General features: G+C 44.0%; 3 protein-coding genes across 8 annotated transcripts; all 3 read right to left on the bottom strand.

Annotated features, from left to right (window-relative positions):
• Positions 1 to 11,699: 11,699 nt before the first annotated feature.
• Zfp819 (zinc finger protein 819) lies at positions 11,700 to 22,844 on the bottom strand. Of its 3 annotated transcripts, none has more exons than NM_028913.3 (5): positions 22,705 to 22,810; positions 20,001 to 20,193; positions 17,870 to 17,996; positions 17,340 to 17,432; positions 11,700 to 13,592 (listed from the first exon to the last, which is right to left on the bottom strand). In NM_028913.3, the coding sequence occupies exons 2-5, from the start codon at positions 20,070 to 20,072 to the stop codon at positions 12,061 to 12,063; spliced, it is 1,824 nt and encodes a 607-aa protein (NP_083189.2). In that variant the 5' UTR covers positions 20,073 to 20,193; positions 22,705 to 22,810; the 3' UTR covers positions 11,700 to 12,060. The 3 variants fall into 3 exon arrangements, with proteins under 3 accessions (NP_083189.2, NP_001342060.1, XP_017167842.1); XM_017312353.2 differs by having other exon boundaries at positions 11,701 to 13,592; positions 22,662 to 22,844; NM_001355131.1 differs by lacking the exon at positions 20,001 to 20,193.
• Positions 22,845 to 36,268: 13,424 nt separating this feature from the next.
• Zfp719 (zinc finger protein 719) lies at positions 36,269 to 50,420 on the bottom strand. 3 transcript variants are annotated; one of them, NM_001357769.1, is made up of 4 exons: positions 50,170 to 50,393; positions 45,683 to 45,911; positions 43,499 to 43,625; positions 36,269 to 40,724 (listed from the first exon to the last, which is right to left on the bottom strand). In NM_001357769.1, the coding sequence occupies exons 2-4, from the start codon at positions 45,818 to 45,820 to the stop codon at positions 38,782 to 38,784; spliced, it is 2,208 nt and encodes a 735-aa protein (NP_001344698.1). In that variant the 5' UTR covers positions 45,821 to 45,911; positions 50,170 to 50,393; the 3' UTR covers positions 36,269 to 38,781. The 3 variants fall into 3 exon arrangements, with proteins under 3 accessions (NP_001344698.1, NP_766070.1, XP_011249143.1); NM_172482.1 differs by having other exon boundaries at positions 50,213 to 50,393; XM_011250841.3 differs by lacking the exon at positions 45,683 to 45,911 and having other exon boundaries at positions 36,510 to 40,724; positions 50,213 to 50,420.
• A 3,416-nt stretch (positions 50,421 to 53,836) lies between these two features.
• Positions 53,837 to 67,777, bottom strand: Zfp658 (zinc finger protein 658). 2 transcript variants are annotated; one of them, XM_006540757.3, is made up of 6 exons: positions 67,558 to 67,777; positions 65,970 to 66,072; positions 65,136 to 65,365; positions 62,585 to 62,711; positions 62,236 to 62,334; positions 53,837 to 57,390 (listed from the first exon to the last, which is right to left on the bottom strand). In XM_006540757.3, exons 3-6 carry the CDS (start codon positions 65,193 to 65,195, stop codon positions 55,013 to 55,015), a joined length of 2,664 nt encoding a protein of 887 aa, XP_006540820.1. In that variant the 5' UTR covers positions 65,196 to 65,365; positions 65,970 to 66,072; positions 67,558 to 67,777; the 3' UTR covers positions 53,837 to 55,012. The 2 variants fall into 2 exon arrangements, with proteins under 2 accessions (XP_006540820.1, NP_001008549.1); NM_001008549.2 differs by lacking the exon at positions 65,970 to 66,072 and having other exon boundaries at positions 54,518 to 57,390; positions 67,558 to 67,609.
• Positions 67,778 to 71,058: the final 3,281 nt, after the last annotated feature.

The following is a 71,058-nucleotide window of genomic DNA, read 5'->3' as shown; positions in this document are numbered from 1 at the left end:
GAGGAAGGCATTAGGACTGAAGGGTGAGATCTGACTTGTAGAGAGACTAACTTGTGTGTTGTATGGACGAATTACCTGTCAATTAAAAACCCTACGGCCTATGGATTAGGCAGGAAATAGAAGTGGGACATCCAAGAGAGAGAAAGGATTCTGGGAGAGAGCCAGGAGGGAGATTCGCTGGGAAGATGTAACAAGAACACATGGTACCTGAGCAGAGGTAACCAGCCACATGGCAGAATGTAGGCTAGAATAAATGGGATATTTTAAGTTATATCTAGTCAGAGAAAAGCCTAGCTTTATGGCCAAGGTTTTGTAAATATATTTTGAGTCTGAGTCTTATTTCTGGGAGCATGGAGCTGGGAGGAAGAACCAAAGACTAACTTCTACATATCTTTGTAGGGTCAATATCCTGCCACCGTTCTTATAAAACAGAACACTGTGAACCACTTCTTGTGACTCCAGGTGCTGTAGCATTTTGAACTAAGACTTTCTCAGAAACTTCCTGTGTTGGGATGTCAAGTCCAGAATGCCCTTCTAGGAAGAGAAAGATAACAGGATGGCAACGGAATCACATTGAGTTGATTGCGACTGAACACAGAGACATCTGAGTCAGGTACTAAGGATGCTGATGTTGGTAACGATGAGTAGACCATCCCACAGCTTGTGTGGTATGTCAGACACTCATCTTTACAGCACTCAGCAAGTGTCAGGCACCTAAGCTATGGACATAGTAACTACAGCAACTGTACCCATGCTCACTGTTTTAGAAAGTAACAAACTAAAGAACAGACTGCTTCAGGGAGTGGCCAAAACTACCTCACTCCTCTACAAGGAAGATCAGGTTAATAAGTGCATATTAATGTCCCTCTATCCACTTCATGTGCTTATGGTTCTTGTTGCTTCTTTAACTTTTGTCCTGTGGTGTTGGGGGATTGAACCCACAGCTACTCTCATGCTAGAGCCCTTCTATCCTCGAGCTAGAACTCAGACCCTTAAATTTTCTTTATTTGGTCATAACTTTCTGATAATGTCTCATGCAGCCTAGGTTAGTTTTAAATTAGCTATGTAGCTGAGGATAAACTTGAACTTCTAATCCTCCTGCCTCCACTCCAAAGTGTTGTGATTCCAGAAGTTGGCCACCATGCCCAGCTCCTTTTTTCACTCTTAGCAGGAACTTTACCACATATATTGGCTTTGCTTATGCTCTTGATATTACATTATGTATCTCCAGACATATGTTTAGGGCATTCCTAACTTTTCATGTTGTAGAGATCATATAATGTACAAAGATTTTTAACTGACTACTGAAAATGTCTAATATAGCCTATCAGGACCATGCTGGAAAGCTTTTCTATCATGCTCCAATATATCTAACTCAGGTGGACATGGAGCTATCTAGTGGCTCTAAAAAGTTGCGCATATCCTCTACCGACACAACATTTGCTTTCTCTGCTCCTTTGTTCCAGTTCCACACTGCTTCATGGAGCAGGGCCCCTAACTGTGTGTCAAAACATAACTTCCAGTGTCACCTGACATCTAGGGTAAGACCACTGTGTCTAACTTTTAAGGGCAATTACTCTCCAGGTCTTCACGTCAGCTTGTATTCCGAGCAGCCTTTCATTAAACAAAACAACTGTACCAAGGCTAATGCTCTTCCCGCCTCATGCCACCATTAGTTGTGTTAGAATGCCTTCCTTTGAGTTTCCATAAACAAATATGGAAAAGCTCCTAAAATAGGTAAAAATATTATCTTCTGCCTATATTTGGAAATTTTCTCTTCCATCCATCCATCCATCCATCCTTCAATCCATCCAAAAATAGTATCCTTATTCTGTCTCAGGAAGTAAGGGTAAGGATGATGGGATGGCTCAGCAGGTAAAGGTACTGGCTGCCAAGCCTGAGTTGGATTTCCAGGACCCAAAGGGTAGAAGGAGAGAACCAACTTCTGTATGCTGTCTTCTGAATTCCACACATGAACCTTTGGCACTCTTGCATATGCATGTGCACACAGAGACACACACACACAGAGACACACACACACCACTAAATATGGTAACATATACAGTGTCAGGAGCGCCAGGACCAGGAGTCTTCACAATAAAATTATGATGTTCAGTGTGACTGAATCATTTGAAACAATCCCCACAGGAATAAACAGCTAAAGGAATATCATGCCTTGGCACAGACATCTCTGGGCAGAGTCCAGCTGCCACCATTCCTCCTGGATGAAGTTCACAGTCACATCATCAAATGACACTAATCTCTGTAACATGAATGATGGGTTGGAATCATTGAGGACTGGGACGTGACATGCAGGGCTGGGCTGGTAGTGACTATTCATCAGGCTATTTATCAGTCTAGTCACTACGCTTCTTATAAACACCCATTTCATGTTCTACTCTAGGGATTAAAAGAGATTACTTAAGCTGGAGAGATGGCTCGGCGTTTAAGAGCACTGTGCTCTACTGAAGGTCCTGAATTCAAATCCCAGCAACCACATGGTGGCTCACAACCATCCCTAATGAGATCTGGTGCATCTGAAGATAGCTACAGTTTACTTAGGTATAATAATAAATAAATCTTTAACAAAGAAAGAAAGAAAGATTACTTTTAAAAAAGTCTTGCTATCATATATTTAAATTGTTTTCTTTATCACGAATGCCAGACACAATTCACTCTGATGTTAGAAAGATCAGCCTACAGAAGGACAGCCAAGAAGAAAAACAGCAGCACCTTTATCTCATTAGAAAAAAAGGGGGTGGGGGGCTATTAACTGTATTGATGAAGCCATCCTGGGGTCTTCATAAAGGAGGATTGAACAGATAAGAGGAGGCAGATCTCTGAGGTCGAGGCCAGCCGGGTCTACAGAGTGAGTTCCAGGACAGCCAGGGCTTTACAAAGAAAGCCCGTCTCAAAAAACCAAAACAAAAAAACAAAAACAAAAAACCCAAAAACAAAAAACTAAAGGCCAGTGAGTAGACATGGGAGAGAAAAATGAAAGGATCGATGATTTGGCAATCTGAACACATGTATGAAAAAAGTTTTTGGATAGCTGTTACTTCTATGAACAAAAATATTCACTGGGGGAGTGAGGATGGAAAGAGGAGACTCTTCAATAATGCATCTCTCTGCCAGCTTCACAGGAATCTCTGGGGTCTTTTCTCATTCATGACTCTTCCTCCATGCTGAGACAGGGCTTTCCAGTAAACTAGGTGTCCAAGTTACTAATGCCCCTTAAGTAAACACAACAAACTCACTGGTTTACCAAGCTGTGCTCAATGGAAAAAAAAAATTCCCTTGATCTGTAGTTGTCTTCTTCATTTGAGGTATAGAAAAAGAGACTCTACAGGAAGTCACTGGGCCCATGAACAAATCTAAACAAAGCACTCAAGAGGCAGCATAATCATCATGTCACGAAAGGATCTGTTGAGGGGCACCTGTGTCCTGTGGTCTACTAAACCATTTCAGAAACCGGGAGCCTAGAACCTGCTCCTTCCAGTGTCTGTCTCTAGTTCTGGAGATCTGAACTCAGGAAAGCTCCTGCTTGCCTCACATGACCCATCCCATTCTTGTGCTCCTAGCCCCTAGGGATCCTGAGATAATTTTCTATCAGCAGGCATGTTTTCACTGGTTTCTACTCTTGGGTGTCTCTTGCTAGAAGAATTGATTTCCACACGAGCTAGAAGCAGGGTGGTTGACTGGGCAGAGGTCAGCTGTGGTATCATCTGAGTACTGCAGTCTGGATGACGTGGCATGACCATGCATCTACAGACACACTGGAGAGTCCTGGGAAGTCAATGACCCTTGTGATTATTAGCCTAACATTTACCTCGGGACCCAAGTGATGCACTATTGTAGACTTGGCAAATCAGGCAAAGTTTAGGGAAGTCCCACTCTCGTTATCAGAGTCTAACTTAGTCATTGCCAAAGTGAGGATGCAGGTGATGCTCATTAGCGCTGCGTGGGAGTCTGATGAAGAACAAGGTTCATCAAGACCAGGCACCTGCCTGGCATGTGGCAAATACAAGTCAAAACCAGCCAGCTACCGAACTTCACTTTTATTTAAATCTCAGACAACCACCTCAGTCATGCACGGTAACCTTTAGTATTGAGGCTGGGTGCTATTCTGTAATTTGCCCTATGGTCACAGAGTTAAGAGCAGCCAGGGATCAGTCTCCCATGACACACTGTCCCTACTGTCTCATGTGGTCAGCACCCAGAAATAACCTTCGGTTGTTTCTCCTGACTTAAAAGCTCAAGGGGAAAGTTCTGTTTTCTATTCAGTTTCTACACTAGTCCTGTGTCCATATATGACATGTCACACGGCCTAGTCTTTTCTGACACATCACTTAAATTCAGACCCAATTTCTTTTTCTTTCCTTTCCTTTCCTTTCCTTTCCTTTCCTTTCCTTTCCTTTCCTTTCCTTTCCCTTTCTTTCTTTCTCTCTCTCTCTCTCTCTCTCTCTCTCTTTCTTTCTTTCTTTCTTTCTTTCTGTTTCTTATTCCTTTAGAGCCCCCCCCCCCCCCGCCTTCCCTTCCTTCTTCAGAAACAGCTGGGTGCTCTCTGCTAGAAAGGGGTAGGGACAGAGCTCAGTGGTGAAGCATTGCCTAGGGTAAGACCTGGGAACAACAACCAGAATGCATTAGAGTGAAGAGCTCAGGGCCTGAACAGGCTAAGCCCTAATCTACCGCCACAGCTTGCCTCTAGGGACAGCCTGACTGCAGCACAGCCTGACTCCATAACAACCTGCCTCCTAGCGAAGCATGACCACAGCCTGACCCAAGAACAGCCTAACTTTCAGAGTACTCTGAACCCAGCACATCCTGACCCCAGCACAGCCTGCCTCCCAGGATAGCCTGCCTCCAGCACAGCCTGCTTCCCAGTACAGTGTGACCCCCTGTACTGCTGCTGCAGAGATCCTGCCCCTGTTATTCTCAGCATGGCAGGCCCATCTCTAGAACCAGGGTGTTGAGGTCTCCACCCTGACTTCATTGCTAGCTGGCACTCATTGGGCGTACAGACCTTGTGTGGCTCAAAACCCTGCACTTGTGCACCAGGACCTCAGTTCACAGATGATGTCATGCCTGTCCATAAGGAGTCACCTTCACTACACCAGAATGCCAACATTAGCATGAATGACATTTAGTATCCTCTGATGACCAAAAAAAAAAAAAAACCCTGCAGTTTGACCTTCTGGTCATTGAGACCTTGAAAGTCAACAGATAGTTCCCAAAGAATCTAATTTACTGGTTTCCTAGACTCAATCCCAAACACGGCTCAAATAGCATGTCCCAATATAGAAATCGAAGCAGCAATCATTTTGGTTACCCGTTAATCAGAAACCATGACCCCTGGGTCAGAAGGAGAAGCTAGCACCAGTTCATACTCATATACACGTCCTAAGGACACAAGTGGCGACTATGTTTTCTTCTTTTTTTTAAATCGTCTTTTCCACTCCAGAAAAGAGCATTCTGGGATTGGAAATTCCCCAGAAGCCCTAGCACCTGCTCAAAAGCACCACCCCCCGCCCGGCCCCCCCCCCCCCCCCCCCCGCCAGCTCTGCTGCCTGGGGTCCAGAGGCAAATGTACATGTGCTTATGTCCCGGCATCTGTTCTATCCCTCTGTAAGTTTTACCTCTGGCATCAAAAAGGCATAAGCAAGAAGCTGAGAATGATTTTCTTCTCAGTTTTGGCACAAACTGTGGATAAATTAGTTTTCCATTTTTATTTCCTTATGCCATTTTTCTCTTCCTGCGAGCTAGTATTTGTCCCAGAGCTAGACCTCCCGACGGGGTCTCCCACTCACTCCCCAGCCATAAAGTACTGCAGTCGCTACATCACAACCCCAGCAACCGGACTCCCACAGGACTTTTGCCCCAGCTCAACCGCTCAACCACTGCAACCCCCGCTGCAGCTGCCTCAGCCATCACTCACACAAGCCAGCGCTCAGCATCACAGCCCCCTCACCGCACCACCTCTGGTCACTTGAGGCTGCTGCTCAGAGCTCTGCACTCGGCACGCAACACCCCCTCCCCCCACCCCACCCCCACTGGCCCAAGTACACCAGGGAATCCCTGATGTATATATATATTCAGATTGTCTCAGTGCTCAGACAGCCACATCAATGTAGACCCTCCTAAGGAATTAAATGGAAGTGGTCACTCCTAGACACTTCTGTTTTTCCTTTTCAGTTGCATTAGGCTCTCTCCCGAGAAGTCACGCTGACTAACCCTAGGCCTGATGTGCTAGTACTACTGATGATCACTCCTGTTACCTGAGGAAGAGCCATGGCAGTGTTCATAGGATCATGATATTGGAGGACAGAATTAAGGAATTTCTATTCAGTACAACTAAGAAAGAGATAGGGTAAAATTAAAGGAAAAATGTGGCGCTGTACCACACTGACAGGCCATTGTTTAAATATCATGAACCTATTTCTAATGTAAACTAACATTGCATATTTCCAGTTTTATTTCTTTGCTTTGGTTTTCAGAGGTGATCATCCCGGCTCCCCTCAGTTTCCCCCTTTGGGTAATTACAGACACCTGGATCCACACTGCATGTACTCTAAAAAATACCTTCCACCTGTATTTTTTCCTTTAAAAAAAAATGAAGTATACGTGTGCACGTCTTTGTGCATGTACGCGTGGGTGTACAAGCTGCCTAGGAAGCAGGTGGCTGTCCGCTGGCCTGTGGGGTGCTTGCTGCAGGTAGGACAGCTCAGCCCACGGGGGAAGACTGAGAGGTGGCAATGTGAACTTTCAGCAGGGGAGGATGTGAAATGTTGCCTTGTCTGAGAGAGAAACGTCCTGCTTCTAAGCACACCCGGACCCGACACACTGACAGACGGAAGCGGTGTGCTCAACAGACATTTCCACCTCAAGGTTCAGGGAGTGTAGTGCTGTTTCCTCTTTGGGCTTGCTAGGTTTCCAGATCTTTTTCTACCCATATTTTGTTGTTTTTATTTTCCATGGTGATCTATTAAACAAACATTCTGTTCCTTGTAAACACACACACTTTAGTCAATGTATATATTTTTTTTTTTTTGAGGTTTTTGAGACAGGGTTTCTTTGTGTAGCCCTGGCTGTCCTGGAACTCACTCTGTAGACCAGACTGGCCTCTAACTCAGAAATCCACCTGCCTCTGCCTCCCAAGTGCTGGGATTGAAGGCATGCACCACCACTGCCTGGCAATGTATAGTATCTTTACATGCAATTGCTTCTAGTAAAAAAACAAAAAACAAAAAACAAAAAACAACCCAACTCAGCACTAGATATACTCTGGATCCTTAGATCTTCTCAAATGCTCTTTGGGGCCTCAGACTCCCCTGAGGAACATTCACAGTGCAGACCCTGAGTATTTGTTTTATGGACCTAACACCATTAAAAATCGAAAAGGCAAAACAGAAACTGAAGAAGGCACATTTCTTAATTTTTTTCACGAAGACACGATTATCCCATACCAAAAATGCATAAAGCCTCAACAACAACAAAAAAGAAAATTATAGAGCAATACCCCTTTATGAACATAGATGCAAAACTTCTCAATAAAATTCTTGCAAAATGAACTCAAGATTACACACCATGATTAAGTTAGCTTCATTCCAGAGAAGCAGGGATGGCCAACATATGTAAATTAATAAATGTAACCCACATTAAGAAAAAAACTCACATAATCATCTCATTTAGATGCAGAAAATACCTTTGACAAAATCCAACGTTCTTTCATGATAAAGTCCTGTAGAGTTTGAGGATATAAAAGACAGCAAGACCACAGCCAATATCATCCTGAATGGAGAGAAACTCAAAGCATTTCCACCAGAATCAGGAACAAGACAATGTCCACACTCTCTCCCTATTTATTCAAATGATATTTGAAGTTTTAGCTAGAACAGCCAGGCAACTGAAGATCAAAGGGACACAAATAGCAAGGGAAGAAGTCAAAGCATCCTTATTTGCAGATGATATAATTTTATATACAAAAGACCCTGAACACTCTACCCCCAAACTTCTTTAGCTGATAAACACAGAAAGTAGCAGGATACAAAATTAACACACAAAAGCTAGTAGCCTTCCTATTTACAAATGACAAACATATTTGAGAAAGAAATCAGAGAAATACAATTGCCACAAACAAACAATTTGGGATAACTCTAACCAAACAAGTCAAAGACTACTACTACTACTACTAAAAACTAAGACACTGAAGAAAGAGATTAAAGAATTTATCAGAAGATACAAAGAGTCCCAATGCCTATGGATTAGTAAGACCAATATTGTGAAAATGGCTATCCTACCAAAAGCAATCTACAGATTCCCCATCAATATTCCAACACAATTCTTCACAAAAACAGAAAAAAAAAATCTTAAACTTCATATGGTAACACGGAAAAACAAAACAAAACAACAAATACCACACAGGGTTAAGTAATGATCCTGAATAATAAGAGAACTGCCTGAGGTCTCACCATTCCACATTTCAAGTTATACTACAAGCTACTGTAATAAAATCAGCATGGTACTGGCATGAAAACAGATACATTGACCAATGGAATCAAACTGAAGACCCAGATATCATTCCACACGTGTATAGACACCTGATTTTTGACAAGCCAAAAATATTCTTTGGAGAAAAGACAGCATCTCCAACAAATGGTGCTGGTCTAACTGAATAGCTATGTAGAAGAATGAAAAGATCCATTATCTATCACCCTGCACAAAACCCTAAATGGATCAAGTACCTCAACATAAATCAGATACCCTGAAGAGGAAGTGGGGAATGGGTTTGAACTCATTGACCCGGGACTTTCTAAGCAGGATACCGAAAACTAGGGCATTAAGACCAACAATAAATAGGACTTAGCGAAGCTAAACAGCTTCTGTATAGCAAAGGACACTGTTGTTTGGACAAAGCAGCAGCCTATAGAATGGGGAAAGATCTTTACCAAGTATACATCTAATAGAGGATTTGTATCTAGACTAAGACAAAGAAATGTTAAAAAATGAACATCAAGAAAACAAATATCTCAATTACAAAATGGTTGGACAGTAGGGAAACCTCGATGTTCTTGTGGAGGACCCAAGTTTGGTTCCCAGTATCCACATGGTAGTCCTCAACCTCTTGCAATTACAATTTCAGATCTGAAGCCCCTTCTGCTTTTGTGCAGGCAAACACTCATGCAATATAAACTACAACAGTGATCTGCAATGATGTGACGGACTTCCTGAGATGTGAACAAATGTCTGGACCCTGATAACAGATCAAAGTAATGAGTCCACCAAAGTCCAACTCAGTGAACCAATGACTTAATGGGCTTGCTGGAGTAGGAACAGGTACTTAGAAAGGTTTGTATAGCTCAGAGGTAGCTGCTTCAATGCAAAGCTCATCCCAGCATGGGAAATGGATGTATTATCTGGAACTCTCTGTTCAACTTGCAGGCAGCTTTATGATCAGAGACCCTCTGTTCCCAGCGGTAATTAACACTTTATAACCTTGACGAGAGGCCCTTATAAAACTTACATTTCGGTTACTTCCTGAGACTTGTGAGTTGTTTGCTTCTGGCATCTTTTAAAGTTTTTATTTCAAATTATGTGTACCTGTTGGTAGGGGTATGTACATGTGAGTACAGGTGACAATAGGGACCAGAAGTATGGATCCTCCTCAGATGGGTTTACATATGGTTGTGGATGCTGGGAATCAAACTTGGGTCCTTGGGAGATCAATAAATGTCCATAACCACTAAGCCTCTCTCCAGGATGGAATGTTTCAATTCAGAGGAAAAGGCTACACAAGAGACCCCAATTCTGTGGAGACCTGACTCATTCTGCCAAAAGCAATGTGCCATGATAGTCTTGGATCATGTTCAAATGTTTGTTGTTGACATCAATTAACCAAAATATAGCTGGATCACATCTTTTTAAAATTTGACAATGCTGGACAATGGTCAATTCTTAACAGGGTTTTCACTTAATCACCATACAATAAACTCCATTTTGCTTTTTCATGCTGGGATTAAATGCATATACCAGCACTAAGCCATACATACCGTGGCCCCTGGAGATTCTAGGTCTTTGTCACTATCAAATAAAAACTATAGTCTCCTTATAATTTATAACTATGCACATATATTTTCATTTGCAAGAAAATTCACATGTGACTAAGACCACATAATAATGGCCACTCTATGACTCCAGAATACTTTCATGGCCTAGAAACCCTGCACCCACAACCATGATGCTGTCCCTCCCGGTTCTCCTGTGGAGACCACAGAACCTGCTGTGTATTTGTGTATACACAGTAGTGTCTATCTGTGTACTTGCCTCCTTTGGACTTTGCACAGAAGTGAAGCTTTAAAAAAAAAAAGATGGTCTTTTGCTTGCTCTCACCTACTGTGACTTCCAGAGTTAGTCTTCACCTGAAAATGCACCACAGAGATCCTGACCAACAGGGTCTCTGTCATGTGGACTCCCCTATTTCAGACCCTTTCGGCCTCTCTTCTTTGCCCTTCCAGGTCAATGTAGACCTCATTCAGTGCCTGAGGCCTGTTGGGTCTCTGTAGTGAGTGCTGGGGCTAGGGTGAGGGTAATGAACAACACTGCCGCTACACCGGGGGACAAGTGGCGAGGGAGGGGTGTGGATTTGGGAGACAATATCTAAACATACATACATACTTAAATGCTGGCTAGACCTTACACTCATACAAATGAATGAGTAAACATCACTCACTTGCTTTCTGGCACTTAAAAAAAACTCGTATCCTGTAACACGGAAACAATTGCTGTAATTTCCCACAATCTCTGCAATAATTTGGTAAATGTATACCTCAAACAAGTAACTACAGAGAGACTTATCTCAAATCATTATTCAAGATATCTTTATGTGACAATAGTCCTTTAAAAGTGTAACACAAGGCCAGGGAGATGGCTCAGTCAGTAAAGCCTTTGTCTCACAGGCATGAGGACCCAGGCTTGGCCCCACAGAACTTAGGTGAAGGCCAGGAATGATGACGCATTTGTAGTATCAGTGATGTTGAGATGGGAAGGTGAAAACCAGTAGGTCCTCAGAGCTCATTGGACACCTAGGTTAGACTTGTGGAGGGTTCAGGCCAATAAGAAACTCTCTCAATCAAAAAAAGGAAGGTGTCTCCAAGTGCCTAAGAAATGACACTTGAGGTTGCTTTTGACATTTCTGCTTACAGACACATATCCTCTGAGCATAACCGTCATCATCAACAGAGCAGCTGTGATCCCATTTAAATGACACTTGAAGTTGGCTCTGTTGTCTCTCTTTATAATGTTCCCTCAAGGGAGGGGTGTAGAAGGCCATCAGTCCCTCAGCTTATATCTCAAGTACCTCTCCCTGCCAAATGAGTCTATAGCCTCACTGTCTTGGAAGATACTGAAGTAGACTATGGTAGATTAACTAAAAAAGAGATGTCATCTATGCAGTTATGGGCAAGTTGTCATCCAGACTTTTAAGTACTGTGGTGGCCTTGGGGTCACCCAAGCTCCTGGAAATATCCCTCCCTCATGTTCTGTAAGTATGCCCAATGAACTCACTAATTCCTAAGTTGGGCTTTGGTGGAATACTTGGGGGGCAGCGGGTAGATACTTGTTTTCTCAAGAAAGGTTCTCACAGTATACAACCCACAAACAGGGGCACTCAGACTAGCAGCAATGGATGAATGTGGGTATTTGTACTTCTTACAAATTCTTTATTCTTTTCCTCAGGTATAATAATTTGTGTATTTAAAATAAGCAATGCATATTAGGTCTCTTTATTTAAAAACATGGATGAGGAATTGACTTTGTGGTAAAGCCTTTCACAGGTCCAAGTATCTATAGTGTCAGGTCTGCTGGGTCTACTGAAATCTGACTTGTGTTTGGAGGACTTTCTGCATTCAAAACCCACCTCAGGTTTCTCTGCACAGAATGAAAGACGAGAGCCTTCAGCTGTTGAGAACTCTCTCAGTCAAGGTCATTTTCTTCTGCTTCAATCGGATGATGTCCCTTCAGCTGATACGTATGAGCAAACAACTGCACACAACACGCACAGCGCTCCTAAGGGTTCTCACCAGTGTGAGTTTGTTGGTGAGATGACAACTGTGACTTGTGCAGGAAGCCCTTCCCACATGTGTGACAGACAAACGGCTTTTCCCTACTGTGAGTTCTACGATGTGCTTGTAAGGAAGATCGGCAACTGAAAGCTTTCCCACACTCGCTGCACACATAGGGTTTCTCCCCCGTGTGGATCCTTCGGTGCTCATTCAGCTGGGCTTTAGAAGACATGGCCTTCCCACAGTCGCTGCATAGGTAAGGCCTCTCCCCAGTGTGAATTCTCTGATGTGTGCTGAGAACTGAACTGTGGCTGAAGGCCCTTCCGCAGTCAGGGCATTCATAAGGCTTCTCACCAGTGTGTGTTCGGCTATGCACTTTAAGGTGGGACTTTCTCCTGAACGACTTCCCACAGTCGCAGCATCTGTAAGGTTTCTCACCGGTGTGAATGCGATAGTGCACAGGCAGGTGAGATTTATTATTGAATAACTTCCCACAATCTCTGCACTCATAGGGCTTCTCCCCTGTGTGAAACCGACTGTGTTTCTTCAGATCTGATGCATAGACAAACAATTTCCCGCAGTGGTTACATGTGTAAGGCCTCTCCCCAGTGTGGATTCTCCGATGCGTGGTGAGGACTGACTTTTGGCTAAAGGCCTTCCCACAGTCAGAACACACATAAGGCCTCTCACCTGTGTGTATTCGAAGATGGATCTTTAGGTGGGATGCATAACTGAATGACTTCCCACAGTCAGGGCATCTGTAAGGTTTCTCCTTTGTGTGAGTTCCATGCCGTGCCTGCAGGCTGGATGTACTGGGAAGTGATTTCCGACAGCCAGGACATCCATGATGTGTCTCTCCTCTGTCTGTTCCTGGATGAAAACTCAACTCAGATTTCTGAAGGAAGGATTTCCCACATATGTGGCAAATAAAATGTGTCTCTAGAGGGTTAGTTGTTTGCTGCTGACACAAAGCTGACCCGGCAGTGAAGACCTTCTCGTATTTGGTATATTCAACTGGCTTGTCCTGAGAAAGAGTTCCATGCTGCATAAATGGTTGCTGAGGGCTGGGAACACTTGCACATTGGTCCCCTCTGCGTGCTTCCTCTCCTGTGCTGTGAATTGGACACACAGCAGTGGGAAGGCCTTGTGTGAAGGACTGACAAGAGTCAACAATGCCGTCAGGCTGCTCTGTGGCACTGCTTTGATGGTCTCTGTCTGCTTGAAGGTGAGGCTGCAACGTCTTTTCACACGGGCAACATCTCAGAGATCTCTTTTGTGTAGAAATGACGTGGGCGCCTAAAGGAATGGATCCCCCAGCTGCTTCACGTCCATCTGTGATTAGTGTTTTCTGGCTGAAGAAAGCACCAGAACTCGAGGGTGGGATGTGGTTTTGCGGATCTGAAGTTTTAGGGTCACCACCCTGCCACGGTTCCTCGATAATGGAACAATATGAGCCACCTGTAGTGATTACTCTTGATACATCATTTGGAAATGCAGCCTTCACACACATTTGGTGTGAGTCATGCTCTGCCTCCCCTGTTGAGAAAAAGAGATGAAGGAACAGACACTGTGAGCATGGCGGAGGAGGAATCAGCGTCTTGACACAGAGAAATCTGCATCAGGTAGAAATGACTCTGACGATGGTGATAATGGTGAGAGATGCTATCATGGTCCTTATAGTATGCCGCACACTTATGTAATACAGCGACTTTCTCTGCCGTGGATACATAAACTCACTGACTCCTCAGTCACCCCACAGTGCACCCACACCTATACACCTTGCTTTCTTCATGAGGACAGAAGCCTCAGTCAGGATGGCCAAGATATGTTGGGAAATTGGTTTTGGTGAAAGGCAAGCCATTTATGCAAGAGGTCAAGTGCTGTAAATACAGATGGACAAATAAGTAAGGGAGAAAACAGACATGGCCATCACTGAGCACAGCCAACCGGCAGCCAAAGTCAAAAGAAAGAGATACAAGCCATTTTCTCAGCCGTTTTGTTGCTGTTACATTTTTTAAAATTTCCCTCTGTTTGTAAGGATTAACTCCAGACTTCACCATGCTCTTGCAAGCCTTTGCTCCTAATCCTTACACTCCCAAGGTTTTTTTTTTTTTTGTGTGTGTGTGTGTGTCTTATTGTCTACTTACTGTGTTTGTGTATGTGTTCACATGTGTACATCTGTTTACTCGTGCATGTGTGAGATTTCCAGCACCCACATGACCACTCACAATCATCTGGAATGTCAATTCCAGGGGATTCAACACTCTCTTATGGCTCACCAGGCACACATGGAGTACACGGGCGTCCATGAAGCAAAACACTCATACATATAAGATAACTCCAGTTGAGCTCAAGGACGTCAACGCAACAGTGGTCAGTTACTCCTAACTCTAAGCATTTACTCAGATCCTCTAACTCAGTAGTTCTCAACCTGTGTGGGTCGCAACCCCTTGCGAGGTGTGGAGAGGGGTCAAATGACCCTTTCATAGGGGTTGCATATCAGATATTTATATTATAATTTCATATAAATTATAGTAGCAAAATTATAGTTATAAAGTAGCCAATGAAAATAATTTTGTGGTTGGGAGTCACCACAACAGAAGGAATTAAAAAGGGTCACACAGCGTCAGGGAGGTTGAGATCTACTGCTCTAACTCAACTAAGCTTGCCTGGCTTGGTCTTTTATACCAATTCAAAATTACTTTATGGAGTAAACCACTCCATGTGCGCTCAAAATCAACTCCCATGTCACCTCAGATGGCTGCATCTCAAACAGCCTTTCCTTAAACACTCGGCATACACAAAGCCCCCCCCTCCCCGCCCCCGCCCCACTATTCCACAATGTCCACTACAGCCTGTTTCCTTCCATTTACTTTAGCGGACACTGAAAAATCTTCTAAAACAGGAGAAAACAGTACCTCCTGCCTATCTGTAGGAATTGCATACACAGAACTCTTTATTTGCTGAAAGCGCTTTTCACAAGGCTTAAAACTCTACGAAACAACAACAGCAGCAGCAACAACAAGCACAGAGAAGACAATCGAACTGGCAGGCAGTATGCCATGGGGAAGATCAGCAGAGCAGACATCAGCAGAGACCTACAACCGTGGCTCCGAGCACAAGTGAGGGAAAATACCCAGGGACGTTTACTTACAAATTGGTAAGAGACGGCCACTGAAAGAACTGATCAATTCTACATCATGCAAAAAACTTGAATATTTGCATCAACTCATCAGGGAGAAGAGAAAGAAATGGACATGTTTGCTGTAAGAGAAACTGTCAATAGAATATTAACTAAGTTCCTAAGTGGGACCCACAAATATCATTATGAACAAAAAGTTTAAGTAAGGATATAGAGAATTGGTTTGTACTGGTTTCAGTGGAATTAAGAAACAGTCACATAAGCTGAATACTGGAAAATAAAAAAGAGAAGGAAATATGAAGCAATAAACTGAAGAATAGAGAAACCAAGAAACCAAAGTTGCTCATAGGAAATCACTTTCTAACTTGGATGAAGATGACCCCAGTTTCTCATGTCTCAAGACTAAGGAAGGGCCATCCACAGAACTAGTCCTCTAAATAGCTAGATCTGGTAGCAGGCTTACCACACACAGAGACTGCAGACGCTAACATACACATCGTCACGCTTTGAACGTAAGGCCTGTCGGGTTTCATTTCTGTTGCTGTGATAAAACACCCCAACAAAAGCCATTCAGGGGAAAAAGGACTTATTTTAGATCACCATTCTAGGTGAGAGGCCATCCGTTCTGGGAGTTCTAGGTGGTAGGAAACTGAAGCAAGTGGTCCCATCCCAGTGAAGAGAAGAGGGAGACTGAACACAAGCTTCGCTATTGCTCAGCTTGATCTCTGTACTCCCGCACCATCTGTGACCCGATTGCAGAACAGTGCTACCCACACAGCTGGGTCTTCCCAGGTCAATTAATGCAATCAGCACCGTTCCCCAGAGACACCTCCACAGACCAGCCTAATGAAGACAATCCCTCATTAAGACTCTTTCCAGGCTGGGCGTGGTGACACACGCCTTTAATCCCAGCACTTGGGAGGCAGAGGCAGGCGGATTTCTGAGTTCGAGGCCAGCCTGGTCTACAAAGTGAGTTCCAGGACAGCCAGGACTATACCGAGAAACCCTGTCTTGAAAAACCAAAAAAAAAAAAAAAAAAAAGACTCTTTCCAGATGGGTCGACATCGTTTCAAGTTGACAAAACCAGCCAAGAGATCCAAACAGAATGGCTCCAAAGGGCAGTTCCTATAAGAAAGTATGGCTGGGCCCACAGGATGGCTCGTTGGTACAGGTGCTTGCCATCAAGCCCGATGACCTGAGTTTGACCTCTCGGAGAGAACTGACTCTTTAAGTTGTTCTCAGACATCCACAGTGTGAGTGTCCTGTGCTTACAGAGAGAAATAAACAGAGACATAAAGGTGCTAAGAGATAACGATACGGGAACCTATTAAAAAGGAATATAGTGGTGCCACAATTAGGAGGGCACAAAGAAGATCCAGGATGAAAAAAAAAAAAAACACTCACGAAGGAAGAGATAAATAAATGGAGTGAAAGAATTAGAAGACCACAAAATGATAAACCATACAAAAATAACATACACATAGAAAAATCTAGTTATATAATGGATATAATGAGATGCTCTAAATAATTAGGAAAAGATATCACAGAAGGGCCTAGAGAGAGAGCTCAGTGGTTAAGAGTGTCAGCTGTTCCTCCAGAGGACCCACGTTCCGTTTCCTTCACCCACATCGGTGCTCATCACCACCTCTAACTCTAGTACTCTTTGGGCCTCTTCCAACACACACACACACACCACACACACACACACACACACGCACACCACACACACACACACACACACACACACACAATCTCAAAAACAAGAATATACTAAAGGGAAACATTTTTTTACTCATTACAAAAGCAATATATTGATAAGTTGATAATGTCAACTGTTAACAACTAAGATGTACAAGCAGAAATCTGCGTGTGATTTCTGTTTCATGATTTCCAAGCATAGCCTGTGAATTTGTGCAGACCATCAGAAGTAAACTTAAGCAGGCTTATCTGCATGGATATTCCCCATGGAGATTTCTGTCCCTATTGTTTACTCATGACAAAATGGAGTACAGTGTCTACTGTAAAACCTGGGGGTAGGATGGGGTGGGGGGCAATGTAGGCACCCACTGCTGAGGGATGAGTAAGTCAGTAGCTGATTACACCTCTCTGCTATCTACCTCCACCCGCCAATAGCCGCTCACCTTGACCACACCTCTGATGTGGGAAATCAACCTTCCCCATCGGCGAGTCCTTAACTTTCTTCATCTTGAGGATGACCTCTGGCCTGGAATACCCTGTGGATTAGAAGGATACTGGATTGGTGTGCTTTAGAGGGCTTTAGAGGGTATCCAATGAACTCTGCATGGGCTAAGCAATAATTCAACATCAAATGCTGTACAAAAAGTGACATTTAGGGCTGGAGAAATGGCTCAGCAGTTAAGAGCACTGACTGCTCTTCCGCAGGTCATGAGTTCAAATCCCAGCAACCACATGGTGGCTCACAACCATCCATAATGAGATCTGATGCCCTCTTCTGGGGTGTCTGAAGACAGCTACAGTGTACTTACATATAATAAATAAATAAATCTTTTTTTTTAAAGTGACATTTAAAAGGTGCCCAACAGGAGTGAATAAGAACAAGTAAGAAATCGTGACAGACTTCCGACAGTCTGTCACATTCTGCAAAAAGAATAGGAGGCCCATCCTGGATCCCCAGGCCAGCCAGGCTCACCCACTACCAAGAGGTGGCTGTAGATCTCCAGCAACACGTCCTGGTACAGGCGTCTCTGGGCGGAGTCCAGGTGCTGCCACTCCTCCTGGCTGAAGTTCACAGTTACATCCTCAAAGGACACCAATCTCTGAAACAACATACTCACTGTGAACTATTCCTTGAAAGATACACTAAGTAGACATGTGTTTTTAGTGATCCCCACTCCCTACCCCACCCCTCACCCTCACCCCCAGTCATACCACTAAACTTATCACAAAAATACTGATTTCACATTTTATGTTCAGGCATAAAGAAGTATAGAAACAAGTGTCCTGCCATGTATTGTATACTTTGTCTCACCCACTCCCACCCCAAGGAGGACAGAATTTCTCCACTAGAATTATGCAGGGTGACAGCTATTAAGTTATGATATGCTTGTCTAGAATGGTGTGGGGTTCCTAGGGTTCAGTGTTCTAGTATGAGCTTCAATGCTATGAGAAACTCAGACTGGTGGAACAGCAAATAAAGACTCAGCGTGGGCTACAGAGGAACATTTTACAAATATACACAGAGAAAATGTTGGGAGGGACAAGTTGAGGAGCAGTTGTCACACAGCACAGCAGCTTCAACTGTAACTGAGATACTCAAACTATGCTAGAACACTGCTCTTCCGGGAAGGTGGGGGGGGGGGGGAGAAGGAGTGTGAAGGCAGAGAAGTAGGGAAATCCACAGTGAATTTAGAGAGCAACAGAGGGCTCTCTTGGAAGGTCCAAAGACCCATTCCCGAAGTAATAAAAACCTATCAGCTGGACACAACTGGGTGTGGGGCAATTCTAGGGTTATAGCTTTCACAAATCACCAACTATGGTGGGGATGTCAGTGACACAGCTGCCCAAATTTTTCATGCCTATGGAGGCCACCCCTCATCTGTGTTCCAAATAGTAAGAACCCAGACGCCCCTCAAGAGGAATGGATACGGAAAATGTGGTGCATCTACACAATGGAGTACTACTCAGCTATTAAAAAGAATGAATTTATGAAATTCCTAGGCAAATGGATGGACCTGGAGGGCATCATCCTGAGTGAGGTAACCCAATCACAAAAGAACTCACATGATATGTACTCACTGATAAGTGGATATTAGCCCAGAAACTTAGAATACCCAAGATACAAGATACAATCTGCAAAACACATGAAACTCTAGAAGAACGAAGACCAAAGTGTGGACACTGTGCCCCTTCTTAGAATTGGGAACAAAACACCCATGGAAGGAGTTACAGAGACAAAGTTTGGAGCTGTGACGAAAGGATGGACCATCTAGAGACTGCCGTATCCAGGGATCCATCCCATAATCAGCTTCCAAACGCTGACACCATTGCATACACTAGCAAGATTTTGCTGAAAGTACCCTGATATAGCTGTCTCTTGTGAGGCTATGCTGGGGCCTGGCAAACACAGAAGTGGATGCTCACAGTCAGCTATTGGATGGATCACAGGGCCCCCAATGGAGGAGCTAGAGGAAGTACCCAAGGAGCTAAAGGGAACTGCAACCCTATAGGTGGAACAACATTATGAACTAACCAGTACCCCGGAGCTTTTGACTCTAGCTGCATATGTATAAAAAGATGGCCTAGTCAGCCATCACTGGAAAGAGAGGCCCATTGGACTTGCAAATTTCATATGCCCCAGTACAAGGGAACGCCAGGGCCAAAAAGTGGGGGTGGGTGGGTGGGAGGGTATGGGGGACTTTGGGGATAGCATTGGAAATATAAATGAGGAAAATACCTAATTAAAAAAAAAAATTGTACCACAAAAAAAAAAAAAAAAAAAGTAAGTCAAAATACTGTCTGGTTCCGCAAGCTAAACTTGGACGCATCTACTTCTTTAACTGGCTAGTCCTCTCTGCCTGGGTTGAACAGAAGCAGGACTCCCCAGGGAGTCAGAGATGGGCAGAGAGATAAACCCAAAGCCAAGAAGCAGCACAATGAACAACATGTCATGAAAAGATAAAGAAAGGCTGGGATTTCCGCTGTCCAAGTTCCGCCCTTAGCTGGAGGATCAAGGCTATCCCAGGAAGGGAACTCACAATCTGATACTTCCAATGTCTCCACTCTAGTTCTGGAAAAATGGAACCAAAGTCGCCTCTCCTCACCTCACACGGCCCGTCCTGCTCCTCTGTTCCCAGTCTCTGGAGCTTCTGACAGAAATTCATGTCAGCAGCCATGTCTGGATTCCCTCAGGATTCAGGTGAGCATGTGGAGCCTTTGGGTAGAGCTGACAGGCAGAACTCAGCTTGGTTGTGCTAGAAAGTCAGCAGCATGAATGTCTTGGCCTGACTCAGGAATCTACGAAGACACCAGAAAGTCCTGGAAAGTCAATGACTGTGGGACACTCAGCGGACATTTGTACATGAAGTTTTGAGGGCCCCTACCTGACAGGTATTATAGACATACTGATAAGTAGTAGACATGGTTAAGAAAAAGCCCAACTCTTTCTTTTTTGTTTGTTTGTTTGCTTGTTTTCTGTGTAGCCCTGGCTGTCCTGGAACTCACTCTGTAGACCAGGCTGGCCTTGAACTCAAAGATCCGCCTGCCTCTGCCTCCCAAGTGCTGGGACTAAAGGCGTGCGCCACCACTGCCCGGCTCAATTCTTACTTTTACAAAGATCCAGGAAACAAACAAAAGACCATGATTTTGAACTAATGGTTAGGAAGAATTCAGAGGAGATTCCCTCACCTTTTAACTGTAAGAAGAGAAGATAGTAAGCAACAAAGGAAGATACATGTTGCTTAGCATTTGCCTGGCAGTAAAGAAAATATACATAAAAGAATACTCTTTCTGAGCTGGGCCTTTAGTCCCAGCACTTGGTAGACAGAGGCACGCCTGGTCTACAGAGTGAGTTCCAGGACAGCCAGGGCTACACGGAGAAACCCTGCCTCGAAAAACCAAAAAAAACCTCTTTCTGTTTAATGATGTTCTAATCTACTACGAGCATCTCATTTATAGTTTAAGCTGCTGTTTTCTATGGAGAGTTAACAACAGCTGCTCCTTCCTTTGTCCTGTCCAACGTGTGTGTGTGTGTGTGTGTGTGTGTGTGTGTGTGTGTGTGTGTGTGTGTGTTTGTAAAAATGTCCCATTTTAGCAGATGCTGAGTCTATGTTTGCTATTTTACAAGTCTGAATAAAGGTGATTCCAGCACTCACACCAGTGGCTCACAACCACCTGCAATTAAGCTCCAGGAAGACCTGAAGCGTTGAGCCACAACATGCACCCACATTCGCCAAACAGGCACATACATCACATGAGGAAGAGTTGAAAACAAAAACTAACAGCATGTGTTCTCGAAAGGCACCCAGGGAAAGCCAGTACATTAAGGTTCGGTTACTTAGAGCCACACTATACATCCCTAAAGACGACTTGAATCAGCTTAGCACCAGCTACAGACAGATAAAATAGACCACTGCTAGTGTCTGCTGCCCATCTCCCATTCCACCGCACACACCCAAAAACAACCCCTTAAATATTCAGAGTAGAAGATGACTAACAGCCAAGTTCGCCCAACAGCAATCTGCATACTTGACAAAGGTCATACATCTACCAGCTTTAAAATAAACAGGGAAATAAAATGTAGAGGTGAAACCACAGGGGGTTTTGCTGAGAAAACAGAAGAAGGAACTCGGAAGGATAGGATCCCATATAACTGTGTCCCCTGACTACTCGGCCAATTAAGCAAAAGACAAAAAACAAACAAACAAACAAACAAAAACAAACACAACAACAACAAAAACCTTTAAATTTCTGGGAACTCCCAAGCTACACCACACATTCAGGAAGCAGAAGCAGGAGGATGGCTGCCAAGTTTGAGACCAGCTTGGGCTACTTAAGTAAACCTCTTTAGTCTAGACTTCTGCTTGAGAAAGTTCAAACTAGCCACAGAAGAAGAAGTAACCCCAGTCAGTCATGGAGATTCAAGAGATCAAGAATTGCCTGTCAAGAAGTTTACATAACAAAGCTGTCTGGCAGGGTGTGGCGTCTCCTCCCGATTACCATAGGAGGTAGTACGGGCTGGATCCTAGAAAGAGGAGGCTAGGGTGCTAGGTACTGCCCAAGGAGGCTAATTTGAACTGCCCCCTCCTCTCTGCTTTTCACCATGACTAGCTTAGTCTTTTCAATAGGAGTACTAGACCATGGCCAACCTGTCGGGGCTGCAGAAGACCAATCACTTTCCCTAAAACTTATTTACAGCACCACCCTGCTCAACTGCCCATCACACATCCTTGCCATGTTCATAGGGGTCCCATGGCCATCACGGACTCACCCACATACCTTCAAGGACTCCAATATTCATTCTGGTAATTAGAAAGCTCCAAATGTTTTTTCTTTCTCAGCACCAGCTCCCCTTTGGGAAATATTAGGGAAATGGCCCAAAGATCGGGTCCCCAGCACCTGAACAAAGGCTCCTCTCCCAGTTCTGCGGGCTCGAGCCCACAGCTACGAGCTGTGAAGATCGTTCCATCCCTTCTATCAATTCTGACACTGCTTAGGCTTGGACAGACCAAGGATGCTGAAGCCCCAGTGTAAGTCAAAACCACGAATACACTCATTTTCCATCTTTACTCACTTTTTCGCCTCTCACATGCCAGTGTCTGATCCGGACTCCAGCCAGTCATGGTCTAAAGCAAACACTCCCAGTTATGCAAGCAGCACGGTCGCCCTCACAGACTCACCAGTCCCAGGTTCACAGTAGCCGGCTCCAACGCCACCCTCGACCCTGCTCTCCCGACCCCCACAGGACGCCCACCCCAGCTACGCACCGGCACCCCCCTACAGCTGCCTCAGTCATCACTCAACACAAACCAGCGCTCAGCAGCCAGCATCCTTCCTGCGCAGCCACTTCAGAGAGCTCTGCACGCGGCACGCCGGGTGGACGCTGAGGATTCCCCAGTGTTCAGAATCCAAACTCCCGCGGCGTCCTGGTAACGATAACAACTAACCACGTGACGATCTAAGCGGAAATGGACGCTCTAGGACACACCTACTTAAAATGAACTTCACCTCAGCCACTTTTCTGGCGGAAATCGGTATTGCCCATATACCCTATCGCTTGCAAGCACTAAAGTTGTGTTGCGCATGCCTACCATCACGTGCGAAGATACTCTTTGCCAATAATTATAACGGTGTACACTCTGCCACTACCACCACCCACGCGCCACTCCCATATTGTTATGGCTATGTCCATATTTCAATTATGCGAAAGTCATCATCAGAGTACTTCATTTCCGTACATCCATGGATCATGTGGAATGTCACAGACTAAAAGTCTGAGGCTCCTTAGTCACGAATTTAAGAGACATTTATATTGCATATTCCTAAAAAAATTTCTCCATGTTTTCACACGGACTTAAGACTTTTCTTCTAGTTTTCTAAAACTTGAAAACTAGGAAGAGTTATTGGGAAATGGGAAGTGAAGCCATATGGAACATTAAAGATCTGAAATGAGCCTTCTTGCGAACCAAAAATGAATGTTAGCCCCACCTACCCAGGGACCGGTAACTTCTTGGAATATTGGGAATTGTAGTTCTTTTTGTTGTTGTTTTGGTTTTTTTTTTTTTTTTTTCCCAAGACAGGGTTTCTCTGTGTATCCCTGGCTGTCCTGAAACTCTCTCTGTAGACTAGGCTGGCCTCGAACTCAGAAATCCGCCTGTTCTGGGATTAAAGACCTGCGCCATCACACTGGACTTGGGAATTGTAGTTCTTGGAAAATATCAACCTTCTCATGGCAAAGTACATGGCCTATAGGTTTGTTCTTATAAACGCCTGCAACACGTGGCTGGAGACTGGGAAATTTCAGGGAATGTTTCTGACCTAAGTCCATTTTTGTGTCAGTATTTAATATTTAATGAAGCTTGCTTTAAATTTGGCCCAAAAGCTGGAATTGGTTTTTCTCTGACGAATCTCAGGATTAACACATCCTTGGAACATGTCATGCTTCCCTGAGGAAAAGTATCTATTCTCACTTACAGGTAGAATTTAAAAACGAAATAAAACAGAAATAAACAAACAACAATAACAGCAGCTACAACGGCCAGTGCATAATAGAAACAGTGTTGAACTGGCTGGCGAGGAGGAAAACAAGGATAGGGAGAGGCCAAGCAGCAGCATGTGGGGACGACATGCAGGGACAATTTACAGAGTGAATGACTTGGCCTGATTCAAGGGTCTGAAAGAGATCAGAAAGCCCTGCAAAGTCAAGGATCATATTACCACTCACCCAACATTTGCCCACTATGAGCTGAAAGCCCTATGTGAAGGTCACCATATAGACACTGCCAAACAGACAAAGCCCAGGAACGTCCAACTCTTCCTCCCACTTGTAAACTCTGGCAACAGAAAAGTATTAAGTAAGGTCCCGTTAGTAAAATGAGGATGCAGGTGTGGGTCACTGGCATTGGGAACTGATGGAGAATGGGGCTCATCAAGTCCTCAGCCCCTACCTGGCAGGTCATAAGTATGACTAAGAATCAGCTAGCTATCGCCCGATTTTCCAAACACTCTTTTCAGCTGTATGCCAGAGGCATTACTATATCTGCTGTTTTATGAGTTGTGGCAAATGAGGCTTTGTTCCCATAGTTTGGCTCAGGGCTACCAAGTGGAAAAGCAGGGAGGGGGTAAGGTCAATCTACTGCTGCCTAATGAAAAACGACAACCACCCCTTCTGTTTAATGTGCCTTCCATCTCGTGAGCCTCCAGAAATATTTTCATTTCCTAGTGTCTTCTGTAGAGTGAGGGGGCTATGGCTAGTTCAGGCTGCTTACACTTTTAGACCCAGTGCACCTTACCTCTTCTGACGCATCACTTCCTTTTCCTCCTGGATTAGAAGAGCTACAGACAAGCACGGGCACCAGGACCTTTATTCTGTGAGCCTACCCTTCCTTCTGTTGTTGTTTTGTCATAGTGACGTTCGTTCTACATCACAAACTGACCAAAACTCACTGTGTACCTCATCAAGGCCTTGAAGTCAGCTACTCTCCTGCAGAGGCATACCAAGTATGGGGATTAAGGAAATGTGTGACCCTAACTGGCTTTTTAATTCAAGAGTCCTTGTTTTGTCCTCCCTGAGTCCTGAGCACACCTTTGACTACAGGCTGCTGCAACCCACCTCCAGGCCCCTTCTCATCCATGGGAACAGTGTCAGCCATACCCTCTCATTCCCTCTTGGGATGACTCTTAGAAAACCTCCAGCCACTCAACCTGGCTGGCACTGGACCCGAAGGGCCCCAAACTTAATTGCTTTTGCAATCATATTTGCACTTAATATCCCTTAGATAGGCAACCCAAATGGCCACCTAACATCCTAGAAACCAATGTTATTTGGGACTTATAGAATTACTGTGAGTGATCAAGGAAATGGAAAGCGATTCCCACCCCCTACATTCCAGCTTCCTCTTATCTCTTCTCCAAGCCCTTTTTCTGTTCTTCCTGTTTCCCCACCTAGTTCCTCTAACTATGAAGTCAAAATCCCATCAGATTCAGCAAAGGAGCCCCCCATTACTGGCCTTGACCTTCAGCTTCTTTTTCCCACCCCCCCCCCTTCTCCCTCTCCAGCTACAGGCTGCCCTGGTCATCCCTGTCTGGCACCCACTTTTAGCCTACTGTCAGTCTTGCAGTATGGGAACATCAGACCCAGATCGTCCACTTACTGGTCTCACAGGACTTGCCATGGATGACTGAGGCCTGGGATCCCTCAGGCCTGATTCCTGCCATCTCCAACATGAAGCCCTAGGTACCAAGGCAAACCATCTCCTTCCTTTTGTACACAGGAGTCTCTTACTTGGTCTGGATGAAGTTTTGGGGACCCACCTCCTTTCTTCACTCCTCTATTGATGGGGTAGGGGGATAGCATTACCTTCTTCACCAAACCCCACCACTTAGTTGTGTCTTTAGGGGTATCCTCCTTGCCCACTCCTTCCTAACAGTACCTATCCTGTCCCCTTACTAGGGAGGGACCTCTTAGCCAAAGTGTCAGTCTCTATTCCCTTTGGTCCCCCACCAACTGCTTGACTCTAGGCTTGCTGGCCAGTCCCCTTCTCCTCCTGTTGCAAATCATACATCCCGATATACCCTTCTCTTTCTGGCCATTCATGAGTGTGGGACACTCAAACTTCTCTATAGCCAAGCATCACCCCACTCTCATCATCCAACTACAAAACCCTTTCACTCTTGTCCAAGGTGAGGCATCACCCACCCATCTGGTTCCGGTTGCTTGGAATGTTTTGTCTGCCTATTTTGTGCATGCAGATGGGTATGTGCTTTCTGGCCTGTACATAAGTCTTGTGGCAGACATGGGAGCTGAGATGGAAACGGGTCAGGCTCAGTTGAATGTATGGATGATGGTGGCCACTGCATGCTTTGTTTCTGACTGGTCTCCTTTGAGCATGTGAGCTTTCTAATAAACACAGCTTTCCCTGATTATTGGTTGTGTTTTGCTTTCTCTGCCACTGCCAGCTGCCAGCCACCACTGCTAATGCCACTCACCATAGCTGCTTTGATAATCAGGGCTCAGAGTTTATCTCTGGGCTTTCTGGTCACTGGATTCAGTTTAGCAGAGAATCGAATGTCTTTTGAGTATGTGTATTACAGTTGTTTTATGCTCTCCTGCTTTATTTGAAAACTAGCTCTGGAGCTGTGCTATGTTTCTCCCTCCTTCAGACATAAACATGTTTGTTTAAAGGTTTTCTCCAAAATCTAGGTTTCGTGTCAGGTGTGCCACAAAACTGTGACAGGGAAAAGAGAAGAAAACAAGATAAAAGGATTTAAAGGAACTTGCTTTGCAATGATTGCTCTCACTAATAATAGTTGGGAAATAATTCAAAAGCTTATGTAAGTTCTGAGGGTCTAAAAAAGTGTTATAAAGGTCTAAAGGATGTGGAAGATTAAGTAAGTTCTGAGGGTCTAAGAAAGAGAGGATGTTAAAGCTAGTGTTTTAAGGTATGTAAATATAAATTGCAAAAGTATTTTAAAAAGCAATCTAAAGTAATGAAAAAAATGTTTCAGATTGCCTTCATTCTCTGTTTTGAAGGATCAGAGTTTTAATATTGATCAATGAAGTATTGATAAGCTGATAAAGCTTATCACATGATAGGGCATTTGACTTGTTTTACGTAAGACAAGGAGGCTATTGTATGGCTTTAAGAAAAATTCTTATTTCTATTTAAACCACTTGAAAAAACGTTAGGCACAATTGTCAAGAATTAACTCTCCTAACAGTGACGAAGGGTGGCCTTTCCTCGGGGAGGAATGTTGTTTCTATAGCAACCAATCGGATATTGTAAGAATTAAGATCCAACAGCTCCAGACAGACCTCCAAAAAACATTCTCTGGCCTGAGCTACGGAACTGGAGGCCTGAGACTCCGGTTTACACCTGATGGTGAAGATTAAGCTTACCTGTTGTGGTAAATCTCTAACCCAAATAGGCCCAGGCAATGAAAACAAGACTCAATCAATATGAATACAAGCTGCACGCCTAGATTGGGCAGATCTACCGCTACACTTCCCCATATAAGAGACCCCTTAGAACTTGCTGTTTCTCTAGGCCATGTGCTTCTGCTCTGCTTCCCTTCCACCTCCTCCTCCCCAGTCATCCTCCCCCTCTCCTTTTCTCCCAAGATCTTCAGCTCCATCTTCCCCTCTTTATCCCCCAATACCGGCTCTAGCCTTTATTTATAAATTAAGGCGGGAAGAAGGTTTACAGGAAATCACCCAAGTGCTGATTCACTCCTTGTTTGCAGCCCCTCACAGAAGAACCGAATTAACATCAAAAACACTTGCCCCTATGGATTCACCCCCATACAGCAGGAAGCAGTTTAATGATGACATCATCCTCTTTCCCGACCCCTGATTAGTTATCAATAGTAAACGAAAAGGAAAGAATGTAGGGTGAAATGGCCAGTGGAAAATCCCCCTGCTTGTGGCTTGACCCTGAACTCCAAGACTTAGAAATCCCAACCCCCATGACTAAGCGATAATGGCCAAGCAATATTTCAGGATTAACAGATAAGCACTGTGCTTTTCAATGAGCTCACTGCTTCAAAGATCCTGACGTTTCTTTTCATTCAGAGGCAGCTCCCATTCTGGGTTTCTCCCCAATAAATCTCTTGTGCGAGGTTTGTTGCATGGTGTGCTTTTGTGGAATTCCTTGGCTCCTGACCTTCATAATACCCTTGTGCTGGAAAAAACCCTTACACATTTCCCTACAGGAAATACCATATGGGCAACAGAAAATGATCAAAATCCCTGGTCCCTGGCAGCCTCACAAAAAAGCTCCTCTCCTGGCTCTGCTGGGAGCACTGGAACCCTCACCCAAACCCTTTTGTAAAATCTCTTTTATTAGTCTTGAAGATGCTGTGTCCCTAGTTTGAGTCAAAATTGAATAAATTACTTTCCCCATTTATATCTACTTTACGTTATTTTTCTCTTCTTGTAGGGTGTGTCAGGTTTCACAGCAGGGCTCCTCACACACTCCTGGCCAAAAAGCAGAGAGGTTGTCCTTACAGCCACACACCAGCCCCAGGCTCCATTGATGCCCTTGGCAATACTGCTCTCCGGACTCCCATAGGACTTTCACCTCAACCCAACCACAGCATCACTCTGCAGCTGCTTCGGCACAAACCAGTGTTCAGCAACATCAGCAACACAACATCCTCCCTACTGCCGCCACTCAATTCATACCACACCACAGAGAGTTCTTCACACAGCATGCCAGGGCCCTAACTTCTGCCCACAAAGGCCAGAGTCCTTGTTGCTAAGAGTCCAGATTCCTTCTGTGTCCTGGCAAAGACAACACTATTAGACGACCTGAAGATCTAAGCGTAAACGAATATTCAAGATTCCAGTTCCAGTTTCCCTTAGACTTTCTTCAGGAGAAGGTCAATAAAGCACAAGTTCACTAACAGTTGTGGAGTTCTGTTAGTTGTTTTTCTTTAGAAACTGGCATGATTGAGAGCTTTCCATAATGGTACTGAAGGTGCCATCAAAGAACTTCACTTTTGTACAGTCAGGAAAGGCTTCAAAATGTCAAAATGTAAAAGTCTGTCTTACATTTGCAGGGGACTTATTTTTGTGTGTGTGTGTGTATGTGTGTGGTGTGGTGTGTGTGTGTGTGTGTGTGTGTGTGTGTGTGTGTATCCAAGAGGCAGTGACACTGCATATTATAAAGAATTCACTCTTTTGATATTTCCCACAGACTTCAAAGGTTTCTTAGGTGACTTCCTTTTTAAATTGAAAACTAGACAGTGTTATTGGGGAATGGGAAGTGAAGCCCTAAAAACATTGAGGGGAGGGTCTGAAATGAACCTTCGAGTGTATGACATTTACTGACAGCACATCAGGGACTCATGAGAACAAGATGTCAGAATTTTCTAAAAGGATCTTGAGTACATAGAAACTGTGTAGAGCCAGAAGGTAAGAGAGAGAGAGAGAGAGAGAGAGAGAGAGTGTGTGTGTGTGTTTGTGTGTGTGTGTTTGCAGGTTTGTCAAAGGGTGAAAAAAATCCAGCACTGCAGAGACCTAACAGAACATGAGAATAAAGTGAAGAATTTGGGGAACACTCTCTAGTCTGGACTGTTTTCAAGCTCTTTGTGTAGAACAGGGTAGCCTTAAACTCACAATAATCCTCCTGCCTCTGTCACCTAAGTAAGTGCTGGATCACAAACATGTCTTATTACTCCCTGCTTCAGAGACAGTTTTGATATTCTCACTGAAAGAAGACATTAGGAGTGCTACTCTTGTGAGCAGTTTTAGGGTCAAAGACACAGCTCCAGGATTCCTTTCCCCTCCCTGTTCCTTACTCTATGGACTATGGCTTTGACCCAGCATGGAGACCTGGAGTATCCCCACATCTCCTCTCTCCTTTCCAAAGGCTCAGACATTTGTCTCGACATGTCAAAATTAACATAAAAGTTAATTTAATGCAAAATCAATCTGCCCGTTTGTCTGCATCTCTTTAGCATATCATTATCCACAACCACTTATTGCATATACTCACCAACTTGGTTTTCCAGAGTCAAACAATTTCCATATTTTTATCTTTCCAGCAACAGCCCTACAGCTGGCTTCTGAGTCACATCATAAGAAAACAGCATGTTATATTTTCTTCTCTGTGGTGATGAGAAACACCACGACCAAAGCAACTTGGGAAATTAAGTGGTTTAATTCAGCTTACAGGCTACAGTTCATCACTGAGTGAAGTCAGGGCAGGAACCCAATACTCAGCTAGTTTTATTTTTTTTTAAAAGATTTATTTATTTTTATGGATGTGAGTATACTGAAGCTGTACAGACAGTTGTGAGCCATCATGTGGTTGCTGGGAATTGAACTTAGGATGTCTGCTTGCTCTGGTCCTGCTTGCTCCAGCTCCATTTGCTACAGCCCAAAGATTTATTTATTGTTATATGTAAGTACACTATACTTGTCTTCAGACACACCAGAAGAGGGAGTCAGATCTCATTACTGATGGTTGTGAGCCACCATGTGGTTCCTGGGATTTGAACTCAGGATCCCTGGAAGAGCAGTCAGTGCTCTTAACCACTGAGTGAGTCATTTCTTTAGCCCAGCTAACTTTCTTATGTAGCCCAAGATCATCTGCCTAGGTAATTGTACTACTCAAGGTGGGCTGGACCCTGTACACCAATCATCAAAGGACCACATTCCCACCCCCAGCCAATCTGATCTGGGTAATCCCTCAACAGAGACTCTTTCTAAGGTGACTTTTGAGACTGTCAAGTTTACTTTTAGAGATAACTAGAACACTTGGCTCTTTGAGTTGAACCACAATCAGAAGGCAAAAAGTGCATGTCTCCTTCTTCTTTGTTCTCAGTGGAATCAACAAAAGAAGAGGTGCAGAAGCTGCCATGGAAATTTGGATTAACTTTTCATTTCTTAGTGGCCTGTACTCACCACATACACAGACTTAAATATTTCATCTTGCCAAACTGTTCACTGTTCCTCTTGACAAATTGCACTTACACGCTTTCCGACCCTTTGCTGAATTATTTCTTTTCTTTACTGTTTTGACAGTCCTACCACTATGCAGTGTGGTGAGGCTGTTCCTACCTTTTCCCCTCCCTGTTCCTTACTCTATGGACTATGGATTTGACCCAGCATGGAGACCTGGAGTATCCCCACATCTCCTCTCTCCTTTCCAAAGGCCTATCCTCATGCCTGGAGGGAACTCACAGATCCACTTTCCTCAGGCTTAGCATTGAGTTCACCAGACTTTGAGCCTGTTCCCACTATGTGCCTTTCTAGAAGTTTTTACTATCTCTTCCTTGTCCTAAAAGACAACACTTTGCACATGGGCCTGTCCATATGGACAGTAGCTGAGTGTGGTCTCAAGATAGTTCTTCTGGGAAAGTGGTAGTGTTTGTTCTTCATGGACCTTGAGAACTCTTGACAGGATGAGGGTGAGAAATACCTTCTCCATGGTAACTGGACTTTCTGATGTTATTCCTAGTTTCCAGGACTCAAGTCAGATTAAAATAACCCTTCACTTCTGTAATGCTGTGACTGCCTCTACTGAGGGCAGGTGAGTGGGCAAGGGGACAAGGCCTGGTGGAGGGCAGATGAGCTATCTCTTATTTCCCCCAGAGGGCTCCTGGGTCAGGATTCAAGACTGTGGTTGGCAGTGCCAACCTGAGTGACCATACAAAAGGGTCTGTGACTCTTCATGTCATATAGTTTCCTCTGTCCCACCATCCACTATTCCAATGACTTGTGTGTGGCCAATGAATACAGGGCAGGGACAAACTATAGCACTCCTGGAGTTACACCAACAAAGATCAATCAGTGGAAGGCCAATTCTACCTCTTCAAGGAATTGAGGAAAACACAACAATAACAACAACTAACCCCTGCTTATCAAAGCATGGAAAAAGTACATAGGAAAAAGGCCCTCATGTGACAGATATAAGAGAGCCAGCACTGTGCATATAATGAGCAAAGAATAAAATCAGAAATGGGGCTGTGAGGATCACCAGGGCAGAGCTAGAGGGACTGTGGAGACTGGATTCCAACCTGCCTAGCAGTAGGCAGTTGAATTGAGGCAATACTGAATTTCAGGGCACATTTGTTCCACACAAACAAGGACTTTTTCTCCTTTGTCTCTCTTCCTTAGCAGATAACAGAACCCTAGCAGATAACAGAACCCTAGCATCCTGAAGAAGCTAAGAGCCCACCTATGCCAGGCCATCCTGATCTCTGTGCTGTATCTGTGAGCTAAGGACAACCTTACCTGGATGGCAGCTATCTTATCTTTCTGTGTCCTAAAAACCATCTGCACTCCTCAGAGATGCTGTTCACTACTATCTTAGAACTATGACACCCAAATTATCTGCCCAGTGACCTCTCCTGGAGCTGGTGTAACTACATGCAGAACTGTTAAGGTAGAGACTCCTGGGTGTGGAGTTAGGACACTGAGTGCCTGAAGGTGCGGGAGAAAGGGGAACCAGAGCTGGAAAATAAAGGTGGCTGTTACCTGGAGGTGGAGCTAAGGGGACAAAAAAGGGTCCATATCCTATCCCTCTGCATTTGTGTTCTGTGGGATAGTGTACCCTTTCACATATTTCCCTAAATATGGAAAATTTTCTCTTCTCCAAGATACTGTATAGACTCTCCAAATCCATGCCTCAAGAGGGGCAGGCCCAGGTAGTAGGGAGCCCTTCCAAGCTATAGAGCACGACCTCTTCACCTCAGTTCAGATGGTCATCTCTCACCCTCCATAAACCCTAAAGAGAGTAACCATGGTTCATAAACAATGTCATCACGTAAACTGCCAGGTTACTTGTCTCTACTGCTTGTCACTCCTCTGAATAACTGCCACCAGAGACACAGGGCAACTTTCATATATAAGAATTGTGTGTTTCAGGCTCCTCTGATCCATCTGTGTTAGTTCCCAGATTCTTATTTACTCAAGGTTAAGTGATTGTTCTAGGAGACAGAAACATGGGCAGTATTCAGAAGACACAAATAGTGCATCCCAGAGTATTTTGCTCAATTCTCTTCCAGAAATGATCCCTATCCAAAGCATACCTTGATCCTGATCCTGGGATTGTTCCCTGGAGTGTCAACAGTGAAACTGGATGTCAGAAGCACAGATGGTCCCTGTTTCCCTGACCGAGAAACCCAGTGCGTGAATGGACCCCAATTCTCTGGTAATCTTGTACTAATGGGCAGCCACTGCTGATTCCTTTATGCTAACAGAAATGTGCAATCAACTTGTATTTGCATTGCATATCTTTTAGATCGATCTTTTAAATGCAAATCATATCTTTTAAATGCAAAATGTAGCTGGATCAATCCATGGAGAATGATGGTCATGTTGTTCATGATGGGTGGACAATTCTTGATATTGAAGAGATAAGTTTCTACCTACTGAATACAGGACAAAATACCTTGGTTTTGTTCTGGGGATGAACTATGAGACACAAATGTTAAACATAAAGAGTGAGGCATTCCTATCTTTGTAATTGTTGGACTTGAGACTGACACCTGAGTTGGTATCAGATAAAGGAAGATCTGGAGATATATGCACACACGCACACACACACTCCAAATCCTGACTTTAAGAGGAAGGATCCAGGGTTCAGTTAGCAGTTTACTTCAGCCTCATTCACATTTCTAAAAGAAGACCTGATCCCTAGCAGATGGAATCGTGGTGCCCATCAAGATCTGCTTCTTGAGCTCTGCTTCATTTTCCACATTGAATGCTGCTCTAAGATGCGATGGTTTGGAGAAGTTGGAGCTTAGTCCTGGGTTCTTGTAGGACTCATATACAGGTGAGTTTTCATCATTGCCCTCAGCAAGTTGCTACTGTCATAGGAAAGTTGTAGACAGACACATCCATGATGGATTATAGTAGGAATAGGGGGATAGCTGAGTAAACCATGAGCCTGTTGTTAATTGGGGTGGTAGTGCTGGTGTTTAGATTTAGCACAAGTGCTATAGGATGCCTTCATGACTGATTCTGGAGATGTAAGAACCAGACTCAGTCATAAAACACTGAGCTTGTGTCACAGCACAGTCTTAGTACTACAACCCAACATAGCTGCCAGTCATAATTCCTGCTTTACAATCAGAACTCATGTTGAGTTGTGCACTGGCTGGTTTTGTGTGACAACTTGACACAAGCTGGAGTTAAATCACAGAGAAAGGAGTTTCAGTTGAGGAAATGCCTCCGTGAGATTCAACTGTAAGGCATTTTGTCAATTAGTGTTCAAGGTGGGGTGGCACCCTGGTGAGTGGCATCATCTCTGGACTGGTAGTCTTGGGTTCTATAAGAAAGCAAGCTGAGCAAGCCAGTAACATTCCTCCATGGCGTCTGCATCAGCTCCTGCTTCCTGACCTGTTTGTATTCCAGTCATGACATCCTTTGGTGATGAACAGCAATGTGGAAAGTGTAAGCTGAATAAACCCTTTCCTCCCCAACTTGCTTCTTGGTCATGATGTTTTGTCCAGGAATAGAAACCCTGAGTAAGACAAGTTGCTTACTAGGAAAGGTAATTACTGAGGGTTTAGAGGGCTAGGGTTGAAAAAAAAAAAAGGAAAAACAGACATACACTGAAAGCAGTGCCAGCTTCACACAGTATTGTACTAAGGAAAAACATGGACATACACTGAAAGCAGTGCCAGCTTCACACAGTATTGTACTGAGTACTCTGGCTTGCCTTTCACTCTGGCCTCAACTCTGTGATGTCCTCAAGGCCAATAAGACAGGGCTGGGTATATGTCTCATGGGGATGTGGCAGAATTGAGTAGTATGTAACAGGAAAAATAAACTTCAGTGTCATTTTCCAGGATGTAGCGGCACAAGTATCCTGATATTACTTCTTGGTGCAAATGGTACTTGTAGGTGCATCCTTCTAATAAAAGTATCAATGAGACTTATCTCCTTTACGCCCCTCCTAAATGGCAGTGTAAAGATAAGAGAACTGCTCTTACTGGGCAGGAATTCCTCACTGGAATGCTCAATCCAACCTTAGTTAGAGCTAACTTATGGACATCAGTGAGGAGGATGTGCCCAACTTCCCCATCACCTCACCCTAAAGGACTTGGCTTGGCTTAGTCTTAGAAGACAGGGCGGTTGAGGAGTACAGGCTGGCAAGAGCGTGATTTCAGAGCTAAGCCAGGAGCATAGCCCTGGGCAAAGGACAAAGCGTGCTTTTCAAGATTAACCACAACAGCATAGTTGGGGTGGCCAAGGGAGCATATTCTGATTACTTGTTGCAACACAACACACCAAAGTGAATCTTAATGTTCTAAAGTTACTGTTCCATTTCAAGGTTCACATTAAGTCAGATATCTGGGAAAGATCATCTAAGCAGTTGTGGTACTGATTTTCCATACAGCTGATGAGGTATAACTCAAGTCCCAACCATAGGAACGATGTCCTGGATCAATCTTCTTGTGTTTTAAGTTCATCGCTGAGCCTCTCCACATTGGCTCAATTGGATTTTCTCATAGTACATTGGCTTCAATATGACTTGATTTACTACATGGTAGGGGAAGGCTTCATGAACAAGCATTCAGATAAGAAATGTAGATACTCTAACTGCTTTTAGTATGGCCTCAAACACCATGTTATTTCCGTTATATTTTACTCATTGAACTTGAAGATAAGAAGGACAGACAGACTCATCTTTCAATAGTGTAGTCAGACTTACATTGCAAGTATCTGCTGGATGGGAGACATTATGAGTCTCCCACAAAGTACCATCTGGCACGTTGTGGATGGGCCTGGGCCTGGTGCTGTTTGTATTTTGATGCTAATTCCGCTCTCCTGGAAGGGGTTGCAGACAAGGAGTGAGTCCGGTACTCAGGTGAGTTCTTGTGAACCAATCCCCTAATGAATAAAGGAGCCAACCACTGGGTGAATAGGCAAGACTTCTGGGTTGGACAGAGGAAGATTGTCTCCTGGTTTCAATGACGGATCCATCAGGATTCACCACTGAAGGATTTAGATTTAATAAGGCTTCCAAGATTAGGATTTTATTGCTGCACCCTGCAATTGAGTTACTGTCATTTCTGAACTAAGTTTGTGTTGTGTTTTCCTTCATGCAGCCTCCCCCCGTTCAAGAGAAATAGGTACGGTGGCAAAGTGTGGGTTTGCCTGAGGTGCACCACAAAGGCTGTGGGGGATTTAAAGTGTGGGGTTGGCATGGTAGCGACCTGCCAGTGGGAACCTAGTGAGCAGTGTGGAGATATTTCAGGAGCTCTGGGCCAGAGTCTCAAGGTAAAAACAGGTCAGCCATTGCCTACCAGTGCATGGCCGGCCAGACCTCATGGGGCACAGAGTTGCCAGTGCCTGGCAGTAGCAGGGGAATTTGCTGGTTTTTTGTTTGTTTGGTTTTTTTTGTTTTTTTTTTTTTTTAATATTTCCTCAAGACAGTGGCACACCTTGGTAATCCTAGCACTTGGGAGGTAGAAACAGAAGATTCAAGATTTCATAGCTATCCTCTGCTATACTAAAGTTAGAATACAGCCTTGACTAAATGAGACTCAGTCTCAAAAAAACAAAAACTCTCCCTCCCCAAAAACCCCAACCAAACCAACCCCTCCCCCAGCACTCCCCTCCAAAAAAAATCCAAAACCTGAAATAAACAAGAAATACATGGTCTGAACCAATAAGGAATATTCATGTCTAGAGGGTCTCAATGAAAGCAAAAATGAGGGACATAGGTTTGCAAAGCATAAGGAGTACATACCTGGTAGGTCAAGGCCATTGTTTCATAGAAAGAATAGTTACATGAAATAAGCTTAGTAAAAGAGGAGCTAAAAACCTAGGAACCAGAGTGAGAACAAAGGGCCCCAAAGTTCAGGAATAACGGATGAGAAAACAATGATTACAGAAGGTACTGAGATGTAATGGTAGAACCAGGAAGGCAGGCCATGCGTTTACATGGGCATCCCAGAGCCCTCTATTGGTTTTCCTAGATTGGTTTAGAATAGTTGACAAAACAATAAAACTTATTTTCTCACCAATTGAGACTAGAATGTGGAATTCAATATACTGGTGAAGGGATGGCTCATTTTGGAAACACCCAAGGAAGAAAATATTGTTTTGTTTTGTTTTTTTTTTTTCTTTTTTAGTTTCTGTTGCTAACAGTCATCAACATTCCATGGCTTGGAGGTATATCACCAAAATCTCTGCCTTGATGATCCTGCCTTCCAAATTTTTTGAGTTTCACATGGCTTTAATCATATCACTAAGCAGATTTAGGACCAACCCTGGCCAAGTTTGCCTACAGCCTAGTTACTTTTACAAAGAAGCCATTTCTATGAGGACATCTTCCGAGGTTCTGGAAGAACATGAATCACAGCAGCACAAACGGACTGTGGAGACACAGGTACCAGTTCATGAATATTCTGGGTTTCTATCTCTCTCTCAAATGGCACCCTGAGGTGATGATGTCCAGGAATCCGAGACTGGTAAAAAAATCTGGTGAGAGGCCTAGGAAGTCAAAATAGCTGCTATGTCTGTTGGCCACCATGGTAGGGACAAGCCCAACACAATCTGTCCCTTCATAGACAGAAACAAGGAAAGTTTAAAAATATTAGTATCATCTTGTAGAAGAGGGGGAGGAAGAACTGGAGGAGTCAGAGAAGTCAAGGGCACTATAAGAAAGTCTACAAAATTAACTAACCTGAGCCAGGGGCTCACTGAGACTCAACCACCACCAAGAGAGCATGCATGGGAAGGACCTAGGCATCCTACATATAACAGATATGCAGTTTGGTATTCATGTGGAACCGCTTTCAATAGGAACAGGAGCTCTCTGATTCAGTTGCCTGCCTTTGGGCCCCTTTCCCCTAACTGAACTGCCTTGTCTAGCCTCAATAGAAGATGATGCACCTTGTCCTACTGCAACTTGATAGGCCAAGGTGGGTTGATATCCATTGGAGGCCTCCCCTTTTCTAAGGAGAAAAGGAAGGAGGAGGAAAGAGGGAAAGAAGGTGAGAAGGGAAAGTTCTGACCAGAATGTAAAGTAATTCATTAATGAAAATAAAAATATTACTATCCAGCCAGGCATACTAGTGCACATCTTTAATCCAACCCCTTGGGAGGTAGAGGAAGGCAGAATTCTGTGAGTTCAAGGCCAGTCTGGTCTATATAGTGAATTCCAGTACAGCCTGAGCTATATAGTGTGACCCTGTTTCATGTTTAAAAAAACAAAACAAAACACATTAAACAAACAAACAAAAAACAATATTGATGTAGTTTTCAACAAACTTTTCTATAAAGCCTCAAAACCTTGTAACCTTAACTTTAGAAGGTCTCAAATAATTAGTCAACATTTCTTCAACATGCAAAGAAACACAGTCCATAAAATATCTCCTACAGTACAGGTATTTGTGCTTCTTCCTACAAGTTGATTATTTCTCAAACATATAATTATATTTATGTTTAAACAAGCAATGCATAGCTTTTTTCTTCTAAACTATGGACTATGGCTTGTATAAAGTTTGTGTATGTATTGTGTGTAGACACCTGTGGCATGTTATGTGTTTGCCTGTGTCCAGAAGACAAAGATTTTACCAACTGAGTAGTGTATCTTCTTAGTCTTATTTAGATCTGTGATAAATAAAATTTCATTAAAACCAAGGGGAATATTTTTGACGAGGGAAATGGATGAGGAACTGACTCTACAATAAATTCTTTTACATGATCAGATGAGTGCCTGGTATGAGTGCTTGAGACTATTGAAACAACATTATTTTGAGGGACTTTCTGCATTCACAATATATGTCTCTTCTCAGTATTGCATGGACAGTGCACCTAGAGTTGATGAACAATATCTCACAGCTTCAGGAATATGTGTGACCTTGACAATATGCCTTCAGCTGATACATATCAATGACAGATCTCCCATAGGCAGAGAATCACTATAGTTTCTCTGCATTCTGAGTTTGCTCATAGGATGTCATGGATGTCACTTGTGAATTCTGCAGGAAACCCTTTTCACCTTTGTTACGGACGAAAGGTTTCCCCCTACTGTGAATTTTACAATGTCTGTAGAAAGAAGACTTATCACTGAAGGCCTTCCCACATTCAGCACACACATATGGTTTCTCGCCTGTGTGAATCCGTTGATGCTCTTTGAGATTGGCTTTTGAAGACATTGCTTTCCCACAGTCACTGCATATGTAAGGCTTCTCTCCAGTGTGAATTCTCTGATGTGTGCTGAGAACTGACCTATCATTGAAAGCCTTTCCACACTCAGAACACACGAAAGGTTTCTCCCCAGTGTGAATTCGATGATGCACCTTCAGGTGAGATGCTCTCCGGAATGACTTCCCACAGTCAGAACATTTGTAAGGCTTCTCCCCAGTATGAGTTTGCTGATGCATTTGTAGGTGAGAGTTTCTTCTGAATGACTTTCCGCAGTCATCACATTTGTAAGGTCTCTCACCAGTGTGAATGCGATGATGCACGTGTAGGTGCGACTTCACACTGTATGATTTCCCACAGTCATGGCATTTGTAAGGCTTCTCCCCTGTGTGAAATCGACAGTGCTTCTTCAGATCTGAAGCATAAAGAAACAACTTCCCACAGTCACTACATGGGTAACATTTCTCTCCACTGTGAATTCTCTGATGTGTGGTGAGGACTGACTTTTGGCTGAAGGCCATTCCACAGTCAGAACATACAAAAGATCTACGATCAGTGTGAATTTGATGGTGTACCTTCAATTGGGATATTTTCCTGAATGATTCTCCACAGTGAAAGCATTTGTAAGGTCCTTCACTGGTGTGAATTCGATGGTGTGCAAGCAGGTTAGATTTAATACTGAAAGATTTCCCACAGTCAGGGCACTCATAAGGCTTTTCCCCTGTGTGAAATCGACAATGTTTTGTTAGATCTGATGCACAAACAAACATTTTCCCACAGTCACTGCATGTGTACGGCTTTTCGCCAGTGTGAATTCTCTGATGTATGGTGAGGACTGACTTTTGGCTGAAGGCTTTTCCACAGTCAGAACATGCATAAGGTTTCTCACCAGTGTGTGTTCGAAGGTGGACCTTTAGGTGGGATGTATAACTGAATGATTTCCCACACACATGGCATTCATAAGGTTTCTCCTTTGTCTGGACTCCACGGAGCACTTGAAGGCTAGTTGTGCCCCTCAGTGATTTGGCACAGTCAGGACATTCATAAGGTGTCTCTTCTCTAGGAGTTTCTGAATGAGAGGTCAATTTAGACTTGTGAAGAAAGGTTTTCCCACAGGTGTGACAGATAAAAGATGTCTCCATACTATTAGTTATTTGCTGTTGACAGAAAGCTGTCTCACCAGTGAAGACCTTCCCACATCCAGTATATTCAACTGGTTTGTCTTGAAAATTAATTTCGTGATCCATAAGTGGTGGATTAAGAGAAACAATGTTTCCAAACTGACTCTCGGTGTATGGTTTCTCTGTTTGATGAGGAACTGTGCACACACCATTAGAAGAGGCTTGTGTAAAAAACTGATCAGATCCGATAATATCATTAAGCTGCTTTATGGTATTGCTTTGACTGTCACTATTTGCTCTTGGAGGTACATATTGTGTAGAAATGAGGTGGGGTTCCAAAAGAGTAGATTCTTCAGTTTCTTCATAGTCCCAAGCACTGCCTATGGTCAGTATTTTCTGGTTTTGGAAAGCACCAGGACTTACAGGCAGGACCCGGCTTTGCTGATCTGTCTTTGCAGCAGGGTCACCCTCCTGCCAGAGTTTCTCTAAAACGGAGCAATATATGGAGCCATGTTTGGTGACTTCGCTGGCTGCATCGCTTAGAAATGAAGCTTTCACAAAAATTTGTTGATGTTGTGTGTCAAGCTGCAATTTACCTGTAGAGAAAGAAGAGCAAGAGATGAAGGAACAGGCGGTGGACAGGATGGAGGAGGAAGCGCACAGAACTGAATCTGAACAGTGAGAATTCTAAGCCAGGTAGTAAGCAGTCATGCTCATCATATGGGTGATGATGCTAAGGAACACTACATAGCCCTTGTTATATACCAAACTCCATATACACAGCACTCATGTGTGCTAGGCAACTTTCTGGACACTGGACACATGAACTCAAAATAACCTCCCACACAGCCACATCTACTTTGCTTGTTTTATATATGAGAAATTGGGAGTTACAGCTAGTGGCCAACATCACTAAGCTGATTTCTGGGGAAGATTTGGTTTGGGCAAAGGCAAACAGTTCAACAAATAAGAGATTTATCCATACAAGTGTACTATACAGGAGGGAATCTGCCAAGGCTATATGGCATTGCTGGTGGGCAGCTAAGATGTAACAAAGAGACTGCAGAAAAGATGTCAGTAGCTCTGGAGAAATGTATATCCATGTCCTTTTTCTCTCTGTTTTTGGTTAAATTTCTTTTCCTTTATTGTGGTAGTGAGGATCAAAGCAGAGCCTCACTCATGTTAAGCAAGTATTCCACCCTGAGCAATAAACTACACTCTCAAATTGTTATTCTTTATTTTAAAAAAAGAAAACCACATACATGCACACACACACAGGAGGTAGGCTGGAGAGTGGTTCAGTAGCTTAGAACATCTGTTGCAAACCTAGTGCAATGGAAACTCCCTGGAATCTACAAGGGTGACCCTAGGGAAGGTCCCTAGCAACCAGGGATATGAAACCTGAACCAGCTCTTCTCTGTAACCAGGCAAGGCTTCCAGGGGAGGCGTCCACCAACAGAGCCACCAAGCCTTCCACCTACAATTTGTCCTGTCTGAAAGATGTGCTGGGGTAAAGGTATAGCAGAATTTGTGGGAGTAGCCAACTAATGGTCCAACTTGAGAACCAAACCACAAAAGGGAGACCCCACCTGACACTGCCCGGAGGGCCAGGAACCAGAGGCTGGATAGCCCTGAGGCCTAGGATAGAACCAATCTAAACCAAACCAACCCAACCCAACCCAACCCAACCCAACCAACCAACCAACCAACCAACCAAATAAACAAATAAACAAAACAAAACAACAAAGGCAACAAAATGATGCTTACTGATATTCTGCTATACTCGTAGACCAGAGTCTCGATGTAGAGACCCACGGCCAAACATTAGGCAAAGCTTGGAGAATTGTGCAGAAAACAGAGAGGAAGGACTGAAGGAGACAAGAGGGGTCTAGGACACCACAAGAACACAGCCTACAGAACCAACTAACAGGACTCAGAGACAACCAAAAATCTGGAAACCTGTGTAGGTCTGACCTAGGTCCCCTTCAAATGTTATGGTTGTGTAGGTAGGTGTTCTTGTGTGGCTCCTAACAGTGTGAGCTGGGGCTGTTTCTCACTCTTGCCTGCTTTTAGGACCCTCATCCAGCCTTGATATGAGGGGATGTGCCTAGTTTTACTGTAAGTTGTTATGCCATGCTTGGTTGATATCCCTGGCAGACCTGTTCTTTTCTGGAGTAAAATGGTGGAGTGGATCTAGGGAAAAGGGGTAAGGTAGTTTGAATAGGTTTGGCTCCCACAGATTCACATGTTTGAATGCTTGGCCATAGGGAGTAGCACTATTAGGAAGTACGGCCTTATTGAAGGAGGTGTGGTCTTGTTGGACAAAGTGAGTAACTGTGTAGGTGGGCTTTGAGGTCTCCTATGCTCAGGCTCTGCCCAGTGTGGAATCTAGTCTTTTCCTGGCTGCCTGAGGAAGATGGCCCCTACTTGCTGTCTTCTGATCAAGATGTAGAACTCTTGGCTCCTCCAGCACCGTGTCTGCCTGCATATTGTCATGCTTCCTGGCTTGATGATCATGGACTAAACCTGAAACTGTAAGCCAGCCCCAAATTAAATGTTGTCCTTTAAAAGAGTTGCTGTAGTCATGATGTCTCTTCACAGCAATAAAACACAAACTAAGATAAACTAAGGAGGTGGGAGGACGGGAGGGTGGGGAGGGAAGAAAGGGGGGACTATAGTAGGGATGTAATATAGGAGAGAAGAAGAAATTAAAAAAAAAAAAGACCATTTGTTGCTCTTGCTGATGACTTAGATTTGGTTCCCAGCATCCACATGGCAGCTAAACTGTAACTACAGTTCAAAGGAATCTGATGCCTTCTTCTGGTCTCCACAGGCACTGCATACATATGGTATATGGACACAAGAAACCTTAATACACATACACGCCACATTTATTATGGATATGTGTGTGTGTGTGTGAGTATATATATGCACTCGCATGTGTTATACATACCATGGCATGTATGTAGAAGTCAAAATAAAACTTGGGAAATCGCCAGGCAGCGGTGGCACACGCCTTCAATCCCAGCACTTGGGAGGCAGAGGCAGGTGGATTTCTGAGTTCGAGGTCAGCCTGGTCTACAGAGTGAGTTCCAGGACAGCCAGGGCTACACAGAGAAACCCTGTCTCGGAAAAAAAAACAAAAACAAAAACAAAAACAAAAAACCTTGGGAAATCAGTCTTACAGCTCCTTGAGTCAAACTCATTATTGGCAGCACAAAGCAACACATGAAAATAACCAAAAAGGAGTGAAACATCAAGACAAAAGAAGGAAAAAAATTCATAAAAGACTTGATATTCCACCATGTTTGGAAAAGAGAAATAAGGAAAGTAGGCCCAGATCTTAGCTCCCCAGGCCAGCCATGCTCACCCACTGACAAGAGGTGGCTGTAGATCTCCAGCATCACGTCCTGGTACAGGCGTCTCTGGGCGGAGTCCAGGTGCTGCCACTCCTCCTGGCTGAAGTCCACAGTCACATCATCAAAGGACACCAATCTCTGTAATAATATAATCATTGTAAATTAACATTGACAAGCAGAACACGTGTTTTCAGTTACCCTCACCCCTTATATTATGCTTTAAGCTTTCTACAAAACACCTATTTCCCCACTGTATTTTGGGACATAGATGAAAACAATATATAAAAAAATAACTTGCCATCTATTAAACACTATCATCCCCATACCAGGAGGCCAGAAATGGATCCTTTTTCATTCTCTATCCAAGATTAAACAGCATGACAATTTATTAAGCCACATTATTCTTGTCTATAGCTGGGCTGGGTCCCTGGGATTCAACACTATATGAGTTTTTACTCTGAAAGACACTCAGGCTTGCCAAATAGCAATATAAAGACCCATATGGGGCTATAAAGAATATTTTTAGAAATATATACAAAGCAAGTTGTTGGGAAGAGCAAGGTAGGCACACACCTGGGAATGGCTGTCATGATAATGAGAGTACAGCCCCTTAGACGGGAAGTGTGGCGTTTGAATTGGGATGTGGACGAGCATACTCTAGGATGGAGGAACTAGGATGGAGGTGGACAGTAGGGAAAGCCATGCTTAGGGAGTGGCAGAGAGTTCTGAGTAGGAGGGGACAGTGACAGCCATAACGTCTACAAACTAGCTGTCATCCCAATCACAAGGAGGGTGAAGGGTGGTGGGTGGAGGGTGAAGGGCGGTGGGTGAAGGGGATGTGGAGTTTTCAACTTTGAGCTACGGACTGTCACTTAAGTAATTAATTGCAGGGACATGAAGATCTTCAAATGTAAAAGGCTGGTCTTATAGCATCCAACGTGTGCCACTCAATGTGATGGTAAAGGGATCTGCCTTTAGAAGCACCTAAGACATGGATGCAGCCTTCTGAAGGGCAGTTACTACTATAGCACTTCCCTCTTTGAAAATGGCTGCTAAACTACACAAGAGAAGCACTGCCCAGTCTCCACAAAGGTAGGACTTTGGGATGATGACACCTGAAGCCAGTGAGATGACCAGCATGATGTGAACCTGGCAGGATACGACAGTGCAGGCCTGTCATCACTGTGAAGCATACTGCAAGAATAAAATAAAATTGGAGTACGATCATTCTCTAGAGCAGAGATCTCCAAAGCGAATACAATGGGAGTCACAAAGTCATCTCAAAATTTCTAGCAGTCATATTATACTCAGATGAAACCAACTTAATAGCATATTTTATTTAGCCTAACATATCTAAATTATTACTTTAAGATACTCAGCTTAAAACTAAAGAGAGGGTTCAGTGAAGAGCACTGGCTTTCAGAGATCTGGGTTCAATTCCCAACACCCACATGGCAGTTCACAACTGGCTATTAATTCCAGTTCCAGGGGATTCGATGCCCTCTTCTGGCCTCTGTGAGAACTGTATGCACTCGGTACACGGCTATACAAGCAGGCAAAACATCCTACACATAAAAAAACATATATTAAATTAAGATACTCAGCTCTGAGGAGCCAATGTGTATCTATGAGCTGGGCGAGAAAGCCAAAAGACTCAGGGACTTGTCTGCGTGTGTGGTAAAGAGAATGCTGTGTAGCTGTTACCTTGGCACTGAACCATTCCCTTTTGGAGGGAGGGAGGAGAGGTTCTAGAGGCCAATCTTTCATGTTACATAAATGTGTAAGGGGACACACAGCTGGGGAAGGCTGTCACAGGGACGGGTGATGCAGCTGCTCGAGATCCCCGTGCCCCTGAGGGTTGTACTTCACAGTTGTTACGATAATTAATATATACACACAAAGTCTCTGCTTCACTAAGCTAGACTTGGATGCACCTACTTTTTTGTCCTGCCAGTCCTTTGGGCTGAATAGGAACAGGATTCCCCAGGGAGTCATAGACGGGGAGATAAATCTAAATCTAAAAAGCAGCACAATGAATGTGTCATGAAAAGATGAGGAAAGGCTGGGGTTTCAGCCCTCTGCATTTCACTCTTAGCTGGAGAATCAAGGTTGTCTTAGGAAAAGGAGTCCCATCTTCTGCTTCCAGTGTCTACAATCTAGCGAGGAAAAGTTGAACTTGGAGCATCTCTCCTCACCTCACACAATCCATCCTGCTCCTCTGCTCCCAACTGCTGGGGCATCTGGCAGAAATTCATATCAGTAGGCATGTCCTCTGTGGTTTCTACTCTTGGTCTCTCTCTAATTTTCTCAGGATTCTGAAGATAGGTCAGCATGTGGACGATTCTTGTAGAGTTGTGGGGCAGAGGCCAACTTGGTTATGTTGAGAAAATTGGCGGCATGAATGGCTTAGCCTCACCCAGAGGTCTGCAAAGATATCAGAAAGCCCTGGAAAGTCAATGACCATATTATCACTCACTCAAAATTTATTAGCCCATGAAGAGTTGAAAGTTCTATCTGAAGATCATCCTGTAGACACTGCAGAGCAGACAAAGCCCAGAAATGTCCAACTCTCCCTTCTACCTCTTAACCGTGACAACAGGAAGGTATTAAGCAAGGTGACATAAAACAAGGATGCAGGTATTGGTCACTGGCATTGGGAATTTGATGCAGGATAAGGCTCATCAGCCCCTAGCTTCTGATTACCAGGTCAAAAGTATGAATCAAAAAAAAAAAAAAAAATTAGCTAGCTCTTAGCTTATTTTCCGGACAATCTTTTCAGCTGTATGGCAAAGGCTACTATACCTGGTGTTTTAATATGATCTAAGGTCATCAAATGAAAGAGAGAGGATCAGTATAGTATATATCTGACTTATACGAAATGACACACTGTCCCAGTTCAAGTTTTTATTTGTTTCTAGGCACTGTTCAAACTTACTAATGTACCTCACAGCCCATCTCTTCTAACATATCTCTGTAACTCACTCACCACCACAATTCCCTTCTTGATCAGAAAAGATGAGGTATATACACAAGGACTTCTGGTCTGTAATCCTACCCTTTCCTCCTTTTTTTTTTTTTTTTTTTTTTTTTTTTTTGAGACAGGGTTTCTCTGTGTAGCCCTGGCTGTCCTGGAACTCACTCTGTAGACCAGGCTGGCCTCGAACCCAGAAATCCGCGTGCCTCTGCCTCCCGAGTGCTGGGATTAAAGGCGTGAGCCACCAATGCCCGGCTGTTTTTTAATTAATTATTTATTTATTTCACTATAGCTGTCTTCAGACACACCAGAAGAGGGCGTCAGATCTCATTACAGATGGTTGTGAGCCACCATGTGGTTGCTGGGATTTGAACTCAGGACCTTAGGAAGAGCAGTCGGAGCTCTTAACTGCTGAGCCATCTCACCAGTCCTCCTTCTTATTCTGTCCATTTTATTTTGTTATTCTGTAGCACAGGCTGACAGAGAACTCATTATAAACTCCAGGATGGCCTCGAGGTCATAGTGCCACTGCTCCGTCCGCCTATCAAGACAGTGTAAGGATTACAGGTATGACCATCCCTCTGGCCGACTATGCATGTCTTCCTTGTCTATAATGAGTCACCCCTCTACACTGGATGTAGTCACTCAGATCAATGATTTTCAGTGACCTCTAAAGACAATACAGGAGTGCCAGGTTACAAACTACCTCCCAGTGACTGGCACGCTGCAGGATCCTGAAATTATGACTGACACAAATTTTCCCTAGCGTGTTTAATTTCTTAGTTTCCACATAACCCCAAATAACTCTCAACACAAGGGTCCAAATGACAGAGTCCAGGCTGGAAGCAATTATTGATGCTGCTTTCCTTTTTTGAGGTAGGGTCACTTGGCCTGAAGTCTATTGTCCTGCCACATCTGCAGCTTCCTGGCAAGAAGCCACAACCTGCTGAGCAGCTGAGCTTGTCTTCGGGAGGAGATCGAGATCCAGGCAAAGCTATGAGATCCTGGCAAAGTGGGGGATGGGTTCCTTCCCCCTTTAAACTCAGACTTAAGAATTACACTTTGGACCTTGTTCAGAAACTTTGTCTTGATCTCATTATTCCTCTCTCATCCGTCCTTCCCCATCCATCCCCACCTCTCCTTGCAGGTACTCACTTCTCTGTGCTACAACAACATGAGGAATTATTACTGAACTGTCACAGCAGTAGGAAGGCTGGGAACCACTGCCTTGGAGGGAAAAGGTGCCAACAAGCCTGACAACATGAGTTTGATACCTGGGACACACATGGTAGAAAGAGAGAATAACTCTTGATAGCTATCCTCTTGACCTATACATGTCTCTCTCACACACACACACACAAACACACACACAGAGAGAGAGAGAGAGAGAGAGAGAGAGAGAGAGAGAGAGAGAGAGACAGGCAGACAGACAGACAGACAGACAGGCTCAAAAAGTAAGGTAGGAGTGCTGGAGTGAAAGGCGGGATGATGTCTTCTGGCTTCCACGCTCACCTGTACACACACATGTACCCATAGCCAAATAAGCCTGTAACGTACACACCCAAACAATAACAACAAATAATGAACCCTGGTGGTACCACTAGGTAGGCAGGTTACAACACGGTGAGAAAACCTCCTTTACAGGCCTCATAGGCTCTCCAATGACATTCTTAGTTGGAAACTAATAGGCTATTTAGGTAAAATACATAGATGGATATTGACTAATTGTTGAGGAGACCAAAGACAACTAAACTTTTGGTTTCTGGAAACTTTGGTTGCAGACCTACAATCCCGGCACGCCAGAGGCAGGTGGATCACAGCCACACTTGAGGTCAGACTGGCCTACAAACTGAGTTTCAGGCTAGCCGGGGGTACATAGAATAGCCTGTCAAAAGATAGGAAGTAAGGAGGGAAGGAGAGAAGGAGGGAGGGAGACAAGAGGAGGGAAGGAAGGAACAGTGGCTGGAGAGATGCTCAGTGGTTAAGAGCAATTGCTGCTCTTGCGCATGCCTCAGGCTCAGCACCTATCTGCACATGTGGCTCACAGCCTCCTGTGTCTGATTCCAGGGGAGCAGATGGCCACTAGACACACACTTGGTGTCCCTTGGTGACCATCGGTCAGACACTCATACACATAAATTTTAAAAGATGAAACACACACACACACACACACACACACACACACACACACACACGGCTGCTTTTACTAAAAAGCATTATGTATGTCTTTAGCACTTCAGCTCTGACTTAAACGCTAACCTACTTCATGCCCAGCCTGGCCTCCATAATGTAGACATCCTCCAGCCTCCGAGTGCAGAGTGCTAAGATTACAGGACAGTCATGTGCCACCACAACCTGCAGCACTACTTTAATACATAAAGCTTGATTTCTAAACTTAACCTCAAATCTGTGCACTAGAGACAGACATGGGGCCACTAGGTCACTTTACCTCTCCGCCTGCTCAACGTTACCACTGTATGGAGTCTCAACCTCTGCTTTTCTTTTTTTCCTTAACATTTCTTTAGGAGGTGGGGAATAATTGGAGAAGGCAGCTCGCCCAACATTAACGGAAAAAAAAATTTTTTTTTAAAGATTTATTCTTACTATTCAAACATTTAAAAATGAAACGTGTGTGGGTGTTTTGTCTGTCTTTGTCTGTGCACCATTAGCTGGGAGGCCAGAAGGGAACACGGATCCCCTGGAATCGTCCCACCAGGCAGTTCCAAGGCACCATGTGGTGTGGGTGCTGGGAACCCAACACTGCTGACCCACATCTCCACTCTCCTGCCTTTCCTCCTCACTGGTCTCTTCAGTAGGCAGACTGGATGAGGCTGGCCCTTGCCTGTTTGGATGCAGGAACCCAGGCTTCTGCCTTACAATCTTTTTACAGCAGCACCTTTCTGCGTAACTGCCAATTACCAATCCTTGCCAAATTCACAGATCCCAGGCACAAGTCAAACCTCCGATCAGACCTCACATCAGCAAAGGACTGCAGTATTTATGTAAACTTTCAATTGTAACTGAAATGACTAGTTTTTTCTTAAATCTTTCTTCTGTCTTCAGTTGCATACGGGGGAAAGGAAATATCCAGAACACCTAAGGGCAGCCCCAAGGCTATGTCCCCGCTTAGATAACTGTGACCACATTAAATATACCTAAACACATCTCCTGGCTTCTAGGCAGTGCCTTCTATTGCTAATACTGCTTAGGCTGACAGAGATGGAGGGCACTGGGTCTCCAGTTTGGACCAAACGTAAATAAATTCATTTCCCCGTTTTCTCTTACTCTTTGGAGTTTATCTCCTCTCGAAGGCCAGTGTTTGACCAGGAGCCAGGGCTCCAGTTACCAGCTACTCAAACAGCCCAGAAAGCGACGCGGTCGCCCTCACAAAGCACCCTACACTGGCCTCAAGCTCCATCGCCTGACTCCTAAGCCAATCACAGACTGAGCGGATCACAAGCCATCTCAAGGTCCTCGCCCTGAAGCTCCCGGATGCTGCAGCGCCCACTCACTGAGTCCTGCCCCGAATGCCCTCACATGGTAATTTTCACGGACGACGGTGGGAAATCCCACAGGACAGCATACTGGGAAGTGACAAAATACAGACGCGGAAAACCCGCAGGAACAGAATGAAAGAGAACCGAACGACCCCCACTTTATCCACCTCATCCCCCCCTGGGGCCGATTCAACCATCACTCAGCACAAACCGGCGCTCAGCAGCACAGCGTCCTCTGCTCCACATCCACTCACCTCACATTACACCTTAGAGAAGCTCTGCACACGGCACGCCAGGACTGCGAGACTTCCGCCCACAGACACCCACAATTCCATGGGTTCGGATTCCAAACACCCACGCTACCCTGGCAACGACAGGAGAGGCGAACTACTTTAAGATCTGAGCGGATGTGATCACTCTAGGCCACTTCCGATTTGAATAAGGGTTCCCTCAGTTCACTACCACGTAGCCCTGGGTGGCGCGCATGCGCACCACCACTGGCGGAAGTCTGTCTTGCCAGTACTTATTATGGCTCATCTGGTGGTTTCTGATTTTTTTTTTTTTTTTTTTAACTTCTTCCTAGAAAGTGCCATGGCTGAACCCACACTCCCGTGACACAGAGGCAAGCATCAAAGCGCAACGGTTCCATACAGCCGACAAGAATGTGATAGGTGAAAGTCCAAGGCTGTCTCACATGCTTAGGGGATTTATTAACGTCTTGTATGTGTATATAATTCTAAGACACTGTAACATTACATCTTCCTAAATGTACCTTTTTTTCCCCTGTATTTTATTAGATTTACTTTATGTATTTTTGCCTGCATGTTGAGTTTATAGCATCCAGGACAGCTGCAAGAGCAACAAGTGCTTTTAATCTGTTTCTCTTTTTCTTCAACTTTCTCTTGATTTTCACCAGAATTGAAAGAAGTTCTTATTTTTGAGATGACCTCACTATATTGGTCTGACTGGCTTGGAACCGGACATGAAGGTCATTCTGGCCTTGGACTCTCAGACATCTCATGGCCTCTGTTTCCCGAGTGCTGGGATTAAAGATGTGTATCACCACACTGGCCTTTTCTAATTTTTCAAAAATTGAAAACTATGTGGGGTTATTAGGAAACAGGAGGTAAGTCATATGGAACACCAACGGTGAGAAACTGAGATAAGCCATCATTTACGTCATACTGAGGCATCTCACGGTTCCCAGAGGATAGAAACCTGTTCTTACTTAGAAGTAAAATGTCTTCTAAATCGCATAATAGAAATAATGTAGAACTAGGTGGGCAGTGGAAATAATGATAAACAGGGACACTAGTCAAATGGGAAAAACACCTAGCACTGTAGTGAATAAATTAGTAGACCTAATGTACATTATAAGAATAAAGTATAAAATTGTGTGAGTTATCTCCATATTAAACACATTCTAGCCCTGGACAGTCTAGAACAGTGGTTCTCAACCTGTGGGTTATGACCCCTTTGACAAACCTCTATCTCCAAAAATATTTACATCATGATTCATAACAGTAGCAAAATTACAGTTATGAAGTAGCAATGAAAAATATTAGAAAGGTTGAGAACCACTGGTCTGGAACTATGTAGACCAGGCTGGCCTTGAAGTTACTCTGATCTTGTCTATACCAGGGAAGTTCTAGGATTACAACAATGTGCAATCATGCCCAGTTCACACATAGTCTAGAGCTTCCCACTGAGAACAGACTACAGGAATAATGATTTAGGAAACAGTTTCATCATCAAAGATACACCTCAGGAGTCCCAAAAGAGTGGACTCAGCCATCCATCACCACAGAGCAAAATTATGATAAGTTAGGCACCAACGTGTTCTTCCGGAATTTCTTTTTGTTTTGTTTTGTTTTGTTTTGTTTTGTTTTGTTTTGTTTTGTTTCGAGACAGGGTATGTAGCCTTGGCTGTCCTGGAACTCACTTTGTAGACCAGGCTGGCCTCGAACTCAGAAATCCCCCTGCCTCTGCCTTCGAAGTGCTGGGATTAAATGCATGCGCCACCATGCCCAGCCCGGAATTTCTTTCAATAGTTTTCCCTCTTTAGTCAATAAACAATGCTCATCTATCTTGTGTCCTGAGCCACTGCTAGTTCACCAGGAAGATGAAGCACTTGACTCATGGAAATGATGAGCTGATAGAGACAATTGTGTGTGTGTGTGTGTGTGTGTGTGTGTGTGTGTGTGTACATACATACACACATACATTCACACGTATATAAATATATATAATCAGAAGTTAGTACCTGTATATGAAAGAGAACTTGTTGTCATTGTCTTCATGAATTACCTCATCTCATATTTTCCAGTTGAATCAAGTTCCTTGTAAATTTCATTTTATGACTCATAAAATCCCACTGCATTTATACTATAGTTTCATTATACATCCATCTATATTGATGGACATCTGGGCGTATTCCATTTCTTTGCTATTGTGAAGAGTAGTGGTAAACATGGATGTGTCAGTATCTCTGTGGTATGAAAGAGATTTTCAGGTATATATCCAGAAGAGGTTAGCTACATGATTGAGTAGTTTCAATTTCAGAAACTACCACTAATGTTGCATAGTGAGGTCTATTGTCTCAAAACCAAAACAAGTCAAACAAACTAAACACAAGAACAAAACCCCAGACTGATTTCATTGTAACAAACTACATTCCCTCAAAGAGTCATCAAAGTCTCCCTTTTCTTCACATCCTCAGATTTGCTGTCCATTGATGACGGCCATTCTGAGCAGGTAAGAAGTTAGCTAAGGAGGTTAAACGCTTTAAAAAAAATTGACTGTATGTCTTCTTCAGAGAGTTCTCTGCTCAGTTCCTTATCCCATGTCTTTATTGGCATGCTTTTCTTGTTTGGTTTTTTTAAGTCTAGGTCTTTTCAAGCAATACACCATGATTCATAGGGAATGGACTACTGAAGCTCAGGCTTGTTTCTGTCAGTTCTCACAAGGTGGATTTCTTTGGGTGGCACAGGCTACTGCTTCAGCTGAACCCAGTTACTGTTTCTTTGGCTCCCCTTTTCTGATTATTTCCCTTCACCCTTTCCAAGAAGGTTATCACAAGTCTTTTGTTGTCTGTTTTTGTTGTTGTTGTTTTCTGAGACAGGGTCTCTCTCCCTCTCCCTCTCCCCCTCCCTCCCTCCCTCCAGCATAGGTTGTTCTGCAACTCATGTGTAGATCAGGCTGGCCTTAGAGATCACAGAGTTCTGTCTGTCTCTGCCTTCTGAGTGCTGGAGTTAAAAGTATGTACCGCCACAACTGGCTCTGGATTTCAACCTCACAGGATATCATGCTACCAACAAAGGTATGTATTTTAGGGTAGAAAAACAATACACACAGAGATGGGGTTTTTATAAAACAAAGTAAAGAGATTCTACACAGGAATATGATTTTGAGAATAGTAATATATGTAGCACATATGGTCAAATATATTGTGAAGAGACAAATAGTAAATATTTGTAGATTGGAGGCTACAACAACTCAGTTGTGCTAGGGTCTCTGTGAGTTCAAGACCAGCCTGGTAAGCTGCAGGTCACCCAAGGTTACATATTGAGATCCTGTCTCAAAAAAAAAAAACAAAAAAACAAAAAACAAAACAAAACAAAACAAAAAACCCAAAAAGACAAAACAACAACAACAACCCCAAAAATCAACCAAACAAACAAACAAACAAAAAAACCAAAAAAAACCAAAAAACAAAAAAAAAACAAACCATAATGGGCACAAGCTGGCTCAATGGTTAATGGCACATGTTCAATTCCTGGGACCTGAATGTTGTTAATAAAGAACAAACTCCCATAAATAGTTCTCCGACTTCCACACATGTGCCATGGCACTCATGCATGTGCACACACACACATGCACACAACTTCACTATTTATTGTCTTATGTGTCAATGATTCTATAACGAGTGGTTGAGTCTGTCTATGTAGTTCATTACAAATGGAACACATGGAAAACAGGTACAATGAGTTAACATGAAAAGAGAAAAGTTATAAGGAATAGTGAATGCTATAGAATTTCACTTATGGATTTATCTCAAAAGCTACTTGTATATGGTGAAAAGATTACTAATTATTGACAGTGCAGTTTCAAGATGGTGTGACTAGGGGATAGACTGTCAACACAAATTAGATTCTTAAAAGAAGAAACTGGTCAGGAAAACCCCACTAATCTGAGGTAACACATATGTAAGTACTGATGTCATATAAACAAAAGTGTGCAACCAGACATACATATTAGACACACTTTTGACAGAGAACAGTATCTTGTTTCCTTTCTTGCATTATAGAAACATTATTATCCCACAATAAATAGGAATATCGTTGATACGAAAATCCCCCAAATTTTCCTATAGTCTGGTAACAAATGTATCTTTTGCCATCTTCTATAGAGAAACATTTCTCAGCCCATTGCTTTAGGGTTTCCTCCTTGGATGAAAACCGGAAATCAGATTACAAATGTCTCTCACAAATAATGTGTCTATTAATAAGCAGTGTATATCTAGATATTTTAAAGTACAGAAGAAATAATGTACAATAAACTCCTTTAAAAAAAAAGATTTATTTCATGTATGTGAGTACACTGTCGCTGCTTTCAGACACACCAGAAGAGGGCATCGGATCTCATTATAGACGGTTGTGAGCCACCATGTAGTTGTTGGGAATTGAACTCAGGACCTCTGGGAGAGCAGCCAGCGCTCTTAAGCCATCTCTCCAGCCCCAATAAATTCTTTTAAAACATTCTCTTCAAGTAATTTAAAGATTATACCTCAGTTAGGAATATGTTTATAGACTATGAGGAAATATGCTTCACACAAAAACTGAGCCTAAAAAGAACTGTGTCTACTATGAGCTGCTTGCTATTTATTATCATCTGACATGCTGTTAAAAGCCTTTTAACACTCAGAACACAGTAGTGTCTCTCTCCATTCTAGACCCAGTGCTGCACATCCAGTTGGGATGCTCTCTGCATTTCTATGTAGGGATGATGAGGGCCCCTCAGTGGGTTTTATTATGGAACAATTTCCTATGGCATTGCTAAGGCTTCTTGCAAGTGTGAGTCCGCTGATGGCATTTCAACACAGACTTCTGGAGGAATGCCTTCCCACATTTTTGACAGACAAAAGATCTCCCCCTAGTGTGAGTCATCTGATGCCTAGGTAAAGATGACTTATTGTAGAAGCCCTTCCCACACTCAGGGCACACATAGGGCTTCTCGCCTGTGTGAATTTGCTGATGGGACGTCAGTGCTGACTTCTGGATGAAGGTCTTCCCGCATTTTTGACAGACAAAAGGTCTCTCCTTAGTGTGAGTTATCTGATGTCTATGCAAAGACGACCTGCCAAAGAAACCCTTCCCACATTCAGGGCACATGTAGGGTTTCTCGCCAGTGTGAATCCGCTGATGATCTCGAAGTTGGCCCTTTGAAGCCAGGGCCTTCCCACAGTCACTGCATTTGTAAGGCTTTTCCCCAGTGTGTATTCTCTGATGTGTCCGCAGTACTGACTTCTGACTAAAGGCTTTCCCACACTCACTACATATATGGTGTTTTTCTCCAGTATGAATTTTCGTGTGTAGATTGAGGGACGATCGTCGGCTGAAGGCCTTCCCACATTCGGAACATGCATAAGGCGTCTCCCCGGTATGAATGCGGAGATGCTCTTTCAGTTGGGAGGAGTTGCTGAACGACTTCGCACAATAGTCGCATTTGTAAGGTCTCTCCCCTGTGTGAATTCGATGATGGACCGTCAGCTGGGATGTGTGACTGAATGATTTCCCGCAGTAATGGCACGTATAAGGCTTCTCTCCTGTGTGAGTCTGCTGATGAGATGTCAGCTGTGACCTCTGAAAGAAGGCCTTCCCACATTTATGACAGACGAAAGGTTTATCCCTCGTGTGAGTAATCTGATGTCTTAGGAAACCTGACCTACCATGGAAGCCTTTTCCACATTCAGTACACACGTAAGGCTTCTCTCCTGTGTGAATTCGCTCATGCTCTTCCAGTTGGTACTTAGACGCCAAAGCTTTCCCACAGATGCTGCACTTGTGAGGCTTCTCCACCTTGTGAATTCGGCGATGCACATTCAGCGTGAATGAGTACGTAAAGGACTTCCCACAGTCCCGGCACTTGTAGGGCTTCTCCCCCGTGTGAACCCGACGGTGCATCTTCAGTTGGGATGCGTAAGTGAACGATTTCCCACAGTCGCTGCATCTGTGGGAATTCTTGCCCAGGTGAAGTCTCTGGTGAGTGCTGAGCTCGGACTTCTGGTTGAACGTTTTCCCACACTCGCTGCACTCGTGGTGTGTTTGTCTGATATGGATCTTCTGGTGAACGGTGAGGCTTGACTTTCGCTTGAAGGCTTTTCCACAGTCACCGCATTCATAAGGTTTCTCCTTCATATGAATCTGGTAGTGCACTTTCAGTCGGGACGTACAGCTGAACAGTTTCCCACAAACGGTACATTTGTAAGGCTTCTCCCCAGTGTGAATTGTCTCATGCGTGCTGAGGATTGATTTCTGCTTGAAGGCCTTCCCACATACGGGACACACGTAAGGTCTCTCCCCTGTATGTATCCGATAATGTACCTTCAGCTGGGATGTATTATTGAATGATTTGCCACAGTCCCGACACTCATAAGGTTTCTCTCCAGTGTGAATTCGATGGTGGACCTGCAGGTTGGACGTTCGACTAAATGACTTCCCGCAGTCGGGACACTCATAAGGTTTCTCTGGGTGAGTTTCTTGATGGGAGGCAAACTCTGTCTTCTGGAGGAAGGCTTCCCCACACTTGTGACAGACAAAAGGTCCTTCTCCAGCGTGAGCTGCCTGGTGTTTACAGAAAGCAGATTCGTCATAGAAGACTTTTCTACATTCCGTGCCTTCATCTAGTTTCTCACGAGAATGAGCTTCTTTCTCTGTCAGTTGTTTATGGGTGGGAACTTTTCTGCACTGGTTACCTTTGCACGGATTCCATGTTTCACGAAGAATTGTACAGTTAGCATTAGAAGAGTCTTGCGGGAGGAGGTGAGCAGATGTAACAAGACCATTCAGCTGTTTTGTGACACTGCCTTGCTCTTCACCGTTGGCTTCAAGGTTAGGGTTCAAACGTTTTGCAAGTAACCTTGGAGCTCCCTTTTGTGTAGAAAAAAGGTTAGCTACGAAGGGAGTGGTCTTCCCGGGCTCTTTCCACCCACAGTCTCTATCTGCTCGCGCTGTTTTCTTGTTGAGGGAAGCCCCAGGACTCCAGGGTGGGATCTGGTTTTGCCCATCTCTTTGTGCAGGGTCAGGATCTTGCCACAGTTCTTCTAAAATCGAGCACCACAAGCCATGCCTTGTGACTGCGCTTGCCTTACTAGTTTGGAATGCTGCCTCCTCAGATGCTTTCTGCTGAGGCCTGTAAAACTCTGATTCCACTTCTGGGAGAAGGAAAGAGGTGAGAAGAATATGCACAGTGAACAGGATGGGTGAGAAACCACAGAGTTAATAAGCAACACGAAGAAAAAAAAATCTGTGAGGTACTTATGCCAACGAGCAGAACATGCCTAGATCCCTTATGACACGCCACACATTAGCCGTGGGACACTTGACTACCAGGCAACTTTCTTTATGATGGAAACGAACTCATTTTATCCCACAAACCATCTCATAAAGCAATTACAACCGCTTTCCCTGTTTTACAGATGAAGAAACAGTAATGTGAATTCTTAGATCAGTGGTAAAGATGGCCGCGATAATCTGTGGGGAAGATTGTCTGGACGAAGGCAATGAATTTGACTCATGTAGGAGACCTAGTGAGGTGAGGGGTAGGGGAAGAAAGTGTTAAGGCTACTACAAGGTAGCCAAGAGTTGAAAGCAAACAGAGACCAACAGAGCAGAGGACTCCATCAGTTCTAGAGAACAGCATACTCACGCCTTTGGCCCATTTGTTCATCTAGTTAAGGACTCACTGTCACTCACTGTTGTTAGGGGTGGAAGTTTACTTAATCTAGAAAAGTATTCTCTATCTCTGAACCATAATCTAAAATCAGTAAATTTTCCTTTTTTTTAAAACATCAATTTACACATATAGTGGCCTTTCCTTACTTTTCTGATCTCAACTCTATATGAGCAGTTATAAGCATCTGCTTCTGTAGAAGGCTGGAGTTTAGTTTCCGGCACCCACAGCAGGAACCTGTTAACTCCAGCTCCAGAGGATCCAACATCCTCATCTGGCCTCTGTGGAAACCCTGATACATGTGGCATTTATTCACACACACACACACACACACACACACACACACACACACACACAGAGAGAGAGAGAGAGAGAGAGAGAGAGAGAGAAATATAAATAAGAAAAATCTACAACACTGATCACATATATCTAAGGGGTATCTACAGAATATTCCATCCAACAGAAATGGAATACAATCCTCAGCAGCCCATGGAAGTTTCTCAAAAACCAAAAAACAGACCATATGCTAGGTTACAAAACAAATCTGAACAATACAAAAAAAAAAAAGCTGGAAAAATGCTCTGCATCTTACAAGACCATAATGAAACAAAACTAAAAGCCAACCAGAAAGGAAACCACAGAAACCGCACAGATACATGGACATAGAACAGTATATTCTGAATAAACAGTGAGTCACAAAGAAATCGGGGAGGAAATGAAAGCATTTCTGGAACAAAATGAAGAGGAATGCCAACTTACCATGATCTTTGGATACAGCTCAGAGAGTTCCAAGAGAAAGGTGGTTTCTGAGATATTTACATTCAAGAAATCAGAGAGTTCAACTTAGTGATGCAATTAAAGGTCTCAAAGAAGAAGAAGGAGAAGGAGAAGAGGAGGAAGAGAAGGAGGAGGAGGAAGAGGAGGAAGAGGAAGAGGAGGAAGAGGAAGAGGAGGAAGACAAAAATCTAAAGTAGATGAAAGAAAAAAGATCTAACAGAATACACAGAAGGAAAAAAAGGAGATTGGGGTTCAAAATACTGCTCAGTTGTTAAGAGCACTGACTGCTCAGTTCCTAGCACCCACATGGCAGCTCACAACTCACTGGAACACCAGTCCTAGGGGATCAGATGCCCTCTTCTGGCCTCTGTGGGCACTGCACACACATGGTGTATATATGTTTGTGCAGGCAAAACACCCAACCATACACACTTAAAAAAAAAAAAAAAAAAGTGAGATGGAAAAAATCCTAGCCCAACTGACAGGAAAAGAAGACTCAAATTAATAAAATTAGAATGGAAAAAGAGAATATTACAACAGCTTCCAAAGGCATACAAAATACTGGGGAGTGAGTACTTGGAAATCTTACATTAAAAAACAAAAAATTAAAAAAAATAAGAGTAAATGATTAAAATTTTTGTCACATATGACCTATGAAAGTTAAAACCCTGCTGGGTGTAGTGGTTCATGCCTTTAATCACAGCACTTGGGAGGCAGAGGCAGGTGGATCTCTGAGTTCAAGGCCAGCCCGGTCTACAGAGTGAGATCCAGAACAGTTAGAGCTATATAATGAGACCACATCTTGAAAAACAACAACAAAAGAAGACAATAAAACAAAGAAAAAACCCAAGGAAATTAAGTCAAGAAGATATAAACAAAATAGATTCATAAGAAGCAACAGTGAAGCACCTGCATGCAAAGAAAAGCCCAAGATTCACCGGGGGATCTTCCCAAATCTTTCAGGCAACACTCCTTAAACCTTTTCATAAAGTAGAAAGGGGAGAAACATTAAAAGACACACTGTACGAAGCTAGTGTTGGCATCTAATACCAAAACTGTAAGGACACAACACAACAACAACAACTACAGCAGCAGCAACAACCACAACCACAACCACAACAGAAACTACAGAATAATTCCCTTAATAAAAATGGACACAAAACATCTTAGGAAAAAAATTCAAAACACATTCAAGAATTAAGAATATTAAGAAGCATCTTTAACAAATTGTGCTGGGACAACCTGTAAAAAAAATGAAGCTGAATCCCCAGCTTTCTCTTTTCTTAAAAATGTTTATTTAAGCCAGGCGTGGTGGCGCACGCCTTTAATCCCAGCACTCGGGAGGCAGAGGCAGGCGGATTTCTGAGTTCGAGGCCAGCCTGGTCTACAAAGTGAGCTCCAGGACAGCCAGGGCTACACAGAGAAACCCTGTCTCAAAATAAACAAAAAACAAACAAAAAAACAAAAAAAAATGTTTATTTACTTTGTTTCATGTGTGTGGGTATTTGCTGATAGTGTCTGTGGGGATCAAATCCCCTAGAACTGGAACTGCAGACAGTTGTGAGCTGCCGTATGGGTACTGGGAACCAAACTTGGTGCTGTGGAGAGCAGCAAGTCTCTTAAGCCCTGATAAACAACTTAGACTGAGAATCTTAATATAATAGATAGCATTCTAGAACTCCTACAAGAGACAGAAGCAAAACTTAAAGATACAGGCATGGGGGGGCGGGGGGGGCTGGTGAGATGGCTCAGTGGTTAAGAGTACTGACTGCTCTTCCAAAGGTCCTGAGTTCAAATCCCAGCAACCACATGGTGGCTCACAACCATCTGTAACGAAATCTGATGCCCTCTTCTGGAGTGTCTGAAGACAGCTACTATATATATATGAGACAAGCATGGTCTAGGACTTCTAGAAAATGACTGCAATAGCACAGGGAAAAAATTCCATGAACTGATAAACGGGGTTATATAAAAACCCGTACAGCAAAAGAAACAGTCACCAGAATGAAGAGGCAGCCTATAAAATGGCAAAGAATATTTTCTAACTATAGATTAATATATAGACTATGCAAAAATACCAAATTCCCCAATCAAGCAATAATCTATTTAATGGATAATTCTCAAAAGGTATTCAAATGGCCAATACACATTTGAAAACATGTTCAATATTTTTAATCATCAGAGAAACACAGTTTCAAACTTCTCTCATATCTAGGTCACCCTAGTCAGAATGGCTATTAAGAAAAGATCCAGGGCTAGTGGGATGGCTCAGTGGTTAGGAGCACTGACTGCTCTTCCAGAGGTCCTGAGTTCAATTCCCAGCAACGACACAGTGGCTCACAACCATCTGTAATGGGATTTGATGTTCTCTTCTGGTGTGTCTGAAGACAGCAACAGTGTACTCATGCACAGAAAACAAATTAATAAATCCTTTTAAAAAAAAAAAAAAAGAAAAGAAACAAACAAGAAACACCAAAAAGGAAAGCTACACCCCCGTGCACTGCTCCAGGGTGTGTCAACTGCTGTAGCCACTAAAGAAGTCCTCAAAGAACTAAAAACAGGACTACCATATGACCCGGCCAGACCGACCTGCCTATATGCCGGAGGGACTCTGTATGAACATAAGCAGACATGTTTGCAGAGCCATATTTATGCTGCACGGAGACATGAGACCAGATGTCTCTCAAGAGATGAAAGCATTAACAGAATGCAGAACATACACGCAGAACATACAACCTCATGGGGTTTTAGTTAGCCATAAAGGAAAAAAAACAAAATCCTGACAACTGTAGTGACATGGATGGGACTTGCCATGATGTGAGGGGAATTAAGTGGCACTCGAAGACAGAGTACCACATTTTTTTTCTTAGAGGTGGACTCTAGATTTTAATTTCTGCATAGGTATGTCTGTATGTGTTGTATATAAAGAGTCGAAGTAGGAAAAGGTACTTCAAAAAAGGGGATCTTAAGGGAGGAAGAAAAAAGAAAAAGAGTAGTGGAACATATGTGACATGTAGGCAGAAAGGAGACAATTTGTAGCAAGGAGAGGGACCAACAAGACGGGGCTGGAGGAGGTCAGCATGGGAAAGGCCAGGAGAGGAAAACTCGTGACAGCTATCACAAGAAAAAGACAACCAAACTAACTTAAAAAGATCCAATGAGACTATCACCAGCTATGCTGAAAGCTTTGTATCTCACAAGTGTATCTTCTCCACGCTGACACAGCTGTCTGTCTGCCTATACTTCTGCCACACTGGAGACTGAGCCCAAGGCTCTCTGAATGTCAGCCTGCCACTCCACCACTGAGATATGTGTCCTCACTCCTGGTCCATAGTTACAAAGTATTGTAGGATTAGCTGTAGAGAGGTAGTGTCGGGGCAAGCCTGGTGCCCACGACCCTGGTCTGTACTCACAATGCACTGTAGCATTAGCTGTAAAGAGTCGGGAAGCAGACAAGCTCGGTGCCCACCACTAGGGGAAGGGACGAGTGAGGAAGGCTGGTGCCGGCCCTCTAATACCATCCACCTCCATCCAGGGCCTACTCACTCACCTTGACACCAACAAGGATGTGGGAGCTTGGCCTCTCCTGTCCGTGCCTCCTTTCTTTTCTTTATCCTGAAGATGGCCCCAGGGCTAGGAACAGGGTAGCCTGTAGTTGGAAGAATATCTGCTTAGTGTGTAGCTTTAGAGGTCATCCAATAAGCTTTGTACTGGCTGATTGGAAAATTAATATCTTGTACTGGGCACAGAGTAATTAACTCGGAGTGTCAAAAAGTAATTGGGACAAAGCATGGGGGAAAACCATGTCCCACTTTTGATATCCCGCCATGTTCTAGCAAAAGAAGGAGGAAATATTTTCAACGAAGCCCATCCTGTATCCCCGGGCCAGCCATGCTCACCCACTGCCAAGAGGTGGCTGTAGATCTCCAGCATCACGTCCTGGTACAGGTGTCTCTGGACGGAGTCCAGGCGTCGCCACTCCTCCTGGCTGAAGTCCACAGTCACATCCTCAAAGGACACCAATCTCTGTAACAGAAAAGGTAACACTGTAACAGTCTATGATACACAGAGTGCAGTCCATTCTGAGTTACTCTTCACCAGAGAGGTAGACAGGGCACACAGCACAGCAGCTCAGCGGTTCTTTACTATGACAGATCATTCAGCTTTCCAGAAAATATCTATTCCATATTATATGAATCATATATAATATAAATATATATTATATAATGTGTGCTATATAAATATTTCAGAAGTTAAGAAAGTTCATAAAAATATCCATCTCTTGTACACTCAGATTTTCATCCCCAAAGCAGCCAGACATGGGTTGTCACTAATACTTCAAAAAAGAATAAGCAGTTTGACACTTAGAACTAACATTATTCTAGGCTTCAGGGAAGGCAGCTCAGTGGAGTGGTGAATTATCATGATTCATTGAGAACCAGGCGAGGGAGGAGTACTCAAGACTAAAGAGTTTGCACAAAATCGACAGCGATGTTTCATTTTAACTTGGGGAGTTCATTTTCATTTTCACTAATTCAGAAAAATCCCACATCAAATACCTCCAGGATCTTTGGACATAAATAATCCATCCACGAGCCAGAAGACAACTCACTGAAAGATATATTACAAATTAAAAAAAAAAAAAGCTTGAAATTGTCTCTTAAGACAATAACAGGTAGGTGTGGTGCACGCCTTTAATCCCAGTGCTCTGAAGAAAAAGGCAGGTGGATGGCTATCAGTTCACGGCTAATCTGGTCTAGGCTGTGAATTCTAGCCAGAGAAGGCTACACAATGAGACTCTGTCTCAAACAAACAAACAAACAAACAAAACAATAACAAGTATTAGACAGATTAGAAAGTTAAATAAATATTCTGCCAGAAAAAGGAAAAAAATCAAAAAAACTTTAATATAGAGAATTAGGGTGAAGGAGATGGCTCAGCAGGTAAAAATGATTGCTGCCCTGCTTGACCAAGATATACAGAGAGAGAGAGAAAGAGAGAGAGAGAAAGAGAGAGAGAGAGAGCTGGAAGTTGTCCTCTGACTTCCACACAATGCCTGAGTATGCACGTACCATTCCCCTACAATGAATGAAAACAAAATCTAAACAATCAATAATTTAAAAAATACAGTGGGGAATCAAGTTTGAATGGCAGGATTTCCAGAAGAGGGAGTGAAAAGGAAATAAATTTCTGATTCACACAGCATACAGAGACTTCAGGGAGAATAAGAAAGTGTTTCCCAACCTACACACTGACTCTAGCCAAAGGACAGGTGCTGCTACAGAAATATTTCCAATGCATCTCTACAGTGTGTGCATACATCTGACAAGTTATTTCATATATAAGTAATGGCATGTATGGTATACTGGAAGAATCTTGTCCAGTCATGGAGCTGTGTGAGAAGTCTGAATGCTTGTGAGCAGACAAGATCTGTGACCTCAGTTTCTTCAAAAACTATGGAGTTGTCCTTGGAATGGGTTTTCATGCTCCTTCCAGGTCAAGTGGATAGGAGTGAATTTACTTCAGGTTACTCATTACAACTGGGTATTGTTATTTGTTTACGTGTCTCTGGAAAAACATGGTTTTGCTGTGTGTGGCTTGTCTGCCCCATAAACCTTGCCCTTGTGATTAGACACACCTTACACATGTGACTCCCCTTAAGCCCTCTGAATATAAATTGTCTGATGCTTGGAATAAAGTTGGTCACTGCATGAGACTTTAGTCGGCCTCTGTTATGGTTTATGTATGTTCTACCCAGGGAGTGGCAGGCACTATTGGAAGGTGTGGCCCTATTAGAGTAGGTGTGTCACTGTGGGTGTGGGCTTTAAGAGCATCATCCTAGCTGCCTAGAAGCCAGTATTCTGCTAGCAGCCTTCAGATGAAGATTTCAGCTCTGCCTGCACCATGCCTGCCTGGGTGCCGCCATGTTCCCGCCTTCAGAATAATAGACTGATTCTCTGAACCTGTAAGCCAGCCCCAACTAAATGTCTTCATAAGAGTTGCCTTGGTCATGGTGTCTGCTCACAGCAGCAAAACCCTAACTAAGACAGCCTTATTTCTTGGCTCCATTCTCCCAGGTCTCACTGCCTCTAGAGCCATAAACAGTATGGATCTTATTTTTTGGCAAGGCATCCTCAGTCACTCATCTCTAAGACTTACCCGCTACGAATCCATGGCAAATGAACTCCTTCAAGAGACTCACAAAATTACAGTGGCTATGAAATGGGACAAGAAGATACAGGACTGAGGATATTGGGGGGGGGGGCACAGGTTTGAGGGCTGCATCTACCTAAGCACCAGGAGGCAGGACAATGAGTGACATGACAGACTAGGAGGTACAGGAGCACTGGCCCCTGTGCTCTGCTCTTAGCTGGAGGAGCCCAGGATCTGCTACTTCCCATGTCTGTCCTCCAGTTTTAGAGAACTGGGCCCTCGGCAGCTGCTGCTTACCTCACGGGACCCTTCCTGCTCCTGTGGGTGCAGTCTCTGGGCCTTCTGGGACAATTTCATGTCAGCAGGTATGTTTCCTCTCTTGCCTCTTTGCTGGCAGATGCAATTTTTCTCAGGAACTGGAAGCTGGTTGAGTGGCTAGAGGTTCCCAGGAGAGCAGCTGAGCAGAGAGGCCAGCTGTGGTGAGGTAGAAAAATCCCCCAGCCTGGCTGATGTGGCCTGCCTTTGACCTAAAGAGACAGCAGAAAGCCCCAGTGAGGGAATGACCTTGTATCCTCAGCCAACATTTGCCCATGAGTTTCTAAGTGCCCAAGACATGCCCAGTGTAGACATGCTAGAACAGATAATACTCAGAAAAGCCCTGTCTGGTATTGACCAGGGTGATGACAAAGAAAACCCAAACACCATAATCTGGGGTCTGGGAAGATGGCGCAGTGGGTAAGAGAGCTTGCTGCACCAACGAGAGGCCCTGAGTTCAAATACCTAGCTATCTGAAAAAGGCAGGCTTGGCTACAAATGCCTGTAAGTCCAGTGCTGTGTGGGACAAAGAGAGGAGGACCTCTGGGCTCACTGGCTATCCGCCTAGCTCCAGGTTCAGCGACAGACCCAACCTCAACAGACCCAACCTCACGGGAATAAGGCTGGGGTGATGGAACACGACACTCAGTAGCTTACTCTGGCCTCAGTGCAGGTGCACTTACAGACTCGCACCTATGCCCACACCCACATGCATAGACTACATACAACACACATGCCAAAACCCCAAACAACTCCCCTTCCCTGAATTACACGCCAAACACGATAGTTAGGAAGGATTCACTGCAGCTGCTGTACCTTTGACTTGTGAGGAGATAAGGAATTAACCTCGCTGATGCCACAGTGAGGGCGCAGGTGTGTACCATGGGCACTGGGGATCTGCAGTGATATGACGCTCAGCCTGCCCTCAGAACCCACACAGAAAGACACATGAGAACGAGCAAGCTGCTCAGGCTGCTCCTTTTTCTGAGCTTTGCTAAGCTGTTCAGACACAGCCCTCCCCAGTCCCCAACTTTTTGAGACATGGCCTCACTGTGTTGCTGTAGCTGGCCTGCGGCTCTCTGCTTCCTGAGTGCTGGGACTAAAGGTGTGCGCCATTGTGCCCAGCTCTCACGAGAGCTCTTTTAAGCATGCCACCAGCATTGATACAACCATTTCTCTCTCAGAAATGACAACTAAGCTTATGGGCTGTTCCAGAACACACCCTAAGAGGAAGAGCAGGACCAGTCCCGTTCCTTCCCTACTCTAAACCACACCCAGTGCCCATGATCTCGGGCGGTCTCTGTGTGCCCAGCACCCAGAACCCTTTCTCCTTCTGAGAGCAGAGATGTGGTGCAGTGTGGTGTGGTGATGGCCACTCCTGGCTCTCTGTGCCTGTCTAGACATTTTCGTTTTCATCTATGCCCACATTGACATCCTGTTTCTCTTCCTTAAATTCAATGGCTCAATCCCTTCCCTGACTTGGAAACCCTGCACATAAACACCAGGCCCTCGACACAAAACATTTCTCCCTTGTCCACAATGTTTTTATGGTACACAGGACATATTCACTGTCATTCTGGACTTTAAGTAACCTCTGATAAGTGGACTGACCACAGGATTAATTTAACCACGGGGTTAAAATGGGCATACCTAGTTCCCCAGAACGTTATTACTTTGGCAGCCAAGATGACAATTTACTAGTTTCCAGAGAATCTTCAATAAACTCAATAGTGATACCCAAGGAACATACAACCTCCAATAAGGACACAGGGTCCTTCTGCTCAAGTGCCAATCACTGACTCTTATTGTGACCATATGGTCTCAGCAGAGGCAGCATTGACCCGCCTCATGTCCCAGCCCTCACATAAAACGGCCCGGGGATTAGGATTTGCCTTTTAAACGTTTGCTTTGCAGCGCTAGCTCTCTACAGGAGACTACATGCTGGGAACGAAAAGGTCCTGTTTTACAAGCCTTGCTACCTGCACAAAGGCTCAACTTGCAGCTCCGATGCCTGTGCCCTCTTTGCATATGCAAATCCCCTGGCTTTTGTTCCACGTGTTCTTAGTATTAGTTCCGCAGGCAGAAGCCACAGGCTGACCGAGAATGGCTGGCTTTCCCAAATTAAGCCCAAACCACAAATAATCTCATTTTCCATTTGTATCTGCCTGTTCTCTTCTCGCAGGCTACTACTAGAAAGCAGCGCGATCGCCCTCAGAGACGCTAGCCCCAGGCTTGCGGTAGCTGGCTGCACTGTCTGTCTCTCTCAGCAACCCTGCTCTCCCAACTCCCATAGGATTCCCACCCCAGCTCAACCAGGGCATCCCTCCAGTAGCTGTGTCAGCTGTCACTCAACACAAATCAGCGCTCAACAGCACAGCATCCTCCCTGCGCCCCTGCCGCTCACCTCTCACAACAATGCAGAGAACTCTGCACAGGACGCGCAGTGTCCCTCCCTGCGACTTCCGCCCCCGGGCCCTCAGTGTTAGAATCCAAACTCTCCTGGAGTGCGGGCAACAATAACAGAACTGATCTGCGCGGAGATTTAAGCGGATATGACCGCTCGAGACCACTTCCGTTTACTGCGAATCAGTGTTCTTCGCCACCCTCCCACACCCCCTTTTTTCCCCTTGTGGAGGCTGGCGAAGCGCATGCGCGCTACTATTTGTGACGCTACAACTTGCCAATACTTCACTTGGATCTTCCTGTAGTTTCTGTTCCTTTAGGAGCTGTCATGGCCACTCCCACAATACAATGATACAGGGACCACCATCACAGTGTGCACATAAGCAGGCAAAGCTTGTGGACTGTGACACAGTGAAAGTCCAAGGCTGTCTCATATTTTCAGGGGATTTTACTTCCTACCTATACGTGTATATCAGTTATTTCCAAGAGACCGGGATGCTGCATATTACTAAAAATACCATTTTTTTTTCTGTATATTCTCAGGGACTTAAAAGATTTTTTTCCTCTAAACTAAGAAGTAAATAAAAAATAAATTAATAAATATAAAGAAAAAAAAAACTAGGTTTGTTGGGAAATGGGAATTGAAGCCATGTGGAATCTTTAAAGATGAAGGTCTGAAATAAATGTGACACTGAGGCTTTTCATGGGGACCAGAGGTGGAGAAAATCTGTTGTCAATGACAAGTGTTTTTATTTTAATTCTTCATTATTTATTGTGTGTTTTGCATATATAAGAAATAGTGTAGAGGAAGGTGGAGAGGGAGATAATGATAAATGGTGAGAGATCAATTGATGACGAAAACGTGCAGTACAGTAGAGGGAATAAATCCATAGGCCAAAGTCGAATATCTGAACAAAATGAACGATTGTGTGCAGTATCTCAGGTTAGCGTTCTCTAGTTCTGTGTAGACAAGAGTATAGCATTGAACATGGTATGATCCCCTGCTTCTGCTTTCCAGGGCTGGGGGGTGGGGGGGATATGCCATCATGCCTAGCTTCACATATGATTTTGATTGTCTTGAGAACAAATTATAGTACTGGTGCTCTTGTGACCAGGGTTTTGTGTCCAAAGATACAGCTCCGGGGGTCCCAAAAAGTAGTCTCAGCCACCCATCACCACATGCCAAATTATATTAAACCACATAAAAGTTAATATGCAAATATCAACTTCTGATCGATTCTCTGCTACATCTTAGCATATGATTGATACCCACACGCACTTATTGCCTCCCGGGCACCACCTTGCTCTTCCACAGGCTCTCTCCTTATGCTTATGACCTCTCTAGGCTGTAAATGTGGTACAGTGCCCATCTGTCTTGCAGCCTGAGTCACAGTCAGTCCACCAGGAAGATGGAGCACTTGCCCTGTGGAGGTGATGAAGCACAAAAGAAGCTGAAACTGTATGCCTCTCCTTCTTTGTGCTCCATGAGACTGACCTAATGGGCAGCTGAGGAAGTTGCCCTGTCCATACCATAAAACCACCCCATGCATCAGGAGGCTGAACCACAGATACCCTGAAAAACATTGTAGGTCAGGCATGGTGGAACACAACCTTAATCCCAGCACTTGGAAGGCAGAGGTAAGCAGATTTTTGTGAGTTCCAGACCAGCCTGGTTTATACAGTGAGTTCCAGGCCAGCTAGGGCTACACAGTGAGATGCTATATTAAAAGAAATAACAGAAATGTATACAAAACAAACTGTCTAGGAGGGTAAATTAGGTACCTGGAAGTAGTTGCTACAGTACTCAGGGCACAACACCTTAAATTGGACCTGAGATGTTTTAAGCATGAGGTGGAGAACAGAATTTTCCAGAAAAGAGTGGAAGTGAGGGTGGATAAATAAGGAAGTTCATAATAAATTCCTGGAGCTGCATGTGAGAGAGGAGGTCCCGTGATGGTGAGATTATAGGTGTCACCCAAATCCCAAAGAAGGAGCTGAGCTGGAAATGACTGTGAAAGAGCATAAGCAATTATTTATTTATAAATAGGGTCTTATGTGCCCCAGGTTAGCCTCAAATTTCCTGTGAAGCCAAAGATCAGCTCAAGTTCTGATCCTCCTGCCTCCACCTCCTGCGTGGTTAGATTACAGGAGTATAATGTATGCAGTGCAGGATATCAAGCCCAGGGTTTCTCCCTGGGCAAGCATTCTGCCAACTGAGCTAAGTCCCAGAGAGGAGCGGAGTGAATGGCCACATAAGCATTTTAAGTACAAGGCTGAGATGATCATAGACATACTTCAAAAGGATTAGCTTTCCTACAGGAATCAAGGTAAGGCTAAGTGAAGATTGGATGGTGGCCAGATCTGCATTGCAGAAGGACTGGAGACAATAAGTGCAGCCTGAATGGAGGTTACAATAGTAACACTTTTCTGCTCACCAATGGTCTCTAAACCAGGAAGGTAACACTGTACTGAGATCTTTGTAGTGTAGTGTACACTTTATAGTGTACTGAGTAATACAACTTGGATGTAGTAATAAATTTCAATATCAGCAGGGCAAGATGACCTGGTGGGGTGCAATAAAGCATGCATGCTATACACACTGAATTGATTATGGAGGAAAAAGGCATCAAACTATAATCTGGCCATGTTTCTAGGCCAGAGCTCTCAAGTGGAAGTTCAAATGGAGCTGCAAATTAATTCAGAGATTCTAGTAGTCACACTGGAATAGAAACAAATGGAATCCATTTAACAGGATTTGATTTTGCCTGAAATGTCCAAATTACTATTTCTAGATGCTCAGCTTTCAATGAGTAGCTATTACATGGAAAAGTTAAAAGATTGAGGACTCTGGGACTAGAGATATGTGTGTGAAAGAATGTCGTGGGGCCCTTTTCTCAGGAAGTATTTTCTCTAGTATTATAAAGGAATTATGAGGGGAGCTGAAAGGGCTTCGCCTCAACAGCTGCTGTGAGGAGACTTTGGTGATACGGGTTCCACAGTTGCCCGGCACTTAAGGGGTAGGATGGTTCTGAAAGGCAGCTATTTCAGCTACCCATGCGTCTGGATCTTTAAGTAAGCCCAGTAAACGCACTGGTTCACTAAGATGGACTTTGGTGCAATCATTTCTTTGGTCTGTACCTGTGAGCCTCCTGCGGCCACACTAACTGGGATCCTGAGAGGGAGGCAGGAGCTGTATGGGAGAGAACGACGAGAGAAATAATGGAGGCCAAGACATGTTTCTGTTCAAGGCCCCCCAAGTTTACTAAGAGTCTGAGACAGCATCCGGCAGTCCACCTACAGGCTGGCAACAGGCACCAAGAATGGATTGGCGGGGGGATAGGCCTACCCCCTTTATAAGCACAGACTCTTAGTAAACTTGGGGTCCTTGAACAGAAGCATGTCTTGGCCTCCATTATTTCTCTCGTCATCGTTCTCTCCCATACAGCTCCTGCCTCCCACCCAGGAACCCAGTTAGTGTGGCCACAGGTGGCTACACTCACAT

Source organism: Mus musculus, chromosome 7, assembly GCF_000001635.26.
Source record: "Mus musculus strain C57BL/6J chromosome 7, GRCm38.p6 C57BL/6J".
Taxonomy (NCBI): Eukaryota; Metazoa; Chordata; class Mammalia; order Rodentia; family Muridae; genus Mus; species Mus musculus.
This window is presented reverse-complemented; position numbering and strand designations above follow the sequence as displayed.

Excerpts from the sequence above, each read along its gene's own strand:
- Zfp719 (NM_001357769.1), bottom strand. The coding sequence starts at position 45,820 with ATGCTGACCTATCTTCAGAATCCTGAGAAAATTAGAGAGAGACCAAGA. Across the intron at positions 43,626-45,682 it reads AGCAGGATGGATTGTGTGAG|AGATTGGTGTCCTTTGATGA; the intron begins GTGAGGAGAGAT and ends ATATTATTACAG. Across the intron at positions 40,725-43,498 it reads CAGCCACCTCTTGTCAGTGG|GTAAATTGCAGCTTGACACA; the intron begins GTGAGCATGGCT and ends CTTTCTCTACAG.
- Zfp819 (XM_017312353.2), bottom strand. The coding sequence starts at position 20,072 with ATGGCTGCTGACATGAATTTCTGTCAGAAGCTCCAGAGACTGGGAACA. Across the intron at positions 17,997-20,000 it reads AGCAGGACGGGCCGTGTGAG|AGATTGGTGTCCTTTGAGGA; the intron begins GTGAGGAGAGGC and ends ATGTTGTTTCAG. Across the intron at positions 17,433-17,869 it reads CAGCCACCTCTTGGTAGTGG|GGTATTCCAGGCCAGAGGTC; the intron begins GTGAGCCTGGCT and ends TCTAATCCACAG.
- Zfp658 (XM_006540757.3), bottom strand. The coding sequence starts at position 65,195 with ATGAAATTGTCCCAGAAGGCCCAGAGACTGCACCCACAGGAGCAGGAA. Across the intron at positions 62,335-62,584 it reads CAGCCACCTCTTGGCAGTGG|GCTACCCTGTTCCTAGCCCT; the intron begins GTGAGCATGGCT and ends TTCCAACTACAG. Across the intron at positions 57,391-62,235 it reads ACATCCTTGTTGGTGTCAAG|AAGTGGAATCAGAGTTTTAC; the intron begins GTGAGTGAGTAG and ends TCCTTCTCCCAG.